General features: G+C 35.4%; 3 protein-coding genes and 1 non-coding gene across 8 annotated transcripts in view; 3 read left to right on the top strand and 1 right to left on the bottom strand.

Annotated features, from left to right (window-relative positions):
• The first annotated feature begins 221 nt into the window (after positions 1-221).
• Positions 222-13,420, top strand: VCPIP1 (valosin containing protein interacting protein 1). The gene is made up of 3 exons (XM_026706110.2): positions 222-3,146; positions 7,595-7,681; positions 8,645-13,420. Exons 1-3 carry the CDS (start codon positions 479-481, stop codon positions 9,517-9,519), a joined length of 3,630 nt encoding a protein of 1,209 aa, XP_026561895.2. The 5' UTR covers positions 222-478; the 3' UTR covers positions 9,520-13,420.
• A 2,507-nt stretch (positions 13,421-15,927) lies between these two features.
• Positions 15,928-16,020, top strand: TRNAY-GUA (transfer RNA tyrosine (anticodon GUA)). The gene is made up of 2 exons: positions 15,928-15,964; positions 15,985-16,020. It is a non-coding gene; the product is annotated as a tRNA-Tyr (tRNA).
• Positions 16,021-16,457: 437 nt separating this feature from the next.
• MYBL1 (MYB proto-oncogene like 1) lies at positions 16,458-35,486 on the top strand. Of its 2 annotated transcripts, none has more exons than XM_087931322.1 (16): positions 16,458-16,917; positions 21,204-21,309; positions 21,401-21,472; positions 21,695-21,787; positions 23,103-23,323; positions 24,334-24,517; positions 25,048-25,119; positions 26,306-26,404; positions 27,976-28,209; positions 29,642-29,983; positions 30,222-30,367; positions 30,570-30,684; positions 31,153-31,269; positions 31,357-31,461; positions 32,625-32,801; positions 33,532-35,486. In XM_087931322.1, the coding sequence occupies exons 1-16, from the start codon at positions 16,898-16,900 to the stop codon at positions 33,658-33,660; spliced, it is 2,232 nt and encodes a 743-aa protein (XP_087787448.1). In that variant the 5' UTR covers positions 16,458-16,897; the 3' UTR covers positions 33,661-35,486. The 2 variants fall into 2 exon arrangements, with proteins under 2 accessions (XP_087787448.1, XP_026561898.1); XM_026706113.2 differs by having other exon boundaries at positions 16,508-16,917; positions 26,303-26,404.
• Positions 35,487-48,951: 13,465 nt separating this feature from the next.
• The window catches only part of ADHFE1 (alcohol dehydrogenase iron containing 1), a 16,550-nt gene continuing 4,553 nt past the window's right edge, over positions 48,952-60,948 (bottom strand). For 2 of the 4 annotated variants that reach the window (XM_087931333.1, XM_026706117.2), the window contains exons 3-14: positions 60,123-60,166; positions 59,951-60,004; positions 58,920-59,074; positions 58,534-58,730; positions 56,322-56,399; positions 55,998-56,103; positions 55,047-55,199; positions 52,530-52,628; positions 52,139-52,217; positions 51,900-51,996; positions 50,552-50,709; positions 48,952-49,351 (exon numbers count right to left, since the gene is read on the bottom strand). In XM_087931333.1, coding sequence (XP_087787459.1) covers positions 49,268-49,351; positions 50,552-50,709; positions 51,900-51,996; positions 52,139-52,217; positions 52,530-52,628; positions 55,047-55,199; positions 55,998-56,103; positions 56,322-56,399; positions 58,534-58,730; positions 58,920-59,074; positions 59,951-60,004; positions 60,123-60,166 — 1,304 coding nt within the window. In that variant the 3' untranslated portion in view covers positions 48,952-49,267. The remainder of the gene's footprint in view (positions 49,352-50,551; positions 50,710-51,899; positions 51,997-52,138; positions 52,218-52,529; positions 52,629-55,046; positions 55,200-55,997; positions 56,104-56,321; positions 56,400-58,533; positions 58,731-58,919; positions 59,075-59,950; positions 60,005-60,122; positions 60,167-60,948) is intronic. The other 2 variants (XM_087931334.1, XM_087931332.1) reach the window with 1 other exon arrangement.

Here is a 60,948-nt window from a genome sequence, read left to right as displayed (position 1 = left end):
GGAAACACTACATTTCCCAGTCGTCTTTGTTGAAAAACATTTTCTCTCTCTCTCTCTCTCTCTCTCTCTCCTCTCTCGAGTTTTTCCTGCACGGTGTTGCATGCCGGTACTAGTAGTTTCTAACTGATCCCATTCGATATCACGCCGCTTGGTTTCCTTGGAAAAGAAAACTACAATTCCAATCTGCCTTAGCCAGTTGCGCTTGCGCCGTCTGCATGGAAGGAGGGAGGGGAAAGGCCGTTACGTCGCGGGCAACGGCCACGGTAGTGAAGAGGCAGTAAGCGGTAGTACCGGAGGTGTACGTGTTCGCCGCTAGATTTGTCCCGAGTCATAAGAAGAGGGCGAGTTTTGTCAGGTTCTGTGCGTGCTGGTGGAAAAGCGGGGATGAAGCTGTGAGGGGGGGCCTACCGAAAGAAGTGAAAAAAAGAGGGACCAGCCGCAGGCAGGCAGGCAAAGGAGAAGGAGGAGGCGCGAAGCGATGTCTCAGCCGCCTCAGCAGGAGCAGCAGCCAGTGGCAACACTGGTCCCGAAGAAGAAGGACCGGCGTATCTTCTCGGGCACTTGTCCTGACCCCAAGTGTCAGGCGCGCCTGTTTTTTCCGGCGCACGGGCCTCTAAGCAGCGGGAGCATCGAGTGCACGGACTGCGGGCAGCGTCATGAACAGCGGCAGCTGCTGGGAGTGGAGGAGGTGACGGATCCGGACTTGGTGCTGCACAATTTGCTGCGGAACGCACTGCTAGGAGTGAGTGGGGCGGGGCCCCCTAGAAAGAACACCGAGCTGGTGAAAGTTATGGGCCTGTCAAACTATCACTGCAAGCTGCTGTCGCCCATTCTGGCCCGCTATGGCATGGATAAACAGACGGGCAAGGCTAAACTGCTAACTGAGATGAACCAAGGAGATGTTTTTGACTGTGCTCTTCTTGGAGACCGTGCCTTTCTTATTGAGCCTGAGCATGTTGACACTGTAGGATATGGCAAAGACCGCTCTGGTAGCCTCCTGTACTTGCAGGACACCTTGGAGGATATTAAGAAGGCTAATAATAGCCAGGAGTGCCTCATCCCAGTCCATGTGGACGGTGATGGCCATTGTTTAGTCCATGCAATTTCCCGAGCACTAGTGGGTAGGGAACTCTTCTGGCATGCTTTGCGGGAGAACCTCAAGAAGCACTTTATGGAGAATCTCAGCCGCTATAAAGCCCTTTTTCATGACTTTATTGATGCTGCAGAATGGGAAGACATAATCAATGAATGTGACCCTTTATTTATTCCTCCTGAGGGTGTACCTATGGGTCTTCGAAACATCCACATTTTTGGACTAGCCAATGTTTTACATCGGCCCATCATTCTCTTGGATTCCTTGAGTGGAATGCGTAGTTCAGGGGACTATTCTGCCACATTCCTTCCTGGATTGATACCAGAAGAAAAATGCATGGGGAAAGATGGCATGCTGAACAAACCAATTTGTATTGCCTGGAGTAGTTCTGGGCGTAATCATTATATTCCTCTGGTTGGAATAAAAGGTGCTGCTTTGCCTAAATTGCCTATGAAATTACTTCCTAAAGCTTGGGGAGTGCCTCAAGACCTTATTAAAAAGTATATCAAATTGGAAGACGATGGTAGCTGTGTGATTGGAGGAGACAGAAGTTTGCATGATAAATACTTGATGAGGCTAGTTGCTGCCATGGAGGAAGTTTTTATGGATAAGCATGGCATTCATCCCAGTTTAGTTGCTGATGTACATCAGTACTTCTATCGACGGACTGGTGTGATAGGAGTTCAGCCTGAAGATGTTACAGCAGCTGCTAAAAAGGCAGTTATGGACAACCGACTTCACAAGTGTCTCATTTGTTGTGCTCTTTCAGAACTTCATGTTCCTCCAGAATGGCTAGCTCCAGGAGGGAAGCTGTATAATCTTGCAAAAAGTACCCATGGTCAGTTAAGACCTGATAAAAATTACAGTTTTCCTCTGAACAGTTTGGTATGCTCCTATAATCCTGTAAAGGATGTACTAGTACCAGACTACAGTTTGAGTAGTCTTACAGCTTGTAACTGGTGTCATGGCACATTGGTGCGTCGTGTGAGAAGTGATGGCTCTGTTGTATATTTGGATGGGGACAGAACTAATACTAGATCAACAGGTGGCAAATGTGGTTGTGGATTCAAACATTATTGGGAAGGCAAAGAATATGACAATCTCCCTGAAGCTTTCCCTATTACTTTAGAGTGGGGTGGGAGAGTGGTAAGAGAGACAGTGTATTGGTTCCAATATGAAAGTGATCAATCTCTGAATAGCAATGTATATGATGTTGCAATGAAGCTTGTTACTAAGCACTTTCCTGGAGAATTTGGTAGTGAGATTCTTGTCCAGAAAGTTGTCAATACAATTCTGCATCAAACAGCCAAAAAGAACCCTGATGATTACACTCCTGTAAACATTGATAGTGCTCATGCCCGAAGAGCCGATGATATGCAGCAAGGACAAGATTTGGCATCTCAGCTTCCAACCAAAATTATTCTTACTGGACAGAAAGCAAAAACACTGCACAAAGAAGAACTGAATATGAGTAAAACTGAAAGAACTATTCAACAAAACATTGCAGAACAGGCCCCTATAATGCAAAAAAGAAAAACTGAAAAATGGAAGCAAGTACAAAAAGGCCCAGCTAGAACTGTGTCTCCTGGTACTATTCCTGATGGGTCATCCTCTGCACCTGCTACTCCCACCAAGACTCCTTATTCTCCAATATCTACGAAGGAAAAGAAAATTCGCATAACAACAAATGATGGGCGACAGACCATGCTCACTTTGAAATCCACTACAACGTTTCTAGAATTGCAGGAAAGCATCGCTAGAGAATTTAATATTCCTCCACATTTGCAATGTATTCGCTTTGGCTTTCCTCCCAAGGAGCTGCTGCCACCTAAAGAAGGGCAAGAAAATGAACCTGTTCCTCTGCTGCATGGAGATAGAATAACCATAGAGATTCTTAAAGGGAAGGAAGATAGTAACCAGGCTAGTTCAGTACATTCGGCTCATGTTGTGAAGCATGATGATATTGCTGTTACTAGCAGAATTTCTTCCAAGGAACTTCAAGAGCAAATAGACAAGGAAATGTATTCTTTGTGTCTTCTTGCAACATTTATGGGTAAGTCAATACTAATCTCCTTCTTTATAAGTATAAAGTATAAGTATAAAAATATTTGCACAGCTAGAAATGTACAGTATCCAGATAAGTTCTTTAGTAATAATAAAAACACTTCTGTCTTTTACCACACCGGTTACTATAAGTTAGGAGCATTTTAATTTTAAGTAATGTGGCAATCCTGTATTGATTGAACTTATTGAAATAATTATTTTTAGAGAAGGACTGTGTCTTCATGAAACTTTGCAAAACTATTAGTTGCAAATTTAGATAAAAATCATTTTATTTCAGTTTTTCTTGAATGCTTCTTATGAAGCATTGATCTAATGCTCCTGTGAGGTGTTGAAATGCTTTCTGATATATTCAGCACACATTTTATCTCAGATTATTTAAAGTATAATAATGTATATTGTACATTGTTCATTGTACAACATGGGACATATTTGTGGTTTATACTTTTTTATAGGGAATTAAACTCCATGGGGAATTAGTGTTCTTAAAATATGCATTTAAATCTGAAAATTGCTCTATATTCACAAAAGTTGATGTATTAACATAAGTTATTTGTTGTATTAAGCACTATTTGCTATTTGACCAAATCTACTAGGAATTATATTTTAGGAAACCTTTTCACTTAAATTAATGGTGATGCTAACAGATTAATGTTTTACAGCTCTTATAATTGGTTGCAGGTTGTATGACATATAAGAAAGCTGGTTGATATATGTGTCTTAACCATTATATTACTGCAATTAAAAAAAAGAACTTTGGATAATGTTAGAATGGCCTCAGGTTTGTAGAAAACTCCAAGAATGTACTTCCTTTTATAGTACTCCCCTTGTGATACTGTTTGTGTTTTGAAATTTGAAATGAATTTTCCAATCCAGGCAATATAAATAAAGCAGTGCAACTTTTTTTAAAAAAAGTGAAGCTTCATTGTGTAATCTTATGAATTGAAAGTTGTCTTGTATGAGAAGAACAATTTTATTCTTTCAAATAAAATCATATTTTCAATTATCTGGATTACTGAGGATCTCCAGAGACATATTTTCAATAAAAATTCAAGTCTTTTCCTGGAATCATCTTTTCTCTTGAATAAAAAGTTGAAAAGATGTAAGAAAGAGAAAGTTGCTTCCTTCCTTCCTTCCTTCCTTCCTTCCTTCCTTCCTTCCTTCCTTCCTTCCTTCCTTCCTTCCTTCCTTCCTTCCTTCCTTCCTATAGCTGTCCATCTCAGCGAATGACTGTGGGAGGCTTACAATTCAAAAAATATATTACAGTTAAAAATACTCAAAACTTTTTAAAACAATAAAAACACTAAACACACTCAGATTAAATATATATAGGACAAATATACCTGGCCAGTAAGCAATACAGCCTGGAAATGAGGTCCTTAACATATTCATTACCCCAGACGGGAACATAGTCAGGTTTGAGTGTCTTACAAAAGTCTAATACGGTTGGGACCATTCTAAAGGGGCACTGCAGAAAAAGCTTATCTTGCCAGCTGATACTCTTTGGCTGATGGGATCTGTAGCATGCCCATTCTGCTGGATCTAACTGGATGGGTAAAGACCCTTGGAAAAAGATTATCTCTCAGGTATCCTTCCTTGTTCTAAATATCTAATCTTTCTTCCTTATCCTAATGTCTCTAAATGGATAAGTGAGAAACAAAAAGTCTGAAAACTGGGTTAACATAAATTGCAATGCTTTGATATATGATAGAAAAAATGGACAGAGGAAGATAAATAAGTGTGCATCTAATATATGTGTGGCTGTATGCATGTGACTATGTATGAAAAGGAATGAACTATGATAGTCTTTTTCCAACTGGTTTCTTACTGTCAGAATTGGAAATCTTTATAATAATTACCTATGTTGGATCCAACGCATCTGAAGGTATCAGACTGGTGTATGTTATACTGAATTATCTATTTTGGAGTGACTGACTCAAATATTACAAATCACAGCATAAGTAAATGCCTTGTACAAAACTCAATTTTGTATGCTCTCTCTATTCTTTATTTATGAACAGGACTTATTATTCTTATTATTCATTATTCAAACTAACAACATTGATCAATTACATCTAAATTTTGGATTATTAAAATTGGATTATTACAAATCATGTTATCAAACCATTATTTAGTTTAGTTTCAAGTAATGCTAATTTATTAAAGTTTGGACAAAACAGAAAATGATTCAAAAGCAGAAACTGTCTGCTTGTATGCATCAACTAAGAAAAAGGCAAGAGAGATTTTTTTAAAGTGGAATATAATTGTGCCACAGAAATGGTAAGGGATGCCCTTGATCTGGTTTTCACTCCAGATTGGATTGGGAATATCCTAGTAATGGAAGGGATTACTGTGACCTTTTTATCAAGGGTTATTTCCTGGATTAATCATAAGTATCTCCTCTTACAAATGTGAAAATGTTTCTTATGTATCTGAAAAAGAATATAAGAGGTCATCTTAGATTGAGGCTGAATGGAATATAGAGACAGGAAAATAACTTCTGTTTAATATTTTTGGAGGAATGAGAGGATTGTTTCAAATTCAGAATCATATCCCTTTCAAGTAAATATGGTATTACAATGGTTCATCTCCAGATGTTTATACATTCTGACAGATTTCTTGAATTGCCTGACATTGTAGGAGGGGAGTCTATAGTTAGTCCTTCATAAGCTGTGGAAGCTTATGCCTTTTAATAAAACTTGTTAGTGATTTTCCATTCTCTTCTGGGATGTTTCTTGATTTCCTTATCTAACCTGTAGCTCTAGTACAGTGGTCACCAACCGATGGGCTGCAGCCCACTGGTGGGCCATGAGAAAATTTTGGTGGGCCACAGAGAAATCTCACCCCCAGAGTACCTCCCAAAGTAATTAATCCAGGCTGCGCAGAAACACAAGGCTGAGCTGCCCACATGGCCTGTGGGAACCCTCCCTGCCCACTCACTACTTACCCGGCAAACTTGCCTGCTAAATTGCTATTTTTCCTTTTTCCGACCATCTGTTCTTCTGTGCTGGGAGATTTAGATTAGCTAGGAAGCAGGAAATGGGTGGATTTCTTGCTTTCTAGATAGTCTTTAGATCTTCTGCTCTGCTTTTAAGCACAGCCGAACTGGACTGAAGGTTTGCTTGCAAGCAAATTCAGTGCAGACTCACGGCAAGCAAATTTGAGAGACTGAGCTAGCTGATGGCAGATAGATAGATCACTGAATGATTCTGTGAGCAACTCAATCTGCCTGCCTGCTTTGCCTGATTTTGGGTAAAAGTTGCTCTTTTGTATTAAAAAAATCAATATTCACATGGTGTGTTGTGAGTTAATTTTGTGAGTTTGCTTGCAAGCAAATTTTATGTGACAGACTGAGCTAGCCAATGGCAGATAGATCTCTGAATGAATCTGTGATTCTGTAAGCAACTCAATCTGCCTGCCTGCTTTGCCTGATTTTGGGTAAAAGTTGCTCTTTTTTAAAATAAAAATTTCAATATTTATATAAATGTAATATTTACATACAAGCCATGCCCAGCCAGTCACATGACCATCAAGCCACACCCACAAATTAGGCCATGCCCACAGAACCAGTTAGTGGTCCCTGGGATCTAAAATTATGAGTTTGGTTGTCCCTGAAGTCCAAAAGGTTGGTGACCCCTGCTCTAGTAGACAAAGTGAACTATTTTCTGCTGATCTGCTAACTTTGAGACAGATATATAAGCACTTCAAGGTAATCTCTTAATGTACAAAAGATACTTCTGATAGAATTTCTGGTCTTCTTACAGATGCCTGAAATAGCTGTACTGAACCTTCAGTAGGATATAGCAGCCATGATCCTTCAAGAAGTGGCACTATGGTTGCAGTCCTAGTGTGCATATAGAGTGTTGGGATTTGCAAAGTTCACTGATAGAGAATGGAGTGTTCTGCAGAACAACAGAACGTTCTGTCCTCTCTGTGAACCATGCTGAAATTTAGCTGGACTGTACTTCTGGATGATGTTTGACAAGCCTGGGCAGTTTGCAACTAAATAAAAAAATGGCAATAAAATCAAAAGGTGACAGGTGAAACAGACCAGATGGGATGAAGTAAAAGGTCTTATTTTCCTTGCCAAATGCCTCAATGAAGAACTAGGTTTCAGACTTGTTCTGAAGAACAACAGAGTAGAGTCCATCCAGATCTCAGAGGAAACACCAAGAGGGCATGTGCCTAATCAAGATATTTAGAAGTGGAATTCTTTACATATCTGCATCATGCATTAATTTGAAATATTTATATCTTCCTTCTTGCAGGGTTTTCAAAGGAACTTGCAGTTAAAATACAGTGTAAGACACGATTTCTAGTGTCACTTTTTTTTATAAAGAATTAAGAGGGCACATCATCCTGATTTTTAGAAAACTTGGTATAACTGAAAAATTTATCTGTGTTCTGTTTCTTGAACTAATTTTTATTTTGTATTCACAGGGGAAGATGTTTGGTCTTATGCAAAGGGGCTTCCTCATTTGTTCCAGCAGGGTGGTGTATTCTACAATATAATGAAGAAAACAATGGGTATACTTTCTAATTTTATGTTAATGTATCTTTTCCACCATGCTGTACTTTATATATTTAACACTTTAGTGTTGACTACCTTAGACTGATATGTCTAATTATCTGTATGCTGAAGTTCTTGATCTAGAGCCAAAATCTGAAAAATGAATTAAAGTCAAGAACTGAAAAGGACATTGTGATAGAATTAAAATGGAAGATAAATGTATTGTAAAACTTAAGGATCTGAAAACTTGATGTGCTGATATTATTTGGTAATAGGATTCACCTATCTGTCACTTCTGTTATTGCTAAGGTGAGACAGACATATGTCTCTATAATGGCATTTAATGTGCAAGATGGCATAAGCTGCAAGATAATATTGTCTGCTTTCCTTAGCCATATTGGTTCCCATCCCATAAATATATTTGTCCCCCAATTTTATAAGGGAAGAACAGGAACTGAATTTGGTGCTAGAGCTGGATTTCCCCGATACTTTCCTCCCTCATGACTTTCCGACTTTCTTTTCTACTGCTCAGAAAAAATGAACGAAGAATCCATTTTTGATGTTTTATTTTTATAATCTTCACCTTTATTTAATGGACAGAATTTAATTAAAATTTTCTATTTTCAATATTGCATATTGTTATTGTCTATCACACATTCTTCACTGAAGTTTAGACTATCATTGTGTTCTTTCTGAAAAAGTAAATACCACTAGGAAAAAGATAAAACAGTATTTAACTCAAGTATATATTTTTATATAGTCTTGTTATGGCTATACAAAATTTCCTGGTTTAAAGTCAATGAACATTAAAAAGCAAAATCCACATGCACATTTCACTAGGGCATTGAATCTTATTTAGCCAGTCTTCTTTTTCATTTTGTATGTTTTGAATGTATTTGGGGTATATAAATAATACTTTTTTATATTTCACGATTTTATAAGCTTTCTTAAAAGTCATTGCATTGTTTTTACTCTTGCAGGTCTGGCTGATGGTGAACACTGTACTTTTCCACACTTGCCAGGCAAGACCTTTGTATACAATGCAACAGAAGATAGATTGGAACTTTGTGTGGATGCTGCTGGTCATTTCCCTGTAGGTTCTGATGTGGAAGACTTGGTTAAAGAGGCACTAAATCAAGTACGAGCAGAGGCTTCTTCAAGAAGCAGGGAAGCAAGTCCTTCACATGGATTGCTAAAATTAGGTAGCGGTGGAGTAGTTAAAAAGAAATCGGAGCAACTCCACAATGTAACTGCATTTCAAGGAAAAGGCCATTCTCTAGGCAGTGGAGCCACTAGCCAGCAGCTTCATCCAAAAGTTAGGGAAGCCCCACTTGGAAGAAAGCAAAACACAGGTACAGATTTCAGTATCAATTCTGCTAAATTGGACTCTTCCATGTACACAGGTGATTCGGGAAATAGTGAACTTATACGGATAGCTCCTGGAGTAGGAACAATGAGAGATAGTAGACAACTTGATCCTAATTTAATTGAGGCACAGCGGAAAAAATTGCAGGAAATGGTTTCTTCAATTCAAGCATCAATGGATAGACATCTGCGAGATCAAAATACAGAGCAATTGGCAACCAACGATTTTTCTCAAAGGAAATTAGAGGCAACAAGTTCATCAGTTAAAACAAAGAGCCCTCAAATGAGTTTAACTGAATCATTTACTTTATCAAGTGGCAGTGGTCATTTGAATACAGAAATAACTGATAGTAACATGTCAAATGCATTGGCAGCACCATTCTCCACAAGATCAAAAGCCCAAAAAGGAAATTCTGTTGAAGAGCCTGAAGAGATGGATAGCCAAGATGGAGAAATCACTAATACAACTGAGCCAATGGATCATTCATGAAAAGTTTATCAACAATATCAACAATAGATTACTGTGCAAATGTAGTTTGTTGGCTGGACCACATTAATTTAGTCATTGAATCTTGTATGTTTCAAAGATTATATGTTACTCATTGCATGATAGTGTGTGATAGACAGTAACGTTTATTTTGACATTCTGCTGCCAGGTTGGCTCTCATTACCTGTATATTAGTTATTAGAACAAGCACTGAGGAAAAAAAAATCTGCTGTAGTTTAATTCCATTAAAGTCTTAATCCTCCAGCCCTTATGAAATCATTAAGATATTTTTTCAGTTTGATATGTGAAAATAAAACCTGACAATGCACTTGTTTGTCAGATACCGGTCCATATTTCATTAAACAACATTTGCTTGTACCTAACATTTGAAATCAAATTTATATCTGTTAGATAACTCAAAATGCTGAAGTACATTTACTGATAGTTCTTTAAAATTGTAAAGGAAGATATGGAAGGTCGTATATAAGAAACATAAAATAAAGATGTCTGAGCTATAATTCCTTGCTTTATTGGCAAGTGGTAGTATGTTTTGTTTTGAGTTGCTAAAGTGCTATATTATGTTTTTACATAATCAAAGACAATAAAATGCAAGCATTTTAAGAACAGAATAATAAGAATTTGATTTGATTCAGGAATATTTTACAAGTAGGCATTGATTATCTGTGATCCCTATTAATGCTTCCTATGTTGGATTAATCAAATTTAACAGAACTTTCATCAGGGGTTTCTCAGTGAATTAATAAAAACTCCTTTTAAATTTCTTAAGCCTAGGACATAAAGCTTTTATTGTATACACCACTTTAATTAAACTGGATCCACTTTAAGCAGCATGTTCACCAGATCTACTTTTTAAGAAAGAGACACTTTTTGCTTCAGTAAAAGCAGAAGTTTATGTTGATACTAATGTTGCACTTTTTGCCTCTTTGCATATTTCTATTTATGTGCATTATTACTACTACATCTGATAAAAATAAACTTGAAAGGGTGAAAGACAATATAGAAAAGTATAGGAAATAAATCTTAAGTTCATAGTTATTGAATCCAGTGCTTGGGCACATATGACTTTTTTTCTGTCTATAAGTTTATAATATAAATGTTTGTACTCTTAAAGTATGTTTAAACTTTTTGCAGTTACAATCACACAAAATTACTAAGGAATGCTATGATTAAATACCCTCAAAAAGGGAATGCTTATTTTTTTATATGGGAAAATTACTTAGAGATACAGTTGCCTCAGTTCACCTGAATATCTTATCCATTCATATACCATTTGTCTTTTATCATCATTTGTCTTTTATAATCCTCAAGATTTTATCTTCTATTGCACTATTTGTGTAGAAAGCCTTCAAACCACACTTTCATGAATGGGTATTTTAAAATATATAATTTTGCTCTTCAAGAACTAAAATATGTCAATATACAGCTTTAAAATTGATCAGGCCATACTGAATAAGATGCCTGTATAATCAGAAAACAACTACAAACTGCTAGCAAATACACAGCCAAGTAGCTATGACACCAAGAAACCAGTGGTGCATTCATAAGGGATTCATAGAGTGACAAGAATTTCTGTCATAGGCTAAGTCTATAATGAATTTCAAAACTAGCACGTAACAAGAGAATAAGCTGGCTGATACAAGCAAGAAAGCAACACTTTTTCTGAGCAACAGGACATCAACATTGGATGCCCTTTAAAAAAAAATCTGGCTTCTGTCATAATGCTTGAAGTTATGGTACTAGAGCTATTGTGAAGAAAATACTTTTTGGCAATGTTAGCGTTTCCATAGAGCTTACATTTCTAGGACTCTGAATAAAAACAATGGCTATTTTTTATTGATTTGGATATAAATTGTTAAAATGGCTTGACAGTTTAGTCACTTTTGGTAATGAAGAAATAGAATAATGATTCTAGGGAATAAACAGAATGCGATCAGTATCATTTACTGAAACTTCATGTATGAATAGAATAAGTTATGAAGCTGAAGAGTACCTTTTTAATTTTAATTAAAAAGTAGCTTTTTAATTTTAATCTGCTTGGTTTGACTAAGAGTTAAATATCCTTTCCATAGAAACTTTTCTTTAGGGAATACTCTTATTTTTTTTTTCTAGGCAGAGAATACATTCTTCATTTTTGTATCTTTTCCTTTGTGTGATGACAAATTTTTGAAGCGCCCAATTTTAAAAAATTAACTATTAAAGACTTAGGAGCTATGTGAATTTTTCTGCTGCATCTGTAAATGCTTGGTAAACATTACATATTAAGGTATAATATTACAACTGTGTACACAAAGTGTAGGCTGATCCTTATCAAAGTTAATGAGACTAAGGTGCACAAATATATGCTCAAAACCATTGACTAATAGCATCTTGTTGCAGCTAAACTGCTGAATTTCAGTAAGCTTAAGTTCATATAACTTGCAGTAGTATTGCCTGTTTCATAATTTAATCAAATACAAAAATTAATGGAGAAAAATGTTGGATCTGGCAAAAGAAATAGTAATGATGTCTGAACTGAATTTCCTTAAGAAATAAGTAGCATAACTATAACTGTATCACAATTTTCTTGAAGGGAATGGTATCCAGTTTGATAATTGGAAGATCATGACTTTTTTGAAGTCAGACTGCAGTTCCTTTCAGGTTAAACAAATTTGTTATTAAATAGCAAACCAATTTTCTCTGTAAATAATATAAATATTAGTACAACAGAAGCTTGGCAGTATTCGGTGTACTGGTTTACTAAGAGAATAGCCTCTGTGTTACCAGATGAAAAAATGCAAATAAAAATAAAATACATTTTAGAAATTGCTGGCATTAAGGCATTTTGCAGGTTTTAATTTAGATGTAAATGTATTTTATGATACATTATATCCCTTTGTTACAGTTCTGTATTTATTGGAAACTTAAACATAGACCATGTGCAATTAAAAATAACATCCTATGTGCTGGACTATGTCTTTAACTTTCGAAGATTTGTACCTCATTATTTACAAGAGAAAAAAAGTAACAAAAGTTTCTGATTTAAAAAAATACAAAGTATTTCTTATGTTCTATTTTTCTTCTGCAACTTTAAAAAAAATTCTAGTCAGTTGGTTGAAAATAACAGTATGTTATATGAAATAAGATATAGGATTTCCTGAGGTATGCTTTCTATTCACTGTTCTAGTAAAAAACACAGAAGAGCATTGTTATACTTTTATTCTTTTTGAAGATCAAAGTGACTATTTTTTTCCATCAGAAAAGAATTTAATTATGATACAGCAAAGTGTTTTGATGATTGTTCCTCCATATTCAGCTCAGCGTACAACACATAAGATCTCAATCTGTACTGGTTTTTCTTTTAGATAATTTTGATATGCTGGTTGTTAGAACTTCATCAGTAGCCTGATAGCTGGAGTTGTGTATTCAAAAATATATCTTCCAATAATTTTATTGATATCTCATAGTCTTTTATATTTTAATATGCTGCATTTAAAATTCTTTAAGTCAGAATTCTTGCTTTGCCCCCATGATTGTAGCAAAATATTGAACTGTAACTGATATTTTTAGATTTTATTTTATTCAGGATTATTGCCAGAAAAGAGTGCACTTTTGGAAGTAATTGGATTTCTAAAAAAATGTATATTAAGCATTAACACTGTATATATTTAGGATATCTTTTAAAATTGCAAGTGCTTTACATATTGAATTAAATTAGAGTAGTAATGATACCATGTTCACAATGCTGGCCATTCAGCACATTTGAATTTTATTTGTGATTGCTGTACTAATTTTTTTTTATTTGTAATGTAATAATAGTGTATTATAACAGTGTATTATATTACATTTTACTGTACAGTATTTTGAATTTTCTTTGATTGCAATATTAAAAATCGAAGCCAAACAATTTTTTCCTAGTCCTTGTATCAAGTTACTGTTACTGAGGTGATTATTATAGGTCAATTTTCCATGCCTTTCATCAAGGCAAATTTCTTTGTATAGGGGAATGGGAGTAATAATGCCAGTGGCACCCCTTTGTTAAATAGAACTGCATCTCTTTCAAACTTTACACATAAGTAGCTGTTCAGCTGTTTCTGTGTTTCAGAATGCCAGTTATTTAGGGACATTTTAATTTTGAAATTTGTTAATTGGACAATACAATCAGATGTATTATTTTAAATTCATATACATTATAGATTGGAGAGCATAGAAGTATACATAAAGAAGTTGGGTGGATTAGAATAACTTTTCAGAAACAATGGGCCTGTGGATTTGTTCATAGATGTATATCCTGCTTTTCTTTTTTGAACTTGGAGAAATGTATCTAAAGAACTTCTAGATTATCTCCACCCATAGAATACTTGGCTGATCTTAAATTTAACTACCTTCAGTAATAATGATATACTGAGTACCTCATCCTGCATATGAAGAATATGGAAGAGACATTATAGGCTCTTGACCTAAGGGGCTATTTATCATTGTATAACATCTTATTAGTGAAAATTGGGGTGGAAAGTTTTTAAAATTTTATTTTTTTTAGTATGATGTCCTAAGTACAAAGAAATAAAAATATACATACAGTTAGTTCTCGACTTAACCATTCATTTAGCAATCCTTCAAAGTTACAAAAGCACTGAAAAAAGTCACTTCTGTGCGGTCCTTGCACTTAATGACCATCACAGTGTCCCAGCATTAAAACTGGGGCAATTGACATGTATTTATGATGTTTGCAGTGTCCAGGGGTCATATGGTCACTATTTTGATCTCAGCTGACTTCCAAAAAGCAAAGTTAATGAGGAAAACGACTCAATGTGTGATTCACTTAACTGCAGTGATTTGCTTAACTGGGAAAAAAGGTAAACTTGACTCACTTAACTGCCTTGCTTAACAACAGAAATTCTCATCCCACTTCTGGTTAGTCAAGGACTATCTCCTTATAATTGATACAGTTATACATATTACTTTAGTTTACTTTATTGTCATTGCACCTCGTACAATGAAATCAAACACCATCTTCAGTGCACATCATGACGACCATGAAAATAAACGCAAACACACATCCTTCACCCTTCACACATTGAACTGGAAACCCCGGTTAGAGAAATACATATTATTTGGTGGAAGACGTACTCAATGGTTAATTTTATTTCACATATGTATAACAGATGCTTTCTTTGAAGAATAATGTATTTGTCAGTGGTATTATACTGCAATATTAAAATTCTTAATTAGCTTTCAAATCTAATTTCAGACATAGAAAGCCATTAGTGTCATTAGGCTAGCAAATTAAAATACTGTATATCTTGGCCTATCAAGCAAATGAAAGAACTGCTAACTTTTCTATTTTGGAAGCAAAGGTAAATATCAATTAATATTCAATATATATATATATCAATTATGTGTAGCCACTTCACAAAGATTTCTTTCTAACAATTTCTTTGTAGACACCAAGGCCAGTATGTAAAAGATCCTTTACTGTACTCAACATTGTATATATGTTGACTTTGGCATCACTGACATACTTCCTTAAAAAAGAAAAGCATACCAGCAAAGTGGATAACACTGATCTAGTTAGAGATCCCATGTCCATCTCCCCCTTTGCCTCAAAATTGATGTAACAATCCTGCTTGGTGAACCTAATTCTTAACCAACGTTTTTTACAATGTACATAAAATTGTAGATTTACTGTCATGTATAGGAAGATAATTTTTAAAACTCAGAAAAATGTATATTTTTAAAAAAGCTATGCTCCGTATTAGAAATATTGCAACTGCTCAATCACATCTCAACGATAACCGGGTTTCTAAATATAGGTTTAGAAAAAGCAATAATTTTCAACTGGTGAATTTTTTTCTTCTTCTTTAGATAGTATGCAGTGTATGTCAATTGTCTTTATTTGTTCCTAAATAACAACGAAAACCAGACATAGGTTTTTTTTATTCGAAAAGACTCCTTTTGTTTTATATATCTACTTTTAGAAAGACAAGAAAACGGGTCTTCTTTAAAATGTATATTAGGGATCTGGGAATTGTGCCACACAGTTTTGAAACAAATAGCCAAATCGACTGCTTTATCTGAGGTTGCTTTGTTTTGCCCCCAGTCTTGAGCGCGAAAAGGGTGAACTAAGCCAGGGATATTTATTTCAGCGTTATATGCCAAGATTTAGGGTCGTACGCTCGCTGGAAAGCAAATCTCGTCGCGTTCAATGGTTGATCAGCGTTAAGTTGGAATTGAAAAGTTGAAAACATTATAGGGTCGATACATACTTATCGTCCGGAACTATATTTTCAGGTACCACAGAATGGGGATTAAAGATAAAACTGTATCCGTGGCCTTATTTTAAAACTTTACCCTCAACGTCATTATTGGCAACGCACATCTGTATGCCAGGCATTAAGAGCCGCATTCCAGATCCCTTCGATAGCTCAGCTGGTAGAGCGGAGGACTGTAGAGGCGGAATGTCGTACGGGAATCCTTAGGTCGCTGGTTCGATTCCGGCTCGAAGGAGGCTTACTTTTTCTTTCCATTTGCTGGATTTTTAAACTTGTTCAAGGTTGGTAAAACTTTTGTATCCTCCCTGATAAAAATTAGCGTTTATTGAGAAAGCATACTTTCAAATTGAGCGGTTCTGCTTGTACAGCCAACAAAAGAGGCCAATCCGAAAATAAGCCGAAAATGTGCCTCACCTTTTTCTTTTGAAACTGTGTGGAAAAAAAAAAGAAAAAGAAAAATAGCACATTCGCTAACGCAATATGCTGCCCGCTGGAAACAGGTGAGAACTCTCGTTTTCTCTAGCCCTCGATGAGGCAAAGACTCGCATTCCCAGCAGCCCTTGAGCTTGAGCCCGCCAGTAGCTCCTCCTCCTCGCCAACCTCTCCAGTATCCCGCCACCTTTCTCCTCTTACTGGCCGTTCCCCTTCCTCCCTCGCCCAAGCTCCCCCGTTTGGTCGCGTGCTTTCTGCAGCAGCCAATGGGGTGTCAGTCCGCGTGCGCAGATTCAAACGGTGGCTCCGGACAGAGGCTGGGCGCGAGATTCGGCGGCAGGGTCGAAAAGGGAAAGGGGAAAAAAAAACCAACAACAACAAAAACCCCGCGAGCTCGGCGGCGCCTCTGGAAAGCGTTCGAGGCGGAGGACCGAGCAGTGGCAGCCGGACCAGGGCTCCGCTCGCTTGGTCCCCGATCCTTTCGCCTGCCGTTTTTGGCTGGGTGTCGGGCCATGCCCCCGGTACGGGGAACGGGGCGGGGCCGGGGCTAAAAAAGCAGCGGCCCCCTTCCCCGGACCCCCCTCTGTCGGGCATCGCCCGGCGGCTTCGATTGAGCGAGCGCTTCTGGTCGGCGGGGTCATCCCCGTTCCTTTCTGCTTGCTTTATGGTGCACGCGAAGGATGGCGAAGAGGCCGCGCAGGTGAGTGGCCCTCCCGTACACTCTCCCGATCGCCGCCTTGGCATCCTCCATGCCCGGCGCTGCGTTTCCCACTTTTTCCGCCGCGGAACAGGCCGTGCCACCCTCCTTGGCGAGGGCTTCTGACCCATCCCCGCTTCTTCTCCCCACGGATCATGGAAGGTTTTCTGCTGCCGCTTCCACGTGCCCTGGCAGCTCCGACCCGTTCTCACTTGTGCCTCGGCCTGGATCTTTCTAGTGATGGTGGTTTAAGGTTTTGTTACGCTGCTTTTACACAGGGTGAAAAGATGGTCCTATTTCATCTATTGGATTATTTCCTCACTTGATGCCAAATCACATCTTTGTGCGGAAAAAGTATAAGTACCAAAAATATTCCTGCTATCCTGTCATGTCATTTCTTCCGTTTTTGCTTCTTGTTTCTCTCTTTGAATGTTTTTTTTTTTTGTACAATAAGTAAAAGTATGTGAGAGGGAAAGTCTGAAAGAGAATAATGTGTCCAGGGTATGATTTTGCTGAATTAGTTTTCTCCTATATATTATTTAAATATGGGAGTATGTAAGCAAAAATAATATTTAAGGATTGCAGAAGGGAACAATAAAGTATTGGCCTTCAGTCAAAACTTGCACATAAACCAAGAAAAGTATTGAAAACTTTTCATGTTTTTCTATTCATTTATTAGAAAAATAAATAGCTAATAGTTGTAATTTGTTTCAAACTAACATATTTGCAGGATAAATTTCTTGTTGTTTAATCAATTTCTCAGAGGATAGCATACAAAAACAGAACGAAAAATAACATTAAATGCAAAGGGGAAATAATAAATACGGAACAATCTAAAACTGTGGTAAAAATGATAAAGTTTAGCACTAAAAATACGTAGAGGAGTAAAAGATCCAAGGTACAGAACGTTTATTAGTAATAAAAAGATAGTAAAGCAAGAGAAGGCATTTTACTGAATTTTTGAAACAGCTGGCTACTAAGCAACAATGTATGATTCTTCAGCAAGTAAGGATATTTGGCTTGAAGCCTCTTATAATAAATAGATAATATAGAGATATTTCTTTACTGGTAGATTTTATTGGTTAATTCCAAGATTTTAAATTGAGCCTAAAGTGGAAACCAAAGTATATAACATTGGTATCATATCATTCTTTGGTCCAGTTCCAATCAGTATCTTAGGTAGATTTTTCAGTTTACCTTTTAAAGACATTCCTACCTACATTATGATTTGTCTTCTTTATATAGACTTCTCTTTTGTCAACTATGAATTGTGAATACAATTTTGTAAATTATATGAAATTGGCAGAACTTATTTCCAAATAAATAGAAGGCATAGAAGTAATGTGATGGGCTTTTGAAGATACGGGAAATTGATCCACTTTAATTATAGTTTATATAACTTTATTTAGTTATGACAGATGATAATGTCCAAACCCCTATTGTGCCAACTAGAAGCAATTAGAGAACTACCAAATCAAGAATTGAAATGGATTCAATTCAAGAATTGCCCTAAGAGGATTAAAAGAGTTGCAAATTGTAGATTCACCATATTTGGAGAGTCATGACTGCTGTCTCTGACTCAAAGGGGGAGAATCAACTGAAAAAATACTATAGCAGTATTGTAGACTGTGATCTATTTTCTTAAAATATTTTAAAATGAAAATATTAATGACTGAGAAATACTCCTTTAATATGATTTTTCCTGAACACAAATAAATATTGTAAAGGAATTGAGCAAAATGACTTTGAAAAAGGGGGTTTGTCTCTTTTCTATTTTATATGATAATACTTAATATCTTGCTTAAACCATTTGCAAAGAAGACTATGAAAAAATTGTAAATGAAACACCTAATTTGGTAAATATTAGTATAGTTCTCTAAGAAGCCAGTAGATGGCAGACTGTTCTCAAGGAAATAAAGGTGAAAACATTTGTTTTCTTTAATAGTTCTGAAAATGAATGCTGCTGTTTGTTTTCTAATGTGCAGTATTTGCATACAATTAACTTCCTTGAAGAAAAATATTTTTTCTTTTATATATTATTTTGACCTGGGAAAAATGCCACGTATAAACTAGTCTAGGCATTTGTACAAAGATACAGTGAGTGAAAAGTAATGCCTTCATTTCCAAAAAGTTAATTTAAATAAGGATATTTTAATAAATGAAACAGGAAAATAATTATTGAAATGAGCACTTTTGGTATTTGTATGCTCCACATAATCACCACTATTTGCTATATATTTCTGCCAATTATGGGTAAGCTTCTTAAGAACTCAAATTGAAAGATGTTTTTTCAATTTTGAAAAAAGTTGGAAGTTGCATGTTGCACCTACATTGGATTATGGTGGACAGATTAAGATGATGAGATGCAACTTCTAGATTGCCTTTTGGATGTCTTGTGACTTTTGAGGCCTAGGATTATCTTAAAGATACTCCTTAAGATTTCCTTAAACTTCTAAACTAATAATTATTTCAAGATTTTGAATATTGCAGTGTAGCACTATAATTTGATATTGGTGCTTAAGGAATTTCAATGGAATAATACCTTCTGTAATGCCCAAAACTGTAATACGTTTTTCTGCCAAAGCACACATTTTGAACTTTTTTCCACAATTAAGATTTGTGATAATACCCCATGAACTAATGCTTATTTTTTGGTTATAAGAATGGGCCTATGTTTTCTTTATTATCATGATGCTGTGAAGAAACTCTTCATTCTTGTAATATGATAATAATAATCAGAAAATTTCAGTTCTTGAGGTTTTCTGCAGTCAGCATATGAGGAACACTTATTCCAGAACTCTTCCAATTTTGAAGAATATCAATTATATGACCCAAATGTTGTTAACAGAAATTTTCTCTTGAGTGATTTGTCAATTATCCTTAATCAATTCATGAAACTTTCTCATGTGAAATTTGTTGGTTGTTCTGACTGGTTATGCATTTCATTCTTAATTGAACAATTTGGTTCTTGCTGGGGTACTATATTTAGAATTTGATGGCTCAACAGTGCACATTACTCATATCAATATAGCCATAATGTATTGAAAGATGAATTTTAATTGGAGGGACAAGTTTTTGACCTTCATTAGTCAAAAACCTAATAAAGGCATTTTGCTTAAATACACTAATGAGTACCTACTTCAGTTTTTCTTTTCACAAATTATAGCAACACAACTTTTTCTAACAGCAAGTTCCTGGCAAGTGAAGTGAAAGAACAAATGCTAAAAAATGTCAGAGCTTCATGTGCATCAGTATTGCCCTCTGTTTACAATTTATAATAATGGAAGCAAAATGATAAGAGTTGGAAGGGACCTTGCAGATCTTCCACTCCAACCCTTTATTCAAGCAAGAAACCCTATACCATTTCAGACAAACGATTGTCCGATCTGTTCTTCAAAATATCCAGTGTTGGAGCAGCCACAACTTCTGGACGCAACTCATTCCACTGATGAATTGTTCTCAGTGTCAGGAAATTTATCCTTCATTCAAGTTTGGTTCTCGTCTTGATTAGTTTTCATTCAACTCTCATGTATACTCATGAGGACTAAAAGACCTCCAGATCCCTTCCAGTTCTATTCTGATTGATTTATTGTATATTTGGTATTCTCAAAATAAGCTTTGTGACACTAGTTCATGGGTTTTATCACAAATCTAAACTTTGTTTGATTATGCCAGTATGAGAATTGTCTGTGTAATACATATGATATATTGTATACAGATACATTTGCTTTCAATTGGTGTCAAGCACACTTGGAAAACTGAGTTATTGTTGGAACTAAAGTCATCTTTCAGGGTATGCTTAAATTCTCTATTCTTTTTCCTGAAAGCACTAAAATTTGATCTTGACATAGATCAAGAATGTGAAATAGGGGAGGATGTAATTTGGGCATCCCATCAAAGAGAAAATAGTGTAAAAGTAAAAGACAGCTACTGTAAGAAATATTCTAATTGGGACATTCTTCCCAGATTGCCTTCTGTTTAAGAAATGTAGAGATATAAACATAGTATTCCTATACACCATTCACATTATGCCTACTATGATCTTGCATATTTTAAAAGTGCAAATATATTTTAATAAATATTTAATTAATATTTAAAGGATTGGTTTGGTTGCTTCTTAAACTTTCACTTAGACTTTAGCTGTTCAGTCAGTAATGGTGCATGAACAAATGCCTAAAGTTTGCGGTACCTTTTAGTCTAAAATGTTGACTATTAAGTCTTTAAAACATGTGAGACATAGGCATAAATTTACTGTCAATGTTAATTTAATAATAGCTTGCACTTTGCAGTGAGGAAGATGACGATGAACTTCATTATGCAGATCATGACTATGAAGTACCACAACAAAAAGGGGCAAAAAAGATATGTAACAGAGTAAAATGGACCCGTGATGAGGTGAGTTCAACTGTAACATGGCTTATCTTCCATACAGTTTTGGGTTCAGGGTTGAAAAATTATTGATGGAAATTTTTATCATTTATTACAGGATGAAAAACTTAAAAAACTAGTAGAACAGCATGGTACAAGTGACTGGACATTTATTTCTAGTCATTTACAAGTAAGTGGAAAGTTTTTCTTATTTAGTACCTATAACTATTCAGAAGTCTGAGCATCATTGTCTGAATAAACAATAAGCAGATAGAAAAAAAGATCTCTCTCTATACATCTATTAGAATTCCTAGTTTTATAGTAGAAATGCTATATAAATATTAGAATCCTATAACATCTTCAATCAGGTTGGCAAGCTACACAGAGAATAATTCTTTTTCATTTTTTTCAGAATCGTTCTGATTTTCAGTGTCAGCATCGATGGCAGAAGGTCCTAAATCCAGAACTTATTAAAGGCCCCTGGACTAAGGAAGAAGATCAGAGGGTATCGGATTTATATTTATATTGCTCCTAAGTACTAATTTTGTTTCAGGAAGGACAGTACTGTTATTCAGGTATCTATTGTCCTGTTTGCCATACGTAGTTCAATACAAAGTAGGATATAAATAAGTACATTATAAATGTTTGCATCCATATTCTTTGCTGCGTAAAATAGAGGTTCTTCTCTCTTTTGAGCTTAGGAGCTGTGCTTGGCCTTTAATTAGAATACATTAAAGGCAAAACCAACATTCCTTAAGTAGATTGCAAAATATTTCTTAAGTGAATTGCAAGTTGCAAGTTAAAAACAAAACAATAAAGTACAATAAATAGTAAGGCTATGGAATGTTTTAGGTTTAATTCCAAATAGATTTTTTAGGGGTACTCACTGTTGTAAAGGTAGTATATTATAGTATATTTTTACAACTGACCCATGTCTTTTCTCTGGATTGTATGAAGTTGTGGAAAGACGCTGTGGATTCCAGAAAGGATGCAGTGGCTTTAACAAGGTGTAGTCTGATGCTGTATATATGTCATTGCCTATCCTGAAATACATTTTGAGAAATAAGCCTGAAGTACTGCATAGCACTAGAAATTGCATAAAGAAGATACTATAAGACACAAATGCCACTAAATGTGCATAGAATGGGCAGTTATAAAGACATCTGGGAAAAGATTGGCCTGGGGCAAGCATGCCTTTATAGAGAAGACGTTCCTTCCTTCCAACTATCTGCCAGATTTTATGACATTGTAGGCACCTCGAGGACATACCTGAGATGCTGGAAGTAAAGGGTAGATACATATATAATATTCTATTTCCTTACATTAAACGTCTCATTTCACCAATATATATTTGGAAGGGAATGTTATAATTTAGCTTTGTAAGATTATTTCAAACTAAGTTCTGTATCCTACCCTTTAGATATTCTATTTTAATACTGCACTCCACCAGCTAGTTTCTAAATATGATATTAGGTCTGGTTTATACATAATGCTACATCATAATGTGAGGTCTGTGTGTGTGTTTGTGTGTGTGTGTGTGTGTGTACTTAGATCAGTCAACCTATTACAGAATAATGTGAGCTACCATGGCAAAATATGCTACAAAAAACCCCTGGCTTAGCATTATGTGGGATCTCATCCATTGTATTTTTACACTTCCCCTTAGCACCAGTGTCCTAAATGTAAGCCACTGGAAGTCAGAATGATTTTGTGGCTAAATAATTAAATAAATAGAATGAGATCCTTTGCTTCTTTTACATGGGTACTATTTTTTCTTAAAACAATGCTGGAGAAAATGTGCCATTCAATTTGTATTCCAGGTGATTGAACTTGTTCAGAAATATGGCCCCAAACGCTGGTCTTTGATTGCAAAGCACTTGAAAGGAAGGATAGGGAAACAATGTCGAGAGAGATGGCACAATCATCTTAATCCAGAGGTAAAGAAATCTTCATGGACGGAAGAGGAAGACAGAATCATCTATGAAGCTCATAAACGTTTAGGAAACCGATGGGCTGAAATTGCAAAACTGCTCCCTGGAAGGTCGGGTTTTTTTTTCTAATGTCTGTTTAAAATGATGCTATTATGTGGCCTTTTTTGCACAATATACTAATACATTTTCCATTAACCCAGTTAGAACTTCTAACTGTTCATTATGCTAAAAAAAACCAGCACAATTAACTGGATTAATTCTTCAATTTGGGAGTATAGAGCCTATTTTCTTCAGAAAGTCTCATGCTAGGAAAGTAGTGATAGGGCTTTATAATATTACTGCTAAGGCAGCAGTGCTTCAAATCTTAATTTATTCCAAAATGAAGAACTATCACTACTGTCCTGCTCTCTCCCAGCAAACCCCTTTTTTCCTAGTTTTCATCAGCCCAGATTTCAGTGATCCTGGGTAATCTTGCCCCATCCTCTCTCTCAGCATGGACACAGAGGACTTGAAAGGCTCAGAGAACACAGATACAGAGGAATGTTGAAAAGCTCACCAGACATTTTCAGGCCAATGCCCCCCCTCCTGCATGGGAAGCAAGATACATTTACTTTCTTTGCCCCTCAAATCAGAGCCTTTGATAACTGAAACAAATAGTAGTGAAGTAGACATCTTCAACTACTAAAAAAGACCTAAAGGCCATAAGGCAACTTAAAAAATGAGAAGGTTAGAGTTTGGGCATAATTCAGAAAACACGCCCGGCTTCTGGAATATACTTGTACAAATCTCTGTTAGAAGACTTCTATTGTGATGTTTCTTTCCACATTTTTGAGAAGGAATAATATAAAAGTGTTATAATATTTTAATACCTCTTTTAGAAACATTTAAACTGAAATTTTATTTTAGGAAATTCTGGAAAACTAATTTTGCATTTTAACATTTCTTGCTGCCTAATTTTCAATTCTATGCAATACATAATAAATAAAATGTTTACGTTATGGACATAGTACAACTTATTAAAAATGTTTTGTCTCACTCAAAAATGATTCATTTTTCCCCCACTGAAATTAGTGTAACTATAGAGAACTTGATTTAGGATTATATCCTATTATTTGTTTAGGACTGACAACTCAATAAAAAATCATTGGAACTCTACGATGCGAAGAAAAGTTGAACAAGAAGGATATTTACAAGATGGAATCAAGACAGAGCGCCCTTGTTTATCAAAACTTCCTCACAAAACTTGTGTATCTACAGATCATCTGCATGCCCAAAATCAATTTTATATACCAGTTCAAACACATGTAGGTTTCCAATTTTTTATAGCCATATTTTTTACTATAGGACAAGGGTGTCAAATTCACGGCATCACGGCGGCGTCACATGACGTATTGGGACTTTTCCCTCCTTCACTAAACTGGGCTTGGGCGTGGCCAGCATGTGATCCATCTGGACCACGGGCCGTGAGTTTGACCACCCTGCTATAGGAGAATGTGTGAGAACTTCATGCTGCAAATAATTTAAAATAATTTAGGTGAGATACTTGAAAGAATCCAGAAGTTTTAATACCTTCAGCATTGTTTTAACCTTTTCTTGTTGATTTATTTTTGATATATTTTTTAAGTTAAACTGCTTTTTCACTGTAAATATTTGTTCTTGAAAGTATTTGGTTTTCAATTTTTTTCTTCTTAATATTCTTATTTTGTCTCAAAGTAGTAATTCTTTGAAATGTTCAAATTATTTTTTTCTAAAATTAAATGTTTAAGTTATTCTGTAGAAATAATTGTGCAGAGATAATTGATTATATTTGTGTAAATAACTATTGATTTGTTAGATACCAGGTTACCAGTATGTTTCAACTGAAAGCAGCTGTTTAGATGTTGCAGCTCCTTCAAACTTTATTCAGGTAATTGTTGGGTAACTATATTCACATTTTACTCTTTCTCTGACATGATGACAGCACAAAAATATTTCTGTTTAATTGTTATATGAAAAAATATTCTTAATAGGGACCTTATTTTCAGGAATACAATGAACCTCAGTTATTTTGAAAGGATTGACATATTATTGTGTCCAATAATTTGAACACTTTCCATTAAGGAAATGGAACTATTTTGATAAAAAAGCATATGTTAATGCAGCTGAATTATTTTAGATAATTATTTTATCTTGGATAGCAGATAAAACCCATGTGTATAAATCTGGGAGTATTTTTTAAGTAGTATCAAATATATTGGTCTACTGTATGAAATTTCCATTACTTGCCTCTCCAGAATTTCAGCTTATTTTGTTTTTTAATGTATCAGTTTGGTTGGATGGAAATTGGTAATACCTTGCAAAAGAATAATGTATTTAAAAATTGGAGGAATATTTTTTGTCACTGAGCAATTATGAAATAAAAATAATTATGATCATCTTATACATCTATATCAACACCAGTCTACAGAACTGATGTGTATTTTAAAATATTGCCAAATTCTGTTTACTTTTTTTATTGTTATTCTGCAAGTTAGCCTATAGCCTAATATATAAATATGTCTGTGCCAGGCTGATCTAAATCAGACTGATAAAAAGTGACAATAAATAAAAGGATAATATTTCCCCGCTATTTGATAATAATCAGGTCCAGTTTCAAATACTGTGCCAGTTGAGGTTTGATAATGTTCAGGGCAATTTCATCATTGTGATAATAGGCTTCCATCAACAATGGCAAGGAAGCTTCCTGTATATAAACAGGAAGCAAACACCACTCTCTTCTACCTTTGATGATATTACCTAGTCAGGGATGAAATGTCTGCAGCAAACAACCAAGCTCAGAGCACCACGGACTCTACTATAACTCTGTCAGGATTTCAACTTTGCTCTGAAATTATTCTGAAGTATATTGTTGGAAATTAGACACCTAGGTTTATTTTAAGCACATGTTATCAGCTGCATTTCTACTATTTACTTACGCCTGATAATTTTAATTTTAACCAAAGTCCTGTTATCATTTCATTCTAATGCCCCTTATAAATTATCTCCTAGTGATGTGCCCTAAATGTAATTCTATCTCTTTGTGTGTCCCCTCCCCTCAATGTCCATTCTAGCAGCCATTTGATGATGATCCTGACAAAGAGAAAAAAATTAAAGAACTTGAATTGCTACTTATGTCAGCTGAAAATGAAATCAGGAGAAAGAGAGTGTCCTCAGTAAGAGCTGCTTGCATAAATGTAACATTTTTGTTACATAATTTTGGCAATTAAGTCTTTTTACATCTTTAAAATTAATTAATGAACAAATATACTGTAATGGCATTTGAACTATAGTTGAAGAAATCATGTTTCACTTCTCAACAGATGGGCAGCTGAGAAAGTTTGGATGGCATAGAATATTCCTTATATTTTTCTTGTGACTTTTAGGATTACATACTACTTTCTGTGCTTTTTGTATCTCCTTTGATGACTCAGGGAAAGTTAAACATATGTGTGTGTGTGTGTGTGTTTTCTTAAGTTTTTGCAGGTACTTACATGTATGGCATTCAGCTTTGTTCGGGTATTTTCCCACGTCATTGTAGCTGTGCTTTTAAAGTTGTAGCAGCGTTTGCAGAATCTCATCTGCCATCATCAGGCTTCTGTATTGTTCTGTATTCTCAATACAGAAGCCTGATGATGGCAGATGAGATTCTGCCAAAACGTGCTACAACTTTAAAAGCACAACTACAATGACGTGGAAAATACCCGAACAAAGCTGAATAATATGTGTGTGTGTGTGATGGTATTCAGCTTTGAAAACACACACACACACACACAATGTGTGTGTGTGTGTGTGTGTGTTTTTCAAGTTTTTGGTACTTATGTATGGCATGCTTTGTTCGGTATTTTCACGTCATTGAGTTGTGCTTTAAAGTTGACACCACAGAACCATCTGCCATCATCAGGCTTCTACATAGTATACACTATATAGAAGCCTGATGACAGATGAGATTCACACACACAACTTTAAAAGCACAACACGGAAAATCTAACAAAGCTGAATGCCCCATATATATACACACACACACACATATATACACACACACACATATATACACACATACATATACAGAGAGAGAGAGAGAAGCATGAGGATCACTGCATAATTTGTGGCTAGAGGATTATAGCATGCTTTCTCTTATCATTTGGCAAAATTATTAAGCCAGCTTTTCTTCTCTAGGCAGGAGCAAGCAATATTTTTGATGGCTAGCAGCCATCAAAAAAGTCAAGTTAAGGGCATAGCAGGTGGGGAGAAGTACTCCATGATGTCATGCAAGTGGATGTTGCCCTGCCTAGGAGACTTCTTTTTGGTGCTTTTGATAATTAATTTTTATTTATTTTTGGTTTAAAGGAATGAATATATACCCTAAAAATAGTGAAATGAAACACCTCTAGTTTCTGACAGTTTACCACAGAAATTTAGCAGTATGATTTCTAGGACCACAATAAAGATTGTTGGCAGGTTAAAATTAGACACATTTAAGAATATGTCACTTGGTTATATCAGCAGCATAACCCTTTGTAATTTTCTTTTGTGGAGGGGGGAATAAGCCACTTTATTAAATGGGCTTACTTTCAGGTAAATGTATTACAGACTAATTAAAATTATATTACATTGATTTTCTGGCCCATTTTATATCACAACTTCCATAATTGCCAGTGAACTTAATTAATCATACATCTATAGGGAGTTTGAATGACTTCATGCTTAATTTTCAATAAAACAGCAACATTTTTTGTGTTCTTAGCAAGCCAGAAACTTTTCGAATTGGTCTGGAAACTTCATCATGGAAGATAACATGGCAAATACTTTAAATAGCCTTGGGGAGCAAACAAATGACTTTTATGATATAGATGATACACAAGCTTCAATAAATCAGCAAACCTCACCTAGCAAATACTTGGCTGTGGAAGCAAATGCAGTGCTTTCATCTCTACAGACCATACCTGAATTTGCAGAGACACTGGAACTCATTGAGTCTGTAAGTCTTGATAAAATTAATGTAATAAATCAGAAAAATATAAATTTTAATACTTTACTAAGATTATTAGTAGTAATAATTTTGTTCAATAAAACTGAGATATTGCTATTTATTAATTTTTGTGAGAGAAATAATGGATAGTGAACATCTGAATTGTTGGGATTATCTGAGAAAGTACAGCTAGTCCTTGTTTAATAAACCCAATTAAGGCTGGAGTCTTGGTCAAGTGAAGCAGTCATGAAGCAAGATGTCGTGACTGCTTTGGTTAGAGACTATAATCTCGACATTCCCAGTTCCAGTTGTTAAGCAAACTTATAGGTCTGAAGTAGATGGAGTGTCCGGTAAGGAACATGGGTTGCCTTGGTGAGGGGAAGAGTGGGAGGCCTAGTGCAGGGCATGCTCAAACATTTCTGCTTAGGAGCTAAAAATGCTCCCTGCCAAAATCCAAGCAGGATTTCCAGCCCCCAATTAGGAAGAGTTATGCAGCCTTTGCTGGACCACTCCCTCACCTCCCTAAGACATCCTGTTCTCCTTGCCTCACTGTGCTGCATCTTTGGGCTGTAAATGTCAAGAACTGAGGAAATGAGGAAATTCAGGCAGTTCAAATGAGTATAAAGATTTATTGTAAGCTTAAGCGTTCTCGAAGAATCTGAACTACTAATGGTCAAGTGGAATTAGCGTGAGTTAAGAAAAGAATTCAAGGTGGGCTGGACTTATATCTGTTGTGGGCATACAGGGACTCATGACTGATGATGAGTTTGACCCTCCCTATTCTATAATAAATCTCTATTGCCAAAATTTTGCTTGGATTTTGGAATGCTTTTTTTAGTCAGTCTCCAGAAATGAGAGAGAATCTTCTAGTTTATGGAGACTGGCTTACAAACGCACCGTGCTGCAAATGTTCCATGCCAAAATTCTGCTTGGATTTCAGGATGGAGTTTTTCAGCCAGACTCCAGAAACCAGAGGGTGTCCTTTTGGCAGGCAGCAGCACCTTTCCTGCTAGCTTCCCCATTGACCTTCTGAAGAAGCCAGCAGGAAAGGTTGCAAATGGTGATTACAGGATCACAGGGTGCTTGGCAATAAATCATAAGTATGAATGCGTTGCCAAGTTTCTAGATCACAATTACGTGATTATGAGGACACACCTGGAACTTTGAGTATGGGTCATGTGTCCCTTCAGAGCCATTTTAATTTGGAATAGTCACTGAACGAATGACTGAACAAAGCAAGTACTATCTGTAATGATAAAATGATTATATTTTTAGATTATAAAAATGGATTAAAAGTATGTTAGAACTTAAGTTAAGATCTGTATTTATACATTAAAATGATAAATATATAGCTGAATCACAGTTCAACTGGAGATAAATAGCTCCTATTTTAAAGAGATGTAAGTATATATTTTTTCTGTTCTGTTGATGGATATTGGAGGATCCTGTAGCATGGAGTGATGTCACCAGCTTTGACCTTTCTGATGCGGCTCCTTCACCTGTCAATCAAGCTCCAGTAAAATTAATGCGTATTCAGCATAATGATGGGGCCATGGAGTGCCAGTTTAATGTAAGTGTTGTACTTGATGGCAAAAAAATACGTGATGAAGAAGAATCAAGATCTCCAAATACAGCCAAATTCAGTACTCCTACAATTTTACGCAAAAAGAAGAAAATCAGGACTGGACAATCACCAGCCTATGAACAGAATGATGGGCTCAATAGCAACAATACTATGCTAAAACAAACACCAGTGAAAACACTACCTTTTTCCCCTTCTCAGGTAAATAAATGTAGTGATTACAACTCTAGTGATGCTTAAAGAATACAATGTCATGACAAGTAGATCATATTAATGTGTGTTTTTTTGCAAAGTCTCATGTACCTATTTAGCTACGGAACAACATTTTAAATTATAAGATGGGGAATAATTATCTTGCTATAGAGCTGTTCGTAAGTACTGCAGACATTAAACAGTTGGGAGTTAAATTGTATATTTTATATTCTTGATTTATATACAGTTCTTCAATACATGTTCTGGAAATGAGCAGTTTAATGTTGAAAATACTCCATTTACATCAACTCCAATTTGCAGCCAAAAAGTTCTTATTACAACTCCCCTACATAATAAAGATGTAACACCCAAAGATCAAAAGGAAAATGCTGGGTAGGTACATAATTTAATATGAATTAGGAATTAAATATGCTTTTTGAAATAAAGGGAAATAAAAAGGGAAGTAAATCTTAAGTGAACTAAAAATGACTGCAAAATGTAAAAGATTAAAAGATTCTGCATAAAGCTTTTTTATTCAGAACAATTTATTTTGATTATCATAAAATTGTTGATACATCTTTGGGATTTTGTATAGTTTTAGGACACCTACTATTAGAAGATCACTACTGGGCACAACACCAAGAACTCCAACTCCATTTAAGAATGCTTTAGCTGCTCAAGAAAAGAAATATGGTCCTCTGAAAATTGTGGTGTGTACCATTTTGATTCATATCCCTTATGTAATGTTACCAACCTAAATTTAGGATTAAAAATTGATGGTTGAGCAATGCTACATAATTTACATTTGGAAAAGGTCAAACATGTTATAATATCTAAACTGTTATGTTACTATATTTCTATAAGTTCTGTAAATCAAAAACTTTATTTAAACTCCTTGTGTATTGGACAAAATATAAAACTAGTTAATTTTATCAACCTTGATTCAGTGAATTTTGGCTATAAGAGAGAAAATCGGAATTTCAAGATGTAACATACTCAATCCAAGCAATGTATATCTTGAATACATTTTGTGTCTTTTATATATTTTACATAATAAATTAAACTTGTTTGCTGCCCATCTCACTTCAAAGTGACTCTGAGCAGCTTACAACAATGGATTTCAGTAATAAAAAATTATGAACTTGCTATTTTCTGTTATTTTAATCATTTAATTTCAGTCACAGCCTCTTGCCTTTTTGGAAGAAGATATTCGAGAGGTTTTAAAAGAGGAAACCGGAACAGATATATTCTTCAGGGAAGAGGAAGAGTCTGTCCATAAAGGATGCAAACTAGAGGTAAATTATACTGCATATAGCCCTAGAATTTCAGGAACAATGGAAATAATTTTAATTGCTTCTTTTTCTGTAAAATATTGATCATAGAACACTTCCGTAAAGAAAGTCAGGAAATCATTGGTCCTGGATCCTTGGGAAAAAGAAGACCTTGGTGACCCTTTCTTTGCAGAAGATAATGTTTCAGATATGCAGGTCAGTACCATAATATCAGAAATTCAAATATTTCATAATAAATAGAAACAGATTAGAATATGCTATAGCATCAAGAACTTTAACCAATGTTTTTCCTGTCAACAATTACTGCAAGAAAACATTTTAGTATTTAAAAGAACTGATACTAAAAACTATAATGATCAGTAATTGTAAGAATAAGCAGTGGCCTAACTGTTTTCATTTCAGCAAGTGTAAAGTTGGTAGTCTTTGCTTAAAAATGGAAATTGGGATTGGCAATTACATTGCTAAGCAATGCGATCATAAAGTATGACTTCATTATTAAGCACTTATATACTTTAAAGAAAAAACGTATAATTCTTTTTTTTTTAAAGCATGACTTTTTGTGATGGCACTGACTTACAATGGCAGTTGCAGCAGTTCCAGTTGCCATTATTGGATGAATCCTACACAGTCGCAGCGTTCCATAGTCATATTTGTAACTTCGTGCAGCCTTCCCCATTGAATTTGCTTGTTGGAAGATGGCAATACAGTTTGCAAATGACAATCACTTGCAAAATTTCAGAACACTTGATGGTTATAATTGCAAACTGATTGCCAACTGCCCAAACCACAATCATGTGACTATGAGAACGTTGCAATAGCTGCAGGAATAGTTGTAAAGACTCCTTATTTGGTGCCATCATAATTTTGAATGGTTGCTGAATGAGTGGTTACTGAACAAATACTACCTGTAGCTAGTTTTATATTTATATTCTAGTCTACTTTGCTCTAAGAAAGGGGATACAATGGAATAGGAATGTTTAGAATAGAATGGAATAGAATAGAATAGAATGGAATGGAATGGAATGCTTTGCTTGTCTAAGTGTGAATAGATAAAGAAGAAATTTGTCTCCAGTGCAGTTCTCAGTTTCTGTTTCAGGTTAATGATGCTAGAATCGTTTCAGTGAGAATTTTAAATATTTTAAGTTTGAATTCTTGGAGTTAAATGAAGCTTCTTGATTAATAAAAGCCTATTTTTAATATTTTGTGCTAGTTTTTAAAAAATGATAAATGCTTGTAAAGCTTTGCCTCAGAATTTCAATGTACAAGCCTGCAGGCTTGTTAAGCTGCTTTAACTATATAAACTTGTAATTCTTCAGCAAGATACTAGTTGTACTAAACTTTTTTTTTTTGCAATATAGTCAGAGAATATCTATACTACATCACTTCTAATGATACCGTTATTGGAAATACATGACAATAGAGACAACACAACTCCAGAGAAACAAGATTCCAATTCAACAAAACTGAATGTAGCATGGAAAAAAAAGCTGAATACATACACTTCAAAAAATATTAAAGGAGAAAAACCTCTTCAGGTCAGTATTTAAGAAGTCTCAATATTTAACTCTATTTACTTTGTCTTGGAAAAATAATTTTATAGATTATAATATTTCTATTATTTATTAATGTATTAAAAAATCAAGGGTTCTGGTATTAAAATATCCTGTGTTTGCAAAATGCTTGCTCCTTCAGATTCAGGACTCAAAATTAAGAGAAATATACGTTAAGTTAAAAATTGCTATTGCAGTAAAATGTCTTTACCAAAGCCTTAGGACACAGTTGCTGAGTGTTCAGTTGCATAATTAATTTAATGCATTCCATAATTTTGTACACACACAATACGTACTACATCCCCACTGTCTTCCAATTTTTGAGTAAATTAGATAATGAAGATTGAATAAATTGTGGAAAACATACTGAGATCTTCTTAATAGCAATGCCTGAACATACATGCCCGTGTAGCTTCATTGGGAGGGTTAACTGGTTCTAACCATGAGTTTTACGCCTTCAATATCCTGGTGTTCAAAGTGCTTTACATAATTTTACATGTTTATTTAGGCTAGTCAGGAGACCAGTACTGTTTTCCTATATCTAGTTCTTAGAATGGGACTAAGGATGGCAGTCTTTTGAGTCATTAAGTGGAATTGAGAAATGTTGAGTTCTTGCTTTTTTATTTTAATGTTTGGTTATTTTTAGCCCTTGGCTTTAAGGCATTTAATTGATTAGATTCTGAATGTAATTATTAACTGGACTATGTATAAACAGGCGAATTGTGAATGGGAAGCTGTTGTTTATGGGAAGACAGAAGATCAACTTATTATGACTGAGCAAGCAAGAAGGTACCTGAGCACCTACCCAGCTTCTGGCAGCACTTCAAGGGCTCTCATCTTATGATTGTCTTAAGAACATATCGATCTACCTTTCCCACCCTTTTTATTACAGACTTTAAGCTGAAATATGTTTGCAGTACTTATTTGAAGCTGCCTTCTAAGGGGATTGTAATACCCTTTTTTTGAAAAATACAAGGGATGCAAATATCACACCCATCCTTTTTTTAAAGCAATTTTTAAATGGTCTTTTGAAAGACCACTAAATTGAATGGTAAAAGAAATAACTACATATTTTTTCTACCAGTCGGTTTTCTAAATTATTCTTTAGTAAATACATCTAATTTTCTTCTAAAACTTTTACTATAGATTAGACTTAGAGGTGTTTAGTAATCTATGAAAGAAAAATGTACAGTACTTTTTGAGAATGCTTTTGCTAATGTAGCAATTTTGAATATGAAGAAAGGGGCTAAAGGAAGAATAGACAGTTGCACTACTTGTACAAGGTATGCTGCACAGAATTAACCACAGTGTTATATGTATTTATTTGAGAATGGTACTTCTAGTACGAGAAGACAAAGATATGAATTTAATTTTTATTAGGATAAAGTGTCAGTATTCATTAATCTCAAACTGAGACCTTTGTTGAATGTATTGTACAGCATGTGGGAGCAGAATAGTGTTTGTAAATTGTGAGACAGTTTGTGTATAATTTAGTTTCATTTTAAAGCTTGAGGCTGCAATTTCATCTAGTACCCACATATTTCCTGTTTTGCAAAGCAACATAAACTTGCTCTTGGCTGCAATAGAGAAAGGAGCAATAGTAATTTACCACCCTTTGTTCAGAAATTATATAGATGTACATTTTGCCTCCTGCTTTTCTTTAGTGTAGCCTTAGCCCCAAGTAATATATCAGTTCAGTTCTATCTGGTTCATTTGGAGATGAATTGTATTTCCCTTTTGCATTCCAGTCATCCATATACCATTATACTTTGCTTTTTTACTGCCAGTCTTTACTAGGTTTCTTGATTCACAAATCTGATGCTGCCTCCTATATCCTTTGGCTTTTAAGGCTTTGGGATTCCATTCATTTTGATGGATCTTTGCAAAATATACCAAAGGCAGTAAGATATATATATATATGTGGTTTTGGAAGATCGGGACAAAAGAAATGGATCAACCTTGGCTGAATGCCACTAAGAAAGGGAAAAAAAAGTTCTCTTTATGCCATTTTTAAGATAGGAAGAGAAGGGTTGCTTTCTTTAATGGCTTATTCTCAGTTTATGAGAGAGTGTTGCTATTCCATAAATATTGAGGCAAACATTAGGGAATATACAAACAAGCTTCTAGTGGCTCTTGATTCTACAATTACCATTAGGCAGTAGGAAAGAAGAAAAGCCACCATGATAACAATTTGGAAAGTTGGTAGAATGTTCATGGCTGAAGTTAATATCTCAAAACTTGGGAAGGAGCTTCAAGTCACCTGGTTGTTTATAGTATGCTCTATTTTGCTCCTTGTCCATGGCAGTTCACATAAAGATGATGGAACAAGTTGTGATACAGGAATTAGCTGATGTAACGATGATATTTTTTAAACATGAGTCCAAAACAAGTCTCAAAGAGAACTTGTTCTGGACTTAGGCTGTTCTTTCAGGGTAGCATAGATTTCGTTGTGAAAAAGAAAGGAGAGAGGATGAGCACTTTCACTGAAGTATTGTAATGGAGGAATATATCTGTGACAGGATGTTTGAATTGATAAGGCTGCTCTGCTAATATCAACACCTGAAATGGTATGTGGTCACAAACAAATTTCAGCCTCTTTGTATATATGTGTATGTACACACAAACACATACAGTGTCTTCAGAGCTTGTAATAAAATAGCTCTAGTTGACATAAGAAGAAGAGTTAACTTGGTGCATTACAGCAATATTACAATCTGTGAAGTACATTAATTTGCATTTCATCTATTTAAAGATTGCACTATTCCCTTTTCAATCATGTAGTTTACATAGTCATTTTAAAATCCGCCTGACTTTAATTTTACATATTCTATAAATTGAACATTAAAGGGACAACCTTTATGAAGAAACACAATGTGGTAAGACACAATTTGGCTTATTGTGGCTTTAATGAAGGCGTGAATCCCATTGCATTTTATTACAAATGTGACAGGAAAAAAACCTGGTTCACTTAGTTACTTTTCTTGAAACAAGCAGCCATGGGCCCTGTTACATTTGGGTCTGTTTTGATATGGGGAGAACTTAACTGACTTATAGGTGGGTAACTACTGTAGCTGTCTCTATGATCATGCTTGATGAATTACTGCCATAGTTATGGCACATGCTGTTGGTCTATTTCTATAGTAGCTTAGCTCACTTCAACATTTACCCATACCTAGACATATACAAAGCTAAAGGGGAAGTGTCCATGACTGCTAGTTCTGAAATTTAGAATTGCCTTTAAAATAATTCATAGCTGCTCTTGAGAGCTCTAATAATATAGTTACAAAACCGCTTAAGAAGCAAAATAGTCTTTTTTTTTTAATTTAAGAGTTGTTCGTGATTTTAATCTTCACAGGTTATGGGAGTTGCTTCAATTTACTTGTTTTAGACACTTGCACTTATTTTTGTCCTATTTGAAGGAATGTCTTGGTTTTGTTCTTCTTGTAGCTATTTTTTAGTGAATTTCTTATAGAACATAATGGTGTGCTGTCAACCTAAATACTGACAGGTAAATAGAATTCTATACTGTAGAGTTGTATACTATATACTATAGTTTTTAGCTATTTATATATCTGACACTCTTCCTCTCCACTTCTGGGTGTGCTGCTATAGCTAGTAGCAGAATCTGCTTGCTGCTATGAGAGATGGAAAGAGCGAGCATCATATGCACTGTATGTAAAATGACAAATAAAATGATGGCATGTTCTCAAGTTATATTGATATCAACTGTTGCTGTGCAGAAGGAAAAACAATTATTAGAAAGAAACTTGATACCACATACTACCAAGAACTCAAAAAAGGAATTTCCCCCTTATTTTAATATTGTATGTGGTATGTAAAACAATCTATACTTTAAAAAATAGCTGGAGACCCCTATACTATAGTTATTTATTTATTCTAAATCAATATTTATATATAAAATATTCATCTTGCTATCTTTCATATAGGGCAGTTTTAAAAAATGTTAGCCTTTGTCAGAATAATTTGGTAGAAAACAGATTTCTTCATCAACATGTAAGAAAACGGTTTGGAATACTCTTTGGTATTGTTTGTTTTGTTCTCTCTTTAAGTGAGATTTTTAGAATACTCCCTCCCTAAAATATAAAGGAGCTCAGTGACTATGATTTGCTCCATAATGAGACTATTACTCAGATAACTACGTACCAGCATGCCCAACATTTTCTCCTTACAAAGTATATTAGTCTAACTCTAAGTAAGCTGTTTCAGCTTTGATGAGAATTCATAAAGTAGTTTACACATGTATGAATCCCTTTACTGCTGGGTATATGGAGTTTCTTAATTGTACTTAAATGGGTTGTATCAATTGCAATCAATATGCCGAGGTCCAAAGGGGGTGTGTGCATTTGTGTTGCCCTAAAGCATGCTTTTTGGATTTTTTCCCTCTCCAATTATAGCTTCCTGAATTATTCTGGAAGTACTCTGAAGAATTCTCTGGTGGATTTTTTTCTTTTTCTTTTCTTTTGGAATGGATGTTAGAAGAAAGGTGTAATGGTGGGATGAGAAAAGGAGTGAATGTGATACAAATCTTGCAGTACATACATTAACAGTGCCTTGCAGTTTCTGGTTTCTATCCATGTTATTTTTTTTATATCTAAACTATATATACTACTTTGTACAAGGTTTGTACATTTACAAGTAGGGTTTCTTTAATGGTACCAAAGTCACCAGTGTCAAAACTTAACATAGGTCTCTGGTTAGTAGCACAAAATGGAATTGCTATTGGTTGACAATTTAATTTAATTGCTCTTTTGTTGCTTTTAGCACATTTCCCCCTTTCCCGTTTTAAGCCATTGATGTGTTAAACATTTTTGTACTTTTTTCAGTTTTAGACGCATTTGCATTTTTATGTTTAAGTGGAATATATCTGCAAGAGCCAAGCATGCATGTTAGAGAGTAACAGCATTTATTAATATGTGTGTTTTAAAGTTTTAGCTTCAATTATAAGAATAAAATATTGATGAAGTGCTGTTTGTGGATATTGTTTGGGGATTGTTATTGTTAATTTACTACAGATTTGGTTTCACCAAACAGATTTTGCATAAAATGCATTCCCACATTAACACCATAAATAAAACATTCATGTGCTTTCTTAATGGATATTTATTTTATTTAAAGGATGTGTGTGAATTTGTATGTACTATTTGTTTCCCACATAATCAATTATTTGCCTTTTCTATATTATTCCCATTGCTCAATCTATAAAATACAAATAAAAATAGGAAATTAAGGGAAGGAAAAAGAGGGGGAAAGAAAATATGAAGTACAAGGGAAGAAAGAAAAAAGTGTTGACTTCTGACTTTTATTAATGCACTACATTACATCCTCAACTTGTTACTTCTACACAATATATAACTAGCCATTTCTATAACAACAAATCTATCTAAGCAGCAAAACTAAAGTCAAAGTTTCATTTTTTTTCCATCACAAGCATAAAATCCAGAAGTGATATCCAAATAAAAAATATAATTATATTATCCTCTTTGAATAAAACAATCAATTTAACTATTTCTGCTTTATCTTTCTTGCTGTGGAAATATTATATATTTCTATTTGCACTTTATAAACTATCATTTATATTAACAAAATTTATATTAACAAAATTCATTGTATTCTTTCAGATTCTTTAACAAAGGAAAAATACTTTTTTCATCCATTTTAAAACATTAAACTTTTCTTTAAAAATATTTCTAAAACCAAAACATTCTAATATATCTTTTTAAAACTTCCTCTTAACATATATACTTTAAACTTTGAGACCAATAAAATACCAACTAACTCCAATTAACTCATTAAATTTAGATCACTCCCTTCAAATCACCCTCAGAATATTTTTTCTTCTATACATCCTTTTCTAAAACTTTATTTTTTTAACATTCTTGGAGCATAGCTGATCTATGAACTGATGGATTTTATTTAAAAAAAATTTCAAATACATCTCTAATTGCTCCATGTTCTTAATTCCTTCTTTAACCTTTTAACAGGCTGTGGCTAAACAGGCTTAATAAAAATTAATAGTCCTTAAAAAGATTAAGAAATGAAAGGAACAACTTACTGTCCGTTTGAAAAATAAATATCAAAACAGCTGCTTCTTCAACAATGAACTGATTGCAGCCCTGTTCCCCCCAGCTTTCGACATGCAGGCTGCTTCAAAGTACAGCTCCTGAAACTTTTTGCAGACCTTTGCTATATTGGAGGATCTTGTGAGATAATTCTAGGACTTTCCCTAAGCCAGGAGAGTCATATAATCTAAAGGAATGCCAGTTCCTTCAACTGGTAAGTTGAAAAAGCTACAGTCCAGGGGAGAACACTTCAGGGATCCTTCCCTAGGCATGTCCTCAGTTGGCCATCTTTTCACCGGAAGTCCATTACTCTAATCTTCTACTTACTAAGTTACTGTCTTTGGAACAAGCAAATACTGGAATTCTTGGAAACGCAATTTTGCCTTGTACTTTGGTGAGAACAGGAGATGTGAAACTAATTTGTCAGACAAGGATACTTGGGAATGAAATCAAGGGACTATTTTGAAGAAAGACCTGAAAGATAAAGAGAAATTAGAATTACAGTATTACTAAGAGTGGGAGTAGGATTAGTTGATGGGAATATATAATGAAGAACCTATATGTGATTGGAGGGAGAGTGAAACCTAAAAATGAAAGACAGAACATAGGCTCTAAATTTCAGCAAACTTTTTAAATTAATAGAAGAAGTGTGGGTTGGAGGTAGGGGAGATTTTGAGGACACTTTGTATAAGCAATATAATTCAGCAAATTTAAAGCATAAATATCTGGAAGTGACAAAGTTTTGTAGTAGCTGTGGTAAAGTATCTTTTTATTATTTTCCTACAAAAATCTTCCCATGGAGATCCTTGACTCTTTTCTACCTCTGGTTTTACTAATAAATCTGCTGCTAACTTGTTTTTGTCACTGATTTAAGCCCTCTGAATGTTTGTAAAAGTAGGATGGTTATGCCAATTCCTGTAAGTTAATAACTGAGAGGTAGCTGTTCCTTTCCTTAATGTGTAAAGAAAAGTAAGTTGCCTTTCATACATGATACCATTGCTTTCCTCTTGAGGAGCTCAGTGTGGGATTCAAGGTGCAATGGAAAATAATCAGTATGCATTGTCCTTAAGCGGAGATCAGAATCTAGGTTTTGCCAAGCTTAGCTTAACATTCTAATTATAACTGTGCCACATTGGCCTTTAACTATATTTTGCATGTAGAGTCAGACTGATGATGTAGAAAACAGACCGATTCCAATACAATTTTTCTGGGTGCAGCTATTATTTTTGAAATAATATATGTAGTAAGATGCACTACTTTGTATCTTAATGAATTTTGAAAATGTTTGTGGCAAGCTATACGTGTAGAAGACAGACTATTTCACTGACTCTTTAGGCCCTTATATACTGTATATTTTTAACCATGTCACAGAACTATTTGGAATGATAACCATTATGCAGAAGTTAACATAGATTAACTTCCCATCGCCCAGTGTCTCATCTATGTCTGATTCATAACAGAACAATCTGCCTAGAATTGAGTAGGCTTTACTTATATATATAAAACACTCAACAGACATTTCTAAGTGAATGCAGTGCATTCAGTTGTGGGAGAGTAGAGCTCCCCAAAGCTTGCCACAACAGAATAGATTGACTCAACGCTTGGGAGGAGTCCTCTTTGGCAAACGGCCAGGCATCATTTGTTCTAGACACCAGATGGCATGTCATTATAAGTGCAACAAGCGGGTCATCTGGCACGCTCTCTGGGATTATTGCTACTGCATAATTGTTGGCCTGGAAAAAAAAATCTTTTGTATTTTTAGGGGTGGAAATCCCTTATGCAATGATTGAGTTTCACCAGATGCCTACCCCGTCCCTTTCAAAAAAATTATCTGGTAGACCCATGAAAAGCTTCTGAGAATAAGCATTGTACAAAGTTGACCTAAGAAAAGAATTGGTAAGACCTTGATAGCTTTGCTGCTTTCCAAATAATTCTTTTCAGAAAACATTTTAGCTTATAAATTTTCATACTAATCAAGAAAGGGAGATTATTGCATACTAGGAAGGGTTTTATATCAGCCTTCCTATATCTGACATTCTTAATTGGTTTAGCCTGCAATTTCCAGAGTTCTAAATCAATGTGTTGAAGAAAATAGTATGGGTGGTTTTTAATTTAGGACTACACCCGAGCCCAAAATTTTGTTAAGTGAGTTTTGGCCCATTTTAAATCTTTCTTGTCACAATTGTTAAGTGAATCACTGCAGCTGTTAAGCAAGTTATATGGTTGTTAAGTGAATCAGCTTCACTTAAAGGTGATCACCTTACCCTGGGATACTGGAAACGTCAAAAATAAGAGCCAGTTGCCAAACATCCAAACTTCGATCACGTGGCTGATCAACTGTCGTAAGTATGAAAAATGGTCATAAGTCGCTTTTTTCTCTGCCATTGTAACTTCAGTCACTAGTGAATGGCTGTAAGGGAAGGACTACCTGTATGTCTGTTGTTTGCATCCTTATTTAATGTATAAGATCATCCAGTACTCAGCAACTATGCCATATGTACAAATTAAAAACAAAATGTTATATAAATAAATAAGAAAATGCAATATGGGGAGGGTGAAACAAACATACATGAACCATCTTATCCTGAATGTGGAGATAAAGCCAATTTTTAAGGCATATTGAAAAGATACCAGAGTTGGAGATGTTTGAACCTTGAGGGTGGGACTGGCAGAAGAGAAGGATATTACTCCAGATGGATGGGATGACAAAACCATAGCCTAAATATTCAAGTATGTGGTCATGAAAGCTACAGCTCAGAATGATCTGCAGCTTGCAATGAATGCCCAAAATAACAAAAGGTGTTATTTGGGTATGTGCCGAACAAGAGGAAAGACAAAGAATTGGTAAGTGTAATTGTTGATGAAGATGATGAGATGGCAATGAACAATAGGCTGAACTACTTACAGTAAGTCCTATTTTGCATTTGTCTTTGCCAAAGGAAAACTATATAGTACAACTTGCTGAAGTCACACTGCAGTCAGGGTGAGATGCAGAAGAGAAATGCAGCACCAACATTAATTGGTGAGAGAATACCTTGCTGTTTTGAAAGAAAGGAGGTGGAAAAATTTCCAGAACTGTTAGGTCTAGTGATGGTTTATTGAGGAGAGGAGCACCACCTCTTTATTCAATGCAGACGGAACCACCTTCCAAACATGAATTCAAACATGTATCCACATGTCATATCTTGGCAGATCTTATATGGATAGGAGGGACATGGATCTATAGGACATAGGGGCAATTATCAGTTCCAAGTAGCCATTCATTTTCTCATGAGTTACAGAATGAAACATTTCGCAGGTAATAGGATAAGACCAAGCCTTACTCAACTAGATTTGCCACATTCACATGGATTTCAGTAACTTTAGTTGTTAGATGCCTGGAGTGTTACAGTGGCCCTGAAGTTAATCTTGTGAGCTCTTTCTCTACAGCAACTAATGGATCACACCAACAAGGGTCAGCAAATGCAATAAGTGGAAAAATAGATGTCAAATCGTCAAATAACATTTATAGATCTAATGAACAACATCTGCCAAGCTGAATAATTTAGGAGCATTGAGATGCAAACAGTCTATTCAGTTAATGGTAAGAAAATATATTTATACCAAAGAAGAAGAGTTTAGGTTGACAATGTTTTCCCTAACTAGAGAATCAAAAACATGATTAAATTGAGCAAATCTAAATAAATAGACATGTCTGTGTAAGCTCATAAATATAAAGCTGAACTATTTATAGAATATTCAGACCTTACATTGAAAGTTCACTGCACAACAGTTCAGTGCAAAGGATAGTTTTCAAGTCATCTCTTTTGTCATAACAAGAATGAAAGAAGATACACCTGGATTGGGCTTTTAAAGGACGAACTTGTGACAAGCAACCTTGGACTCAAAGATTGCTTGTCAGAAGTTCTTTCCCTTTGCTACAGAGCAGCGGTCACCAACCGGTGGGTCATGAGAAAATTTTGGTGGGCCACAGAGAAATCTCAACCTCAGAGCACCCCCCCCACACACAAAGCAATTAATCCAGGCTGTGCAGAAACACAAGGCTGCGCCGCCCACATGGCCCACAGGAACCCTCCCAGCCCACTTACTCCTTACCTGGTAAACTTGCCTGCTAAATTGCTATTTTTCCTTTTTCCGACCATCAGCTGTTCTGCTGTGCCGGGAGATTTAGATTAGCTAGGAAGCAGGAAATGGTTGGATTTCTTGCTTTCTAGCTAGTCTTTAGATCTTCGGCTCTGCTTTCAAGTACAGCCGAACCTCTCTTAGGACTGAAGGTTTGCTTGCAAGAAAATTCAGTGCAGACTCACGGCAAGCAAATTTGAGAGACTGAGCTAGGGATGGCAGATAGATAGATCACTGAATGATTCTGTGAACAACTCAATCTGCCTGCTTTGCCTGATTTTGGGTAAAAATTGTTCTTTTTTTATAAAAAATTCAATATTTATATAAATATTTATAATATTTACATACAAGCCATGCCCAGCCAGTCCCATGACCACCAAGTCACACCCACAAATTAGGCCACGCCCACAGAACCGGTTAGGGGTCCCTGGGATCTAAAATTATGAGTTTGGTGGTCCCTGATGTCCAAAAGGTTGGTGACCCCTGCTACAGAGCATCCTAGGGCTTCCTCCAAGTTTATTTAAATGAAGTAGATTTCACTTTTTTAAAAAGAGGCACATAATTAATGCAAGTATAATAATAGCCCAGCTATTCCATTAGAGTCTTGGTACAATATTTTTCTGTACAGCAGAGGGACTGTGGACAGGTTGCAGAACAATAAGGGGCAAAGAGACTATTTTGAAGATAGAGACTTGGAAATAAGCGACATGTATCTCTACCTTAGTGTCAGCATGCTAGAGAGTCTCCACTTGCCAGAACTCGAATAAATGCTTCATTTTGACTAAAACAGTGACATTTTCACCTTAATTGCATCCAGGCCCAGCAGGTAGCTGCCCCCCCCCGCCCCAAATATCTCCAAAGCCATTCAAAAGCAAATCAATTTGGCACATAATCTCCCAAGCAACAGAAAAGTTTCACCTGTTGATAGATTTCAAGTTCCATTTTTTTTTTGGTTCCTGGAGTTTTATACCCCATCTTTTATACTAATCCAAATGGTTCCTCAGCTCTTCAGAAAATTTTACAGGAAATAGAAGGAAAGGAAAGAAGGAACTGTAAAAATCATTTGTCTTTCTTCCTTCTTTCAGCACAAATGGAACAACATGAATTCTATATTCAATCCAAGCTTGAGATCATAGCACTCTATTTAATTACAAGCTCCCATAGCACTTTCCATGTCCAATAGTAATAAGTTCACCAGTTACACCTTCAAGAGACATGTGAAGAAATGCCTGAAGTATCCCCTAATTAGCAGTACACTTAATTAAGCAGTAAAACAGAAGCCTCATTGCACAGAAATAAAACTTATGAGAAATTTCAAGCCGATTATGGTACAGCATTAATTGTCAGCTTTCTTTAGAGGGAATAGCCTAGTCCAAACTTTCTCAATCTTGGCAACTTTAATATGTGTGGACTTCAACTTCCAATTCCAGAGAACCCAGCCACAACACTGGCTATCTCCTGGACCCTTCAAAAGCTCTATCCAACTTATCTTCTCCTGGCTGGTACTCCGATTTGGAAGAATCCACACTGAAGACTTCTAAATTTCCACCACTGCAGCTGTAAATCTGTGCAATTTCATTCCCCTCTCTTGGCTGCCTTCATGCAATGGTTCTGAATTTCTGATTAATAATGACTTATTGACTGCAAAGAGTATAAATCCTTCCATCCTCCCACCAGTTAAAATTGAAGAAACTTTTTGGATGAGAAGGGAAATATCTTCAAAAAAGAGTCTAATTGCTGTTTGAAAAAAGTGCCTTTTGAGACAACCATGACCTGGATAACTGAGAACCTCCATAGACATTCTGATCAATATGTTTTTGTGATCTCATCTGGCTCTATGATAAGATTACCAAAATCTTTTGATCAGAATGTCCAAGTATACAAAACACAGGTGAGTTCAGTCTTCCTTGAAACATTTTCTATTTTGTATTCCTATCCACGTGGGTTGAATTCTTCTACAAGACTTTGGCTCTACTATTCATTAAAACCACAGTGCCATTCTAGTAATATTTTATTTGTTTAGCCCTGATCATTTATATATAATTTACAGCTGCCCAAGGGCATAGTAAGTGGAAGCTAAAGGAATGCTGGGCTGTATTTGTGTAATTATTTGTATTTTAGAAAAATGAAATCAGTGAAAAATGAAATCAGAAATATTAAGTTATTAAGAGAAATAAAGACTTATATAATTAATACATGTTGAGACCAAAAAACATTATTTGAATAAGTTACACTTTCCAAACTACTAAGCAAATTGCTCTATATTTCTTAATTGTTTAGCATCAAATTCAATATTTTCAAATAGAAACATTTTGCTTAAATCACTTATATCTATAGTTAGGCATTTTAATAGGTGATTCTGATTTGCTGTGGGGTTACACTCATGCTAAGATCACCAGATGGAATAAATGCTAATCAAGTTCCAATAGCTTGTCTGATACATGTGTTACATTTTCATTAAAATAAAATAAAATAGAATAGAACAGAATAGAATAGACCCAAGTGTGAGCGAACACACAAGGAATTTGTCTCCGGTGCATAAGCTCACAGTGCATAAACAGCAAGTAATAGGTTATAGGTCATAATCATAGTTACAATCATTAATTATAAATTACAAACAAGATAAATCATATGCACCCAATAGGAAGGATAAGAAGTAGAAAAGATTAGAAGATGAGAAAAGAGAAATGAGACAATGCAATGGGAATTATGTGTTCAGCAGAATGATACTATATTATATAAAAGTGCAGAGTATATTGGAAATGTCCAGCATTTATTTGCCTTTTGGAGAAACAGGTTTATTATAAAGGATTACTTACATTTTTCTAGTCAAGGATTAAGGCCAACTGCATTGTCATGCTCATGAATTACCTTTGTCAAGACTTATATTAAATGGAGGTAGTGTTTCTTCCCCCTTAATCCTTTTGGATCTTTTAATGTCATGTGATACCAACAATTTAGTTATCCTTATTAATCACATGCAAGAATTGGGGACCGAGGCACTGTGTTGCAGTAGTTCCATTCCTTTCCTACTGAACAATTTCATTCTGTTGTTGTAAAGGCAACCTGGTGCCACTCAGTTAAGGGATATCTTAGAGTTCAGTTCTCTTATTTAGCATCCATATGAAAGTGCTCTGAAGATTCAACAATTGGTTCAGATGTAGTCCTACCGCTTAACAGTAAAACATGACCTGGTCACTACACCTCTACTCTGTGCTTGTTTTGATCTATGGAGCGCTAAATGGCTTAATTCAAGGTATTTTCTAGACTCTTGTCTCCAACCAGAACTGATCAATCCTCATACAGAAATTGAGAAAGAGGCTCTTATTTATCATGTACTTCCATGCTATCAAGGGGATTGAAGCCAAGAAATAATATTTCTTCAATAATGGCTCCAGTATTGTGGAATAGCTTCCTTTGTGACAGCAGACTGCCCTCCCCCCAAGATAAAGAATGAGCTGTTGAGAGGGCTTTTGATTTTTTTTCCAGTTTTTGCTATTGTTACTTAAGAAAGTTCCTGTTCCTGATACAAATCGATGAATGCTGTTTATGGCTATTGTGGATGTTTTAATATTATTTTACATTTACATAATTGCTTTTATTTTTAATAAAAATATTTTAGTTTTTGTATTATGATCCCTTTAATTACTAATACCATGGAAAGAGTATTTTAGTTTTCAGTGCTGGATAGATGGATAAGATGAATGAGATATATAGATAGACAGATAGATATAGAAGCTTTAGAGAGCTTTTCTTTTTATATTCTATGAATGCACATTGAAGTGGTTAGAATTATAACTTAAGTGCCCTAGAAATAGGAGACCAACATTCTGTGAATTAGCCTAAGTCAAAGACTAGAACTCTTGCTTTTAATATCTGAATAGTTGTGCCTTAAAACAAAACAAAATAGAGCCTTACACTACTTGACTTTCCTTTGAGCAAGCTGAAGCTCTCCCATGGCATCAAACCCTATGACAAAGAATTCAAATGAAAACAAAGTTATTATTCTAGAGCCTTTTGGAATATTTAAAATGTTCAGCAAGTAGTCAATACAATCAGCAGAAAGTTCAATTAGTTTTTGATTTATGATGCCACATGTTCTTTTTTTCATGAATGATGTCATTAACATCAGACTCAGCTGGCTTGTTCATTTGTCTCCATCCAGTTTTTGTTGAACACAAACTCTCTAAACAGATGGGGAATTTCGTGGCCACAAATGGAATTGTTAATCCTTCATTGTTCTTGTGTCAAACAATCAAAAGAAATTTATTACCAAAAACTAAAAAAGACCATTTTCTGGTCATCAGTGAGCAGAGGACTCTGACAGTTATTTTAAGTGCTGAAAAGTAAATCAAAATAATAAAAGATCTACTTTGAAGCATATATAAGAATGGAAAACACATTTCATCTTTGTTTTCCCCAACTGATATTCTCAAATATTCTCAGATATTCTTCTTATAACATATCCATATACCATGAAACAGAAGTTAGTTTTTGTACTGTAATTAAGCTATTATACTCCAGAGGATTTTTCTACTGGCAAATCATGATAAATGTTTTTTTAAAAATAAATGTTATAATTCCCCGCAAATTTAAGAGAAACAAAATACTCTGCTTAAGAATAAAAGCTTTGGCTACAAGAATGACATCATTTTTTCCTCTTTCTTGTACACTATTTTTTTACTTTTTTATTATTGTTAGGGTTGAACATATGCATTTGTTTTGTTTTATATTTTACTTTTTTACAATAAAACAATAACATTACCAAAAAAAGAATGATAGCTGTTGATCATGAGGATGTTCAATTTTTGTTTATGTTCCTGATGGCTTTTCAAGGTCAGATATGCTTAACATTTTGTGAAGTACTCCTTGACCTGCCCTGGCCTAATAAGAGATGAAATCCAGCATCTGGGGGGCCATAGATTTCTATGTGTATTCTGTCTGTTAAGAGGGATGTTTTAATTATGTTTTATTTATAAAAACTATATCTGCAGTATGTCAACAAATACTCTTATCAAGGAGCTGGAATTGGACTGCAGCTTTTGGAACACTACCTAGTTCATACAACTTGCACCCATTATCAATTATGCAAAGATTACAGTCAGTTAATTTTAATTTGATAGTATGCAATATAGTACATGAAGAGACTCTATACCTTGTTACAGATTATAGATAGGGTGCATATGTGTATATCTGTAGTAGCATATCTCCATAAAAGGGAAGAATACAATATGTATGCCAAATCCCATCAAACAATATAACAGGCATATTTTCTCCCAAAGAGCTTTGGTTATTGCAGTTTTGCAAGGTTGGTCAGCCTATTCGTTAAAAATCCATAATTCCTAAATGTCCACTTCTGAAATCTTGCTAAGGAAACTGCAAACACTTACCCAGGTAGTCTTCAGGAGTTAAGGGACAATAGAGGGAGAAGGACATCGGGAGAGAGAGAGAAAAAAAATTGACATATCACCACACATCTTACATAGTATTTTACTACCCTGGGTTAGAAAGTTCATTGGATCTCGGTTGAAAAAAATGGACTGGATCTGGATTGATCCAGACAAAATCCAGAAAATCACTAAAGGACATCAAGGAATTAAGAGATTCTTCAATCCTCAATCTCTTTGCTCTAATCCTCTGGTCATCCAATGTTTGGAGATCAGATATAGTAGCCTTAGTGGAAAGAAAGACTGTCCATGATTTCCTCTTTTGCCATCCTCCTTTACAAGCAATAAATATCAGAGGACCTTCAGACTCACATTTAATATACTGCCACAAAACAGTTCTACTACAAAATCAATTGGGTGCAATATTACAGAGCCAAGCATTCAATTATAAAAACTACAAAGCATCCTTGTTTACATGGAAATTATGAAGAGAAACTGCTATATGCAACAACCAATAATAATAAAAGTAAAATACACAACAGAAAGTTTTGAACATATAAAAGTTTTATTATGTATCCCTGCTTGACCCAGTTGGCATAGAGGTAGTGAAATGGCAAACCAGAAACTTCTTTACTGTATTCTCATAAAATAAAACTATCAGTAATTAGTTCCAGTGATCACTAGTGAATGAAATCTGAATATCTCCAATTATAATCTTGTGTAAAAATAAACATAAATGATACAGCTCTTAATGGGAAATAACATTTACATATAATCCCCATATAATATTTTGAATTGATTCATCTCCTGAAATGAGAAAACACTGCTTAAAGTTTAAAAAAAAGAAAAAACCAGAAACAAATTAATATAATTTCATGGATGCTTCAAACAGGGCTGACAGCTCTTCTTCTGTTTGAGGGCGAGGGGATAATTTAGTCACTCTTTCCTATAAGAAGAAAAAGAGTACATTCTGTAAAGTTCTAGACAAAACCAATAGCTAGGTAGAATATACATCACAGATAGATCTGGTACAATGAAAACTTTATTAGAAAATCTGCCTTGTGCACTAATCCTACTAGTATACATTCAGTAATTTTATGATATATGATGTTAGTATTTCAGTAACTAAGGCTGCAATCTTATTTCTTTTGGAATAAAGATATTTTTAATTATGTTTTGAATAAATAGGGAAGCCAGGACTCTATGCTTAAAGCAGGCTTATTATGACATCATGGCAGACGTTGCAAAAGATGGTGAAAAAGAGACCATTGGAAAAGAGATGATGATTTGGGACATATTTAATTAAATTTTTGTTGCTGTTGCTAAGTATATAAATATATAGGTATATAGAATGCTCTTTTTGAATATTAGATTCCAATGCATGTCCACAGTTCAGCAGCTATATTACTGTTCTTTTTTAGCCATGTGGTGAACAAACAGCCACCTACATTGGATCTAAAGGTTTACATAACAAATCTGAATGTTCAGTGGAAATACGGACTATGTTGTGAACTTTCTGAAACTCTGGAAAGTTTGTAAAGTAAGTTATGACATAAAATATATGTGACATAGAAAAATATCTCAGATGTCCTAAGGAAAATTTTGCCTCATATTAGCAGAATTCAATGGCCAATCTGATTGTCAAAACTGGATGAAATGGACACAGCAAAAATAAGGACAAAAATCCCTCATACTGCAATTAATAGGTTTAAGGAATTTGAGGCCCTTCAAATATTGGTGACTTATAGCACTCAAGATACACTGCTAGTGATCAATAGAGAGGGCTATTTGTGACCCTGAAAGAATAAGTAATAGCTTCATGTCTTTTTTCTCATAACTTCATTTAACTCATGGATACATATACACAGCTGTTTGTTATCAAATGTTGCAATGGGACAGCCATTTTTTGAGATTAAGTGTGATTATCATTAAATGTCCCTGTATAAGCAAATGTTTACTTTTTTTCTTTTTACTCTCTTTTTGAGACAAAATTTCTATGGAAAAAAAAGTGAAGCCCTATAATAACTTGTTCTTTATATATTGCTGCTAGAAGAAACAAAAAACATTCTAAGCGCCAGCATGGAAATATGACCCATCAAGACCTGGTAGTTATTTCCAGAGAAGCAGATCTTGCAAAATATCATACCTGAGGCAGGGTGCCTTTGACTAAAGCAGGAATATCAGCTTTTGAATAACCAAGGGCAGCTAAGCCATCATCAACATTGAGATCAAATAAAAATTTTCGGAGAGTGTCTGCCAAAATAAACCCAGCATCGTTCATCTTGGCATTACTGATGTTAGCTCCTAAAATATAAGAAACATCTAGTCTGTGAAGAAATAGTGTTGTAACTTATCATAACATTGAATACCTCATCACCGTATATCTTTATACACTAAAACATTTCTCTAAGAACAACATCAACTTAAAGTTCATGAAATCATTTCTCTATTAAAGTGGTTTAAAAAATATAGTCTGAGCTAAAGTGGGGAGCAAAATGAGAGACCAAATTAGCTGCCGTGAAAAATAGTTTGCCATTTTTGCATTCAGTAAGACCCATTATTTGAAAGCTGCCCAACCCAAGTTGAAGCTTCCCAGATATTTAGAATTTTCATTCTAAATCAGGTATGCTAGCTAGAGATAATGGCAACCAGATAGGTGAGATGGAAAACAGCTGAAATGTTGTTTAGAAGAGGGGCCACATTCAGCATTCCATTGTGGTTTTGTTCTGTCACTTTAGAGAATTTAATTCTAACTGATTTAATTTAAATCTAACTCCTGTCCACATTCTCAAATTAATGTCTTTTCCCCTTGCTTGTTGGACCTATCTTCTTTCATGTTTTATTTTTCTTTACCAAGGCAAGCTAAGTCAATCTCAGTGTTCATATAAAGCAAGATGGAAAACTGTGTCTTCTGTACTTTACTCATACTAAGCTTTCTGATATGCACATGAAAAGAGTAGCATATAATTAAATAATGAAGTTCAACGCTATCAGGAGATGTGTGGCCAACACAAATTTGAAATTTAAAAATGAATTAGACATACCTATGGAGGTTGACCTACTAACATTGCAATGTAGCATGCAGCATTATAGGCAGCATATCTTAAAAGCTTGGGGAACACTAAGGAGAACAATCAAAGTGGGCTCTTCCTGTCTTACTTGTGTACTTCTGGAATATACTTGGTTGTCTAGGCTGGATGAAATGAGCCATTGGACTGACCCAGCCATCCTCTTCATACATTCTTAAGGCATTTCAATCAAAAGAAATGGAATGTTTTACATAACATTAAAGTTGACCAGGATAACTTCTGTTACCAGGATCAATATCAATGATCTTCCTTATATCAGTTCCATTATCCTCCACGGATTAAATGAGAACAGCCTTTTCATTTCCTAGGCAGTTTCCACTGTCAAATTGTCAGGAAGGGCAAACATTGTCTCCATCTTCTCTGGCAGATTTTTTTAATTTATGGTTTTTATCAACAGACTCATACCCATGATTTGGGCAGCCTCCAAGTGGCGTTCTGGACATGCTGGTGCTGTGAAGGTAAACACTGCTGGAGAAGTGAGGATGACCGAAAGACCATGTGGCTGAAGCAAAGCAAAGCACAGTACAGCACATTTTATTTAGACAATTTATGTTACCAATAGCCATTGACAGAATTCACTGAAAAATCATAGTAACAAACATATCATTATAGACAAAAGACTAACAAGTATATTAAATTGTTACCACTAAAGAATGATCCACATTATAATCCTTTGCTTTATAATTCTTCACTAAACCGGAAATTGGATAAGACATGCCATGGCTGGAAAGAACAAAGAACCTCAATTAGTATCAAAATTACGGAATAAACAAATCATGTAAACAATTTGAACAGATACAAGTTACTAATAATGTAATTGTCCAGAGAAAGGTACAGAAAAAATATTGGTGAGCACCTTACCTCCCGATCCTCTCAGCCAAAGTGTTTCATTTCAGTTGTGTAAAGGGAAATTTAATAATGGTGATATAATCAAAACTCAAGTGAATTTACCTACGTTGTTTATTTTGAAGCCTTTTAATTTTTAACCAAGTATTTGTTTTATTAATGCAAATAAAAATGATGTACTTAACTTACCAAAGATGTACACCAGCATTTCCAAACCCAATGCCAGCAAAAGCACTTGCCAGATGCATGTTAAATCTTGCTTCTTGATCTTCTGGATTCTTTATGGCTCTGCCCATAATAACAATATTTTATTCAGGGAAGCAGATTTGTTCATATGTAGAAGATACATTCTTAAGTGTTAACAAATTATTACTCTTCATTTTTTTCATAGACAATAAATCCTTTATTTGTATCTTAGCAGCAGCCGTATTATTTTTCATGCAGAAAAATGCAGCTTCAGTTTCCTCAGTCTGGTGGCTTTCAGCTGCATCATACTACAACTCTTATCACTAGCTATGCTATGTAGGAATGAGGATAAGTGACTGTTGTAGCACTGTTAGGTATCACAGCTTATGAAGGGGAATGCACTACAAGTAGGAATGGACAGCAGCAGACTATCCAGATAACTTATTTAATCTACAGATGGGTTCTCATTTATCAGAAAATGGATAAAAGAAAGACCCTATCTATTTTATATACAGTGAACTGAAGGTACTTCTTCACCTATCTACAAATATTGATAGAATTTTTTGAGGAATCCTTGAGGAGTAGAAAGAAAGAACATTTACATTTCCTGTTCCCTGAAGAAAGGATATAACAATATCAATATTCAAAACGTACATGCTGGAGAAGAAACTCAAACTATCTTGATCAAGAGTGTGATGGATTACATTTGTTTTGAGTTAGCATTGTAAAGATTTTGTGTTCTTGCTTAGTAAGGAGGACTTCAACCTTCAACCACAACCGTACTTCAACCAATCCACCATCATCCAAGACTAGGCACGCACGCCCCTAGCTACCTCAATTCCAACTACAGTTGGCCTTAAATGCAAGCTACTCAATGCAAGAAGCCTTGTGAATAAAATACCTGAATTTCTCCTCTTACTAAATATGGCTAAATTCGACATCATGAAATGGCTCAACACATCTCTCCCTGACTCCATTACCACAGTAAGAGACTATCATGTTTACCGATCAGATCATGAAATTCACAGAGGAGGTGGTGTTGCTATCTTCTATAAAAAGTCCTTACATCTAAAAAACATCCAAGTTACTCAGGAGCTTGCTCTTCCTGAGACTATCATCTGTGAACTATCCTTAAATATCACATTTCGATTCTTACTATGTTACAGAGCACCTGATTATGACATTGTACATGTAAACAAGCTAAATACACTACTAACATGGGCAACATCCTGCCCACATACTTTTATCTTTCTTGGTGACTTCAATCTACCTCATATTAACTGGACCCTAAACAAATGTACAACTGAACTCATACATGCAACCTTCTACAATGCTCTTACAAATCTGGGACTGGAACAACTAGTAACCAACAATACTAGACTTAACAACTGCCTCGATCTCATCTTTTGCAATAGTTTGAATTTAATTTACGGAATACAAACTAAAGAACCCTTTTCCAACAGTGACCACAATATGATTGACTTTTGTCTCAACATATGCCCACACAAAAATCATCACAATGACGTAATCCCCAATTATAACTTCAAAAAAGGCAACTATGATCTTATAGACAACAATCTCTCATCCCTTGATTGGCAATCTCTATTCACTGAATGCAATACTGTTGAAGACCATTACAACATATTTTTACTTTAAGTCAAAAGAGTCATCAAACTATATGTACCAATAACAACTTCTCCCCCCCAAAAAATAGATTACCCATAACAATAAGGAAACTTCAATCCAAAAAGAGATCACTCTGGCAGAAAAACAAATCTGGTCACGTTGCCAACTTCAAAAGCTGATACAAAAATTTATGCCACCAGATAAAGACTGAATGCACCAATTATCACATTAAACAAGAGGAAAACCTTCTACACACAAATTTCACCTGCCCTTTTTACAATTTTGTAAACAAACAACTAAAAGACTCAAGGTCCATCCCACCCCTGATAGGACCTAATGGTAAAGACTGCAACGATGACACCATTAAAGCCAACATCTTTAAGACATTCTTTGGCTCAGTATTTGTAAACAGCAATGCATCATGCCCAGTATTTCATAATTGAACCACAGAAAACTACAACGAACTAATACATATTGATTTTACAGAAGACAATGTTGAAAAAGCACTACGCAACCTAAAACCATCTCTATCTATTGGACCAGACGGAATATATGCCTACTTCTTAAAAAAGCTATCCACTGCCACAGCAGAATCTCTAAGCATAATCTTTGAAAAATCTTTCAGGACCAGCTCCTTGCCTAACCTATGGTCACAAGCCACGGTCATCCCCATCTTCAAAAAGGGAGACCCCAGCCTAGTTGAAAATTACTTATTTCAGGAAGTACCTTGATTATTATTCATTCTCTGCCATTATTTACTACTGGTGAAGAATACTATAGGACACAGCGCATAACACACACAACACAGATTGTATATTTTAAAGTGTAAGTATTCATTTGGATACTGAAAGGGGAAAAATAATACAAGGATAAAAGGTCATTGAAGACTTGTACCTTTTTAAATATTTAGAAACAATCCGTAATGCATGGACAGCCCAGATATCACTGATGGGGTTGCTTCCTTGATAAGCTGGCCGGTTCACTGGGTTTGAAGGACAAGGGCTGCGCTGGTTGTAGGGAAGAGCAGTGTAGGATTCAAGAGCATGGCTATCAGATTGAATGAGGAAGTGGGGAGAAACACACAAGAATTTGACTTTATGGGTTGTCTTCTACAGTATTAGGATTTGCAAACCATTTTTAAAATGGTAAACTGGTAATGTATCTTCATACTTAGTGCAACTATTTCCCAACTGTTTACCACAGAAAATGTGCATCATACTGTGCTACCAATAAACTACATAGAGGGTTTAATAATAATAAACTACATAGAGGATGAATGTTTTCCAAATGTTTCTTTTATGCCTCTTCAGGACCAAAATATTCTCTTGTAGCTCTTTAAGGTCAATTTAAAGAAAATAATTTGAAGTACTTTGCAGTATGATTCAATAAAAGATAAGTAGAGCTTGTCTTGACTGGATCAAATGGGCTACGTATTCCACCTTTTTGTCCTCAGACAGACTTCTGACTGAATGCATGGAAAAACAGCTGGAACTGCAGCAAAAACTAGACCTCATTCCCAACTAAATATGACTACCTTGCAAAAGCAACAGACTTCATGATTCCATCTGAGAGCCTCAACACCACAACCTGTTGGACGTATAAACTATACCCAAGGAACAGCCAACCTGTTTCACTGAAACTCTGCTTTTCTTTTCTTCTGAAATGTTTCCTATGCTTTTCTCCTACCTGTGGACTGAACTGCCTCTTATCAGACCATTGCCCAAGTTACACATCTTCCTCATATCTCCCAAGGTCATTCCCACATACAATATCAACACAGTATGGTCTCAAATTGTGAAATTATCTAATAATGTATAGCTAAAAAGTTGTATGAAATACACTTACCAAAGCACATCAAAACCACTATTAGCTGCCACCCGCTCTGGCATATGGAGAGTGTGTAATGGATCAATAATACCCAAAGAAGGCTTAATGGATCTAGATGCAATGCCTAAATATAGAAAAATATATAAGTATACCCAGAAACAAGAACTTTCTAAATAGACTTTGCAATAACAGTTAAAATGATTTAGAGTCTGCAAAGTATTTGAACCTTTCAAATAATTAAGAATATTACTGAGATTTAAATAAAATTTCAGAAAAGAAATGTTTAAGAAAGCCAAGAGGTATTATAAAATAAAAATAAATGCATACATACAAAACCCTTACCAGTTTTTACTTTTAATTCTTTGTAATCAAAAATAGCAACTCCAGTGGTTTCACTTCCAGTTCCAGCTGTTGTAGGAACTTTGGAAAAGAGCAAATTAAATTTAATAGTACATTTAGTTACACATCATTACACACACAATAACATACAGCAGAGGTGGGGTAATATGCTGCCCTCAGGAACTGATGACTTATTATATTACAATATTATTGCACAAGCTGAAGCAACTACATCTGGAATTCAATAGCACATATTAAACAAATCACGGGGACCTCATGGATTACATCCCAGAGTTTTAAAGGAGCTGGCAGAGGTCATCTCAGAACCACTGCATCATATCTTTCAAAAATCCTGGAGCACCGGGAACTGCCAGAGGACTGGAAAAGAGCTGATGTGGTTCCCATCTTCAAAAAAGGGGGAAAAAAAACAGATCCAGGAAACTATAGACCAATCAGCCTAACATCAATACCCAGGAAGATACTGGAAAAGATAATAAAAAAAACAGATCTACCAACATCTAGAAACAAGTAAAGTAATAACTAGCAGTCAGCACGGGTTTGTTAAGAACAGATCATGCCAAACCAATCTTATTTTATTCTTCAACACAGTGACTAAATTAGTAGACCAGCAAAATACTGTGGACATAATATATTTAGATTTCAGCAAGGCATTTGATAAAGTAGACCACAACCTACTTCTTAGTAAACTAGAAAAAAGTGGAATAGATAGCACCACCACTAGATGGACTTGCAACTGGCTGGCAAACTGTACTCAACGAGTAGTCCTTAATGGGTCTAAATCTACATGGAGGGAAGTAAGCAGTGGGGTACCACAAGGTTCTGTCTTAGGCCCACTACTCTTCAATATCTTCATTAATGACTTAGATGAGGGTATAGAAGGGGAACTTACCAAATTTGCAGATGATACTAAGCTGGCAGGAATAGCTAACAACCAAGAAGATAGGCTCAAGATCCAGATGGATCTTGACAGACTAGAACACTGGGCCATATCTAATAAAATGAAATTCAATACAGAGAAAAGTAAAGTCCTACACTTAGGCAAGAAAAACCAAAAGTACACGTATAGACTGGATGAAACCAGGCTCAATAGCAGTAACTGTGAGAGGGATCTTGGAGTCTTAGTGGACAACCAGCTAAATATGACCCAGCAGTGTGCAGCAGCTGCCAAAAAAGCTAATGCAATCCTAAATTGTATTAACAGAGGGATAAAGTCAAGATCAAGAGAAGTACTAATACCACTCTATAAAGCCTTAGTAAGACCACACCTAGAGTACTGCATCCAGTTTTGGTCACCACATTATAAAAAAGATGTTGAGACTCTAGAAATAGTACAGAGAAGAGCAACCAGGATGATTAGGGGACTGGAGGCTAAAACATACAACGGAAGGTTGCAGGAACTGGGCTTGGCTAGTCTAGTAAAGAGAAGGACCAGGGGAGACATGATAGCGGTCTTCCAATATTTGAGGAGCTGCCACAGGGAGGAGGGGGTCAAGCTATTTTCTAAAGCTCCTGTAGACCAGACAAGGAATAATGGATGGAAACTGAACAAGGAGAGATTTAACCTGGACATAAGGAGACACTTTCTGACAGTGAGAACAATCAACCAATGGAACAGCTTGCCCTCGGAAGTTGTGGGAGCACCATCAGTTGAGACTTTCAAGAAGAGATTGGACTGCCATTTGTCAGAAATGGTGCAGGGTCTCCCGCTTGGGCGGAGGGTTGGACTAGATGACCTACAAGGTCCCTTCCAACTCTGATTATCTGTAATCTATATGAATAAAAGTTATTTACTCATCAGTGTACCAACCAATTCATTGTGAATTATCAAACAGCCTGTATACTGCAAGGTTATCAGCTGCTATATTATATGTCAGTATCTGCTTTAGGAGCAATATGATATCATTATGTAGAATCATTCTGGGAAAAATGGTGCAAATTAGGAAAAAATAACTGTAAAACAAGAGTGAGAAGAAAAACAGAGCACCCTATTATAATGAAAACTATATGTAATCATTAGAAACGTTCTCTAGCTATGCAAGTAATTCCTTGGTGTGATTTCCTCAAATAGCTCAGAGAATCCGATCCAATTAATTTACAAAATCTATTCAAGTAATGATATGAGAACTCAAACCTATCGCACAAGCTCTATTGTTTTACAATTACCCCTCTCCCCCAGTACGGAGTTTTTCCTTACCTGCTATCAGAGGTTTGACGTGAATTGTAACAGGCTTGCCTTTTCCAATAGGAGCATTGACATAATCTAAGAAATCTGATTTTGGACTTGATGCATAGAGATCAGCAGCTTTACAAGTATCTATGACTGAACCCCCGCCTACGGCAACATAGGAGTCAAACTCCCCCTTTTTGGCAAACTCAATGGCATCTAGGAAACTTGAAATGAAAAAAAAAACATTTCAATTTATTTTACACTTATCCAATTTACAATTTATAAAATATCATAATGTGTTTACCCCGCCCCGCCCCCATACTAGGAGTCATAACAATATTTAGAGTGCATAGCTTCTCCATCTCTGCCTAATTATTCATGTAGGCTGCACAAACATAGGAAAGAATAAATACCTTTGGTCTGTGGGCTCCACTCTTACATTATCATAGATTTGGAAGTTTATGCCATTGATTGTCAGAGAATCCAACACTGCTGTCACGGGAGGAAGCTGACAAAGATTCTTATCTGTCATCACACAAACTTTTTTAGCGCCCCAATTCTGCAAGTCCTATAGTAAATGAAAATGTAGTTAAATCAAAGAAAGGGAAAAGACAAATCTGAAAATGGCTTCCATTGTAAAATGCTAAATATTCAACTTGGTAGTTGGCTGCCCATTGTAGGGCTCCCAAATTATGCCTCACTTTCATTTTTATGTGGATTTCTGAAATGGAAAGAATCATTAACAGATTAACATGGTCTCAAAGATATCTATTGCATTATCTTTTCCAGTTGGGTGCCTTAGAGCCAGTTGGATGGGTATAATTAATTCCTTCCAGTGGTGGTATTCTACCGGTTCAGCCCGGTTCTGGCATACCAGTAGAGCTGAAGATCGGCGGAGACCAAACCGGTTCTCTCTGAGGAGCTGCTCTTGGGCCCAGCCACCCACCTGGGCTGCCGTACGGACCTTTATTCCCTGCTTTTGAAGTGCAGCTGCTTTGCACAGCACAGCAGATTGCCACGTGTCAGCTGCTGAAGCGACAGGGAGAATGCAGGATTGCAGGAGGTGAGTCGGAAAGCCTCTGTGCCTGCACAAAGTGTGTGTTTGGCACACGTGCACAAGCAAAATGTGTGTGCATGCACAAAGCACGCCCATCAAGTCACGCCCACCAAACTGGTGGTAAACTATTTTGAAATGCACCACTGATTCCTTGACTGCAATGTTCCAAAAACCCAAAGGAACTTTTCCAAATCAGGGTCTCTCCATATGTTTTCACTCCAAATTTCATAATCCTTAGCTGACCTAGCTAAAAACAATGGCAGACGAAGGATATTTTGTGATAATTCTGTTTTATGTGATATAGATATAATGCATATAAAATTCTTCCTCTTTTTTAAAAAAGAATTAAGTAACCACTTTTTTGAAATATTATAAACTATTCTATACCATTCCCACTTCTTTAGTAACTCCCTCTCCATATCGGATATTGGAAACAGCCATCTGGAAAAGTCAAGAAAAATACATTTCAGTAAAAATAGTTTAAAACAGAAAAGTCACTTTTAATGTAACTAATAGAAGTGTTCGTTTCAACAAGTAGTAATTTGTTTACTGTCTTTACCTCAAAGGCATAGTCTGTTTTCCCCAAAGCAATGTCTTTAGTACCTGGAATGAAAACAATGATGTTAGCTTGCTGCTTAGTTTATGGAAAACGACAGAAATTCTACTGGAATGGGTATTGCATTTGGGGTTCTGTAATTTTTAAGAACTTTGCCATAGAGATGAAGGCAAATCTATAAAATGCCATCCCTGTCATGGAAACTGAAGAGACATATAAAGCCATCATAAAGGCATTTCCAATCACAAAGCAAGTGTTTATCAAAAAGAAAATTGGCATGATGACTCTACTACCTTTAATTTTATGATACTCTAATACTCCAGAGGTTCAACTATTTTAGGTACTATTTTTAATTTTAAGAACACCTCTAGGTCTAAGGCTGGCACTTTGCAGTCTGCTATCTTCCCATTTAATTTCATTTAAATTTAGAAGAATCTTTAGAACAGGGGTCTTCAAACTTTACAGCTTTTAGACTTGTGGACTTCAACTCCTAGAATTCCTCCTCCAGTCATGTGAGCTCAGGAATTCTGGGAGTTGAAGTCCACAAGTCTTAAACTTGCTTTAGAAAGATCAGGGAAATCAGGGAACCCGGAAGGCCCAAAGGAAAGCAGGCACATTAATGTCCATGGGTATTAGCTTTGCTTGGCCATTCTAAGTGTGTATTGGGGGGCACTGATAGAACAGCATACACAAGTCCCCTGCCTCTAAACTATACCAGTAGGTCAATATTAAGGAGGTCTGGCTTAATACTGTAGTGGGATATGTTATGTTTCAAACATAAACGATTAGTTTTTCTCTCCCCTTCCCTTCCCTTTTTGCACTTCCCTTC

The sequence above is a fragment of the Pseudonaja textilis genome, chromosome 3 (genome assembly GCF_049901715.1).
Source record: "Pseudonaja textilis isolate UNSWEBS1 chromosome 3, rPseTex1.2, whole genome shotgun sequence".
Lineage (NCBI taxonomy): Eukaryota > Metazoa > Chordata > Lepidosauria > Squamata > Elapidae > Pseudonaja > Pseudonaja textilis.
Note: the sequence above shows the minus strand (reverse complement) of the source record. Positions and strands in the feature narration are given on the sequence as shown.

Coding starts and splice junctions, on each gene's coding strand:
- MYBL1 (XM_026706113.2), top strand. CDS start 16,898: ATGGCGAAGAGGCCGCGCAG. Junction 24,518..25,047: donor ATATACCAGTTCAAACACAT/GTAGGTTTCCAA, acceptor TTGATTTGTTAG/ATACCAGGTTACCAGTATGT. Junction 30,685..31,152: donor ATGGTCCTCTGAAAATTGTG/GTGTGTACCATT, acceptor ATTTAATTTCAG/TCACAGCCTCTTGCCTTTTT.
- VCPIP1 (XM_026706110.2), top strand. CDS start 479: ATGTCTCAGCCGCCTCAGCAGGAGCAGCAGCCAGTGGCAACACTGGTC. Junction 3,147..7,594: donor TCTTCTTGCAACATTTATGG/GTAAGTCAATAC, acceptor TTGTATTCACAG/GGGAAGATGTTTGGTCTTAT. Junction 7,682..8,644: donor TATAATGAAGAAAACAATGG/GTATACTTTCTA, acceptor TTACTCTTGCAG/GTCTGGCTGATGGTGAACAC.